This window comes from Elaeis guineensis, chromosome 14 (genome assembly GCF_000442705.2).
Source record: "Elaeis guineensis isolate ETL-2024a chromosome 14, EG11, whole genome shotgun sequence".
Taxonomy (NCBI): Eukaryota; Viridiplantae; Streptophyta; class Magnoliopsida; order Arecales; family Arecaceae; genus Elaeis; species Elaeis guineensis.
In genome coordinates, this window is record NC_026006.2 from 67748184 (window position 1) to 67820150 (window position 71967).

Sequence of the window (71967 nt, forward strand, 5' to 3'; positions counted from 1 at the left end):
TGGACTTGATATTAATAATTTAAGAGGACAAGGATATGATAATGGATCTAATATGAAGGGCAAACAGCAAGGAGTGCAAAAAAGACTTTTAGATATAAATTCTAGATCTTTTATACACCATGTGGTTGTCATAGTTTAAATTTAGTACTTTGTGATATGGCTAGTTCTTGTACTAAAGCTATATCATTTTTTGGAGTGGTACAACGTATCTATTCACTATTTTCTTCTTCTACTAAATGATGAAAAATTTTGCAAGATAATATTTCTGGTCTAACTCTTAAATCATTATCACAAACACATTGGAAAAGTCGTATTGAAAGTTTAAAGCAATAAGATTTCAAGCTCCACAAATAAGAGATGCTTTATTGGAATTAGCAGAAGTTAGTGAAGATCCTAAAACTAAAAGCGAAGCTAATTGCTTAGCAACATATGAGCTTGAAAATTTTGAGTTTTTATTAGGCATGACTATTTGGTATGATATATTATTTACTGTTAATTCAGTTAGCAAAAGTTTACAATCAACAGATATACATATTGATGTTGCTATAGAACAATTAAAAGTCTTCTTTCTTTTTTTGAAAAATATAGAGAAGATGGATTTGCATCCGCTATGATTTCTTCTAAAAAATTGCATCAGAAATGAAAATAGAACCTAAATTTCATGATAAGCGTATCATTCGCAGAAAGAAATAATTTGATGAGAATGTTGACAATAAATAACAAAATCTCTTGAAGAATCATTTAGAATTGATTATTTCTTATATATAGTAAATCAAGTAATTTTTTTACTCCAAAATAGATTTGAACAATTTAAGATATATAAAATATTTTTAGTTTTCTATTTAGTGGTAAAAAATTGAAGTCATTAGATAATGATAGTTTGAAAGAATATTGTCTTAATCTTGAGTGTTCTTTAAAATATAATAACTACTCTGATATTGATGGTTTAGATTTATTTTCAGAGCTAAAAATTTTAAAAGAAATTATACAAGTGGACGATAACAGTCCAATGGATATACTCAATCATATAAGACGACTCAACTCTTTTCTAAATGCATATATTACTTTTAGAATAATGTTAACAATTTCAGTAAGTGTTGCTTCGACAGGAAGAAATTTTTTAAAATTAAAATTAATAAAATCTTACTTAAGATCAACAATATCTCAAAAAAGATTAAATGAATTGATTATATTATCAATTGAAAAAAAATATTAGAGAACTTGATTATAAAAATTTGATTAAAAATTTTACATCTCAAAAGATTAAAAAAATAAAATTTTAATAAATAATTTATATAAATTTTAATTAAATAATTATATTTTAATTTTTAGCTTTAGATCTTCAATATGTTGAGCCGTCCTGCACTACCGCTCCAACGAAGGCGACTTAGGCGAGGCCAGGTACTCTTTCTGTCTCTCTCTCGATCCCGCGGCTCTCGCTTCGTATTTGGTTTCTTTACTCCTCTACCCCAACGATACGGGAAGGGAGCCCGCCGCCATCGATCCCAGGTCTGCACCCTGGTGGCACCATTCGCTCCTCTCCAAACCCTAATGTCTGAAACCGAGCAACCTCCTGCGATCTATTTCCTTTCTCGCCTTTGTTTGCCTTCTCCCCAGAACACCAACATGCTTCTGTTTGGGTTCGTTGAAATAGTTAAGATGGTGCGTGCAATTTATGGATTTTAATGAATGTTTAAATATCTTAAAGCATTTTATCGACGAGTGGTATCTTGTGCCTTAACGGTGATTTCAACTTACCTGGAATTCCTTAGTAGAAAACAACTGGTGGGTCTGTTCTGGAATATAACATGAGCTATATCTGTGTAGGGGTTTCTTAGTTTATGTCCTACTCAACCAACTCGGACGGTGCCCTTTTGGCTCTTAGAGCGGCCATGAAAGAGTAGATTTTTTTTTTTTTTTTTTGGTGTCAAAGTTGGCGACGTTGAGCTACATACAACATAATTCCGGAAATTTATGAATTTCATAGATGGCTGGTGTGCTTCATCATGTTATGCTGATGCTTCTAGGAGCTTTTCTATTTCGAACTTTGCCTTTCATGGTCAAATTGCGAGAGGATGAGCCTGTTTTACCTGAACTTGATTGGTCGGCTGCTTCCGAACGTTCGCCCGAGTTGTGTTTGTTTTAATGCCAAATCAAAATTTTCATCCACTCGTGTGATTTTACTCTCGTACATCACTTTGCATACGTGAAGGTGAACTTCTGACGTTTTTTGTTCTTTCAATTTTTCAGTGGTGGTCGAGTAAGGTGCGGCCTCATGTTAGTATGAGTTTCACTTGAGCGGTTTAATACATTTCTGGGGCAAAAAAAAAAAATCATTAGCTGTTGACATATGCTTTTTAGCATTGTTTGGGATGGCATGCTGGTTTTATTTGAAATTGTTTAAAGGTTTTATGCTTCTCTATTGAGCAGATCAAAGTGGCAGCATGGGCCGTAAGGCTGGGGGCTTGTACATAAACCCAAAAAAGTTTGGTGCTGTTGGGAAGCCTTGCATGAAGGAGATGCTAGCATTCCTTGGTTGCTTGTCTCTTAACAAGAACAATGATGATAAGTGTGTGCGACAGAAGGATCTCTTGCTTGCTTGCGTGGAGGCCCAGGTGCTTAATCCTTTGTGCTACATCGGTTTTACTTAGCTTCCACTTTGCAATTGAATGGCTCATTATAGGATGACTTCAATCTTCTATTTCTGTTTTCGCTTATGTATTTTGAAATTTAGTTTGGTGAACTCACCTCGCCATTGCTAATCCTTTCTGATTCTGTCGCAGAAAGGAAAACCCAAAAATCCTGCGAGGACCATCAATTACCACTTGCAGCGGCTTGGCAGAGACAAACATTTTTAGTTACTTAAAATGTGTTGGAATAAAAGCACAAAAAAGAGACAGTTTTGAAGTAATATGTAATTGGAATTGAAGAAAGTTACTTTTCTAGGTATTTGTTTCACCAATTTTTAATTATAATCAACTATAGAAGGATTTCTTTATTCCAATCAGGTTAAGTCCACAGAGATTCTGACCTGCCATAGCATATGGCTGCAAAAAATCAGAGGCTGAGCTGTCTGATATGGTGGGAAAGAGAATCTTGAAGTACATGTCTTTCTCTTTGTAAAGGAACCATAAACTTACTGATCAGTATGAACATTTTGAGTAAGCGCACATTTTAGATCGGAAGAATTCGGTGCATATGCCATGTTAAGATATTACAGTAATTTGCTGTGAGATGGTTTGGCATTTCGTGATGCATATGCTGGATGGAAGGCTGTGTCATAGCTCAAGTCTATACAAGTTTCATGTGATGGAATAAGACAGAAATGGAGATGTCCAAAGGTGCTCGGCATGAGTTTTTTGATGTTTAAAGTTGCTGTTAGGTGCTTGTTGTTGCTTCAATATGCCTGGAGCTTTATATTTTTTGTTTGCCTTTGTGATTTGCAAGTTGTAACTGTCTTTTGAGCTGTCATGCACCTTTGTTATTTGCAACTGTCTTTGATCTTTTATTCCTACTTTAGGCTGTTTGGGCAATGGGATCGGATGTCAGAATCAATTATTTGCGGATTACAGAGTTGTGATGGAAATTTTAGTGCGGAAAAAGGTGAGAGAGAAGAAGTGCAAGTGATTAGGGGAATCTTTGATGTCTATCATCTCCTGTAATAAGACATCTCTCAGGCTGTAGTTACTCCTAAAAACTAAGATTAATTGTTCCACCTCTCTCACTCTCGTTGTTCTTTGTTTGACCATCAACTCTCCTCATGAACCCTCTCAGAAGATCTTATCGGACCAATAAGAACATCTGTCACCCCAAATGCCCTTAGTGTAATACCATACAGAAATATACAGACACATTCATTGTAAGATGGATGATTGCGTATTTAAATGTCACCAGCCGCATTGAACTGGTTCTAATACCCGATATAGCAGCATATGAAGAGTCATAACCACATTCTGAAGCCCTGGCAGATTACTTATTTAACTGCTGCTGATATGGTGGAGCATGTATACGTTTTCAGGAAATGGCTTCCCTGGTGTGCAGGTTTTTTTTTAAGCGTGTGTAAATATCCCCAGGCCAAGCAGAGCCACTGCTTTCGCTTCCGAACTGTTTCGATCTAAAAAAAAACCCTCCCTGGCTGGTGACTCAAAACATAATTTTCAAAATTCTTGCATCTCAAAAACAAATGTTATTGAGATGTCAACGTTTTCCAAAGTATGCCTCCAGGGGCTGATCATTCTTGCTGCAACATGTTACAGTTTGAATCACGAGCATGAAACATGAATCTGCTAAACTACTTCTGTGGCTCCTCTCACAGGTGTTCTAAGGAATCATGCTGAGTTTTCTTTTTCTTTTTTTTTTTTTTTCTTTTTTTTGCCCTTTTCATTTTACTGATTGTTTTAAACAATGCAAACATTATAACCCTTTAAAAAATAAGTCAAGTATATACACCACACCATCCTGGATCACAGTCGTCTGCCCTCGAGTCCTTGCATCCACTAAAGACTACTCTCTGGGTAGTGCCCACCCACAAAATTGAAGTCCAAACTACTTTCCCGAATCAGGATTAAATAAAGTTGCGTGTCTTGCCGCCTTGCGGTTATCCTGTAGCTGATCCACTTGCTTGAAAAGTTGTCTCATGACTTTATTAATAAGGGAGTGTTCAAATAGTCAGTTATATGTTAATATGCTGCTGTTAACAATCATTGCGGGCATCCAATCACAGGTATAATTGAGTCTGCTTCAAACCACTACGTATACGCATATAGAAAAACTTACAGCAGAAATTAAAACCAACATTCATGAAATGTACCAAATAAATAATTCCTAACTCAAGTTATGCTACCAATATTCTGTCGTATTATGGAAGCCATGATTTTGTTGTTTTCAGAGCATTTTTCACGCTGGGTTGAAGGAATCCCCGTACCTAACCTCCTTAATGGAACACCTCTGAAGTAATAGCAACGCCACCGAAAGTACAGACTTGCTCTTTTTTCCTAATTAAGCAGTAACTTCCAATGGAGCAGGAAACTAATGCACCGATGCAGATGTTCAGATTCCATTACCATTTATAGCAGCGATTCCCAGTTCAACACAAAGTGGCTTGAGTCCTTCTTCCTCCAACAAACTCAGTGCAGCAAAACTGTAGTAAGAGTGATACAGGTCGGGTAGCATATTCTTTGGGAATTTCGTAAAACCACCATACTAGTGCAGGCAAAATAGAAAAAGTCAGCAAGTCCAGAAGAACCAAGCCATTCTAAAGAAGCAAATTGGCCTAACAGGAGAAGCGTCATCAGCACCTTAGACTGGCAAGAAAGCAAAAATTTACGTAAAGCACCCTTGTCGAGGAAGTGGTAGAACCCTAAGATTTTCAGGACTCCTCCAACCCTGAATGGAATGCATAGGATATCTAACATTTTAGAGATACAAAAATGTTCTAACTGAAAATTTAATGTTGCCACCTTGCTTACCAAAATGCATAACATGTATCACTGGGTTTGTTGGGCCGGCCCTGAAATCCACCATTAACTGCTTGCCTCTGTGATTGATAAATGAAAAAAAAAAAAAAAAAAAGGAAAATAGAGATCATCAACTGCTGTATCCTTTGGGTTTTCCATCACTCATTGTTATTGTCATCAAAACAATGAATAATCATTCAACACAACTCAAAAAACAGAAGGCATGCAATTCCAGAGGTGCTCAACACATGAACAATTTCTTCCAACCCTTGGTATAAAATCATAAGTATATTACCAGAAAATGATGAATTTCCTTGATTGATCAAATTCATTACACTAATTTCTGAAGGCCAAAACCCCTTTAAACAATTTGAACCACTGAGTGAGTACAATCCTCTTTAAAATAGGTTGTATGTTTAACGGTGGTTATAACATCAAATCACTCTAATGGGACTGAAAACAGACTTGTCCCATAAAGGAACCTTTTTAACACTTATTCTAATGCATAATGACTAGATGGCCTTGCCAATGTATCAGCAGAAAATTGACAGGATGCACCGGATTGCAAACATTTGACATAATGACCTAAGCTGCTGGTTATTATCACTAGACATGAGGCATCATGAGCGAAAAACAACATTGAATATCTGTTCAACTTCATTTGTCCAGAAACATGATGCTTCTAGGGAAATGTACCTGTAAGCTCCATTCCACTAGCAATGGCACATCGATGACCATGGATTTTGCAGGTTTGGAAGAAATATCAACATTAATAAAACCCATCAGCTGGAGAGCTGCAACAGCACAATAGGTCGCACCACCTGCATCACTAAGACAATGACAGATTGAGCTCTTAGTGAAGATAGTTTTACAGGTTGATTGCAAACTGTTTGGGTTTTTAAAAGTTGGAAAATAGAATGTTAAATGTTATACAGCCAAAGGGGCCTCTTAGCAAACCCCCTGAAGTTCCTTGAATCCATCCAAAGCATGGAACAACTATATATGCCTCATCACCATGGAAAACATCACTAGCAATGTCAACAAAAAAAAAAAGAAAAAAAAAAGAAAAAAAAAAGAAAAAAAAAAGAAAAAAGAAAAAAGAAAAACAACAACAACAACAAAGATAGAGAGATAGAATGAAAATGGTGATAGGGAGAAAGGGGAGAGAAGAAATCGCTGCCTGTACTAAATTAAGAGATGATCAAGGAGAACATCATAACATGAAATTAATAGGATCCACGTACCATGAGATTCTAAACCTGGTGCCAAACCAAAGCCGCCATCATATGACTGTAAGCAATAGCTAAAAGCATTAGAAGACTTGCAGCAAAATCCCATTGAGAACCAAGCTATCTATTAATTAAAAGCATGGTGCAAAAAAAAGGCATCTAGACGTTGCTCAAATTACAGACCTGGCACTGTACTATATACTCCTTAGCCTTTTCTTTATCCATTCCGGTCCAGTTATTTAGCATAAAACAAATGGCAGCTGAAAAAACCAACCATGTTTAATTATACAAGTTTCCAATAATGTAAATACAAAGAGATAAAATGAAGATAGAGGTGTGCAAAGAAAACTTTTTCTCACCAGCACAATAGACAAATCGCAGGTCTGTTTCTGCCCCAAGATGAATAGGCATGAAGCTGTCAAAGAGCAAATATAACTTCATTTTTTTCTAGTAAAAGCCAGGAAATAGGATTGACATCACTATATCAAAGTGAGCATATGCATGCACAAGACGTATAATTGGTAGAAGTTCATGAAACAATACAAATAATAGATCCATGCAAGCTGACATAAAAGGGAAGTAAAGGTGCTTTTGGCAGCAGTCTTGAATCTCAAAGGTCTAAAATGAAAGGAATCTTCCTTTGGTTGCAGATTCTCAACATGGACGCAAGCATCAAATTAGCACATAGTGAAGAATCACCAATTTTCTCTTTGATCATGCATATACAGAGAAGGATAATCGATCATTAGGATTTTTCGATAACACGCCCATAAGTTAAAATGCACATGTACAATATTAGATGAAAACCATAGTCAAAGTATGATGATTCTGTCAGTTTATTTATTTCTAAATGATAAAGGAAAAAAAAAGCACAAAAGCATGCTATGACAAAAATCACAAAACCAAAAGGAAAGAAAAAAAACATTTGTCAGTTGAGATATCTATGCAGTGTTCTAAGTGTTATGCACACTCATTGTCGTGCATGCACATACAGAAGAAATGCCCAAAAAGCATACTATGACAAGCATCTTTAAAAAAAAAAAAAATAAAGAAAAAAATAAAGAAAGAAAAGAAAAAAGGATTGTTAATTGAGGTATCTGTGGTGGTGCTCTAATTGTCATAGATTTTAATTCTCACATGTGCATGCATGTGCACAAAAGAGGTGCATAAGAAGCATACTATAACGAGAATCATATAACCAAAAAAGAGAGAGCTGAGATATCAGTTTTATACAAAATTATTATACAAATTATATATTCATTAAAAATTATTATGCCCAATCAAGCATATAGAATAGATTATCCATTTCTATTTTCTATTTTGTGATAATATAGTTATATAGGATGACGAATAAGAGAGGATGAAGATGCAAATATACCTTCCATTAGGTTGTTGAAGGTTTCGCATCGAGATCAGGATTGCCTCACAATTGAGGTTAGACAAATTGTAGCCAATCATGTTCAATATGGCAAGAGCACAATAAGTACTTGCTAGATGACTACAGTTGTGAGTTGAAACCTGTTAGAGATAAGAAATTGATAAATAGCCAAACTTGGAAATTACTACCAAGATGTTGTATTTAGCACCATACTTATTCAGTACACACCTCACCATCATTGATGGTAAATTGAGAAGATCTAGAGCCATGGAATCCATAGAATTGTCCTGAGAAAAGCAGAAACTTATTTGCATTTCCACAAATTGCAAAATGATAACAAGATAAATCCAAACAGCACAAAACTTCATATAACATACCATTATCCAAGTCAGACTTTGTACTTGGATGTGCCTGAAAGGATAAAACCCAACTGGCTATTTGATCCTTGTCAACCTAAATCAAAAGACACATTCAAAAATATATTCAGTGAACAATATTAAAAGAGATCAGGGGCCCTTAATGCTGTGCAACTGAAGCTCCAATGAGTTCCATGACTTGATGACATGAATGTGACATATGAAAACCAACAATCTGCAATAACTAGTTAATGACTTGCAGAACACTGATATGGTGGTGAGGCTAATCCTTTTTTTTTTTTTTGCCAATATTATATTTTCCCCATGTAACCACCTTAAATTTTTTTTTCTAAAAAAAATCTCCTTATCTTCTCCAATCTTTCGGTAAACACTATGGGAGTTAAGAACCATACCAAGTAAAAACATGTTTGGCTACTCCTATAAATTCTTTCTTTTCCAGTTAATCATGTCATAGAATCACAAAACTCTTGGTAGATATATCAAATATTTATAGCAAGTGCCAATTGGCAAAAGTTCCACACTCCAGAAAGGAAAAAAAAAAAAAAGAAAAGAAAAAAAAAAGCGTATCGTTGTCCTCTAACACCTTTCTGATGCAGCAATTACATATTCCTTTGGAACACATTACACGTTACCCCAAAACCACCTCTCCAGTAAACTGCTCCTGCTATGAATTTTAATGGATCCGTTCTATACCTCGTAACTCTTCTATGAACCATGTAAGAAAACAGCCTATCTTGTTACCTGTTTAACTAATTCTTTAGCCACCGTCCCAAAAATATCGTCATGTGGATGAAAATTACATCGCGAAAGCCGTTTTCCCTTTTACCTATCTTGTTCGTTTCTTTTCTGTTTATATGTGAATCCAAAAACAAGAGGAATTAAACAACGGGTCGATCTATTTCAATTGTGCACCGTGAAACGAAGAAACGAGAAGATTTGTCACATTCACGATCCACTTCCAACAAGTCCAAACTCTTCACAAGATCGTATCTTGTAGCATGAAATGAACAGAGCTAGAGAAATTTCGAAAAATTAGGACAAGAGAACACTTTTACCCGATCTAGGGCGCCGAAGATGCCGAGGCCGGAGATAACAAAATATGCGAGTGTGAGATGATTGATCTCCTGCGACTCGTAGTCGGACGGCAATCTCTCTATCATCATCTCTAGGAACAACACATGCCTCTCCCTCTCGAACTCCAACCCCTCCGGATCCATGGAAGCCGGCGGCAACCTCACACTGCAGAACACCGGATCCGCGGAACTCAACGAATGGAAAAGGCAGAGTAAAACTAGGGAAGACGTAGGGAAAATCAACGAAAAAATTAAAAAACAAGACCTTTTCCCGCACCTGAGGGAGATTGGAGGGGGAAGGCCGACGCCGGTGATGATGAGGAGGAAGGCGACGGCGGAGACTGGCGAGAGGTGGTGGCGAGGAGAGCGGGGAGGAGGTGGGCGTCAGCAAGGGCTCGGGAAGGGTTGGAAGCAAAAAAAAAAAAAAAAAAATTCCCTTTTCCTTTTTTTTTCTCTTTTTCGGAGATGTGGGAAGCAAAGCACCTGAGGGAGATCGGAGGGGAAGGCCGACACCGGTGACGATGGGGAGGAAGGTGACGGCGGAGACCGGTGGGAGGTGGTGGCGAGGAGAGCGGAGAGGAGGTCGGCAAAAAGATCTGTGGGAAGGAAAGCACCTGAGGGAGATTGGAGGGGGAAGACCGACGCCGGTGACGATGGGGAGGAAGGCAACGGTGGAGACCCGGCGGGAAGTGGCGGCAAGGAGAGCGGGGAGGAGGTGGGCGTCCGTGAGGGCTCGGGAAGTGTTCGAAGAAAAAACCAAAAAAAAAAAACAAAACGCTGCTGCTGCTGCTAGGAGGGCACTGGACTTGTGTGTTTTTGGTAAAGGGCCTCTCGTTTAATGTATTGTATAGATATAGATAGGTAGATATACAGATTCTGTCGCAGTTGGAAGCAAGGTACCTATCAGTCTCTTCTCGCGGCATCATCCGTTTAGGTCTTCCTTTCAACTGAAATCTTGAACAATATCATGGACTCTTGCGTTGCCATATGCAGCACAAAAAAAAAAAAAAAAAAAAAAAAAAAAAAAAAAAAAAAAAAAAAAATTATATACAAAATATTTTTATAATATTAGATTTATATGTAATTCAAAAAATATATTTAGATTCTTGGGACAACTCATCTAAAAATTATCGTTCAAAGATAGCTAGGTAAACTCACCAATTGGGATGGCAAAATTGACCCGATGGGATGCATCCTTTCCAAATCCGATCAAATCTGAAAAATAGAGTTTGATCGGATTTAGATTAGGATTTAGATAAAACCCAAAAATTATAGTACAGATATGGATAGGGTATGGATAGTGCTATTTTCTATCTAAATTCGAATCTAAATCCGACTTAAATCTACGGATATAGATAATATCCGAACCCATATCCGAATATATATGTTTATAATTCTGTTTTGATAATTTTATTTTGGTTGATAATATGCATAAATTTATTTTGATTATTTATATGTTTATGTTGAATTGTAATTCTATTTCTATATTTGATGTCTATAAATTTAGACTTATAAATTATTTTTATGTTGAATTGGTAATTTTTTTTGATTGATAATATCATAAAATTATTTTGATTGTTTATTTTTTTTGGGTATGGGATAGGCATGGGGCGGATATGGGTTGGATATAGAGAAATGGGTTATCCATGGGTATCTTCGAACCCATTAAGTATGGAGATGGATATCTCTTTTATTATCCGATCGGTACCGGATAGGATTTGCATATAGGATATTAAGTTCGGATTTGAGAATGGATAGTACAATATTCGATCCAAATCCTATCCATTGCCATCCCTACTCACCAAAAAGCTCAAAAAGAATTTAAGTGGCTAAATCTCCAAGACAAGTGATGAAATCAATCGCAAATTGATAATAAAAAAATTAATACAAAAAATATATAAAAATAATAAAATTATTAACAAATTATATTATTAAAAAAAATTAAGAGGCCACACAATTAACAATAGCAACGGCAATTTCACAACCTTTACTAGCAACAATTTGGAGTCATATATTCAAACATATACCTTCAAAAAATGGTCCATGCAATAGATATCCTGCTGGAAGTCTCTATAGCAAAATTAGTACTCCAATGATATCTGTATTAGTTGCTAGTTTTAGCGTTGTAAATAGACTATCAATCAGACTAAACTGTCATGACCTGCGCTTTTGGGTCCCCTGAATCATGCTGTTATTCTACCTCCTTCTTACAATAACCTGACATGTTACTGGATAATCCTTTCAACCCAGGTTCATAAAAGTGTATTTTTGATATCCATAGACGCCAATAGTTCCTATGCCGGATTCGCTTGCAGCCATAATGAGAGAATCACATTAACAACTGTAATTGACCTAACAAATCAATGCTTACAGCTGAATTTAAAAGCTTGTAGAGGTTTGAGATTAGGTGCGCCAATCCTTTGCATTGTTACGATTGGGTTAGAGGGCGGCTAAAAATCCCTTCCTGCACAAATTAGTAGATCATGGAGCACACAACACCTCTATTTAGGATTTTTTTTTTATGGATAAATATCATAAGAAAGTTGACCAACTTTTCTATTGATCAACTTACCTATATTGTTATGATTTTCTAAATGAATAAATTATTTTTTTATATAATATTTATCCATGTATGAAGGGACAGTCTTATCCACCTACGTGGATAAGTTATTTTCCCATCAATCCAGAAAAATAATTTTTTGTTGTATTCCTAATATACTCTTAACCTATAATAATAATATAATAATATATAATACTATCTTTATATAATATATATATATTATTATTGAACAATAATATTTTATTATTTTAATATAATATATGATTATAATAATATAATTGTTATAGTATAATATCTTATTTTTTATTTATAATATAATATTAATATCTTTTTTTATTATTATAATATAATATAATATAACATAATAATATATTATTTAATATATATTAATATTATGTACTATATTATAATATATATTTATTTTATTGTACATAATATAAATTATTATATTATAGTAATATATAATATATATTATCTATATTTATCAATATATATTATATAATGTTATATATTATGGCATACAAAATATAATATATTATAATTTAATATATTATGATATATAATAAAATGATAATATGAAAAATATGTATAGATTTTAGCAATTTATCTAAAAAATTAGTAATGTAAAAGAACATGGATAACAAATTATTGGCTTATTTTCTAATGTATAAAAGAATATGAGTGATACATCCAAGGACAACCCATACACCATGGCGATGGTGACCCAATGGTAGCCCGGCGTGTATCCTCATTGATGGGCACTAGAGCATTCACTGAGCTACTACACTTTGGATTTTTATGATCGCACTGAAGTCTTCTATTTTAAATATCATCTATTTCTCAACTCTATTTTTTCACTCAATAAGATCTATAATCTCAGCAAATTTCAAGATATGCTAATTGTTACTTCCTAACAAGTCGAACGTGCCTCTATGATCCTCAGGGGAAAAAATGGCACGTATTCTCTCAGACGATAGGTACTCATATTTGTCTATAAATTTTAAACTTTTCGGGACCTAGTTAAGTGAAAACGAACCTCGCATACTTTCTCTCAGGATAAACTCCATACGAATTGGATTGTCTCTTATATTGAGTACAGAGCCACTCCAACTCAATCAAAATACCTCACCTTCCTCCGGACATCTACAGAACCTCCATCTCCATCAGCTCCACCTTAAGTCCATCTCACTTCATGCTCAATTCTATTATTACATTCTCTCTGAGAGCTTAGATTTTTTTGTTTGCTTATGCGAGAAACTAATTTAGACATTAGAGGATCTATCGCTGGGAACTACTTAGCACAAGGACTTTCCTGTCTTTTGTGTTTCTGTAGGATTTGACTTGCGCGATCAATCATGGACTAAGTGCCTGCATGCCTCTCGAAGGTCTCGTTTAGCCATCCAGCGACCATTCACCCTCTCTCAGCTCAATAGTCTATTTAAATATTATCTCAAAAAAATTGTAAAAGAAAATTTAGATAATTTTTTTATTCTCAAAAAAATGTATATCTTAGGATGGAGCAAAAAGTTTGCTAGCTTTTATGTGATGGCGGATGGGGTAGACCTGGCTAGCTGATCTACTCACATTGCAACACCATTTACTAGTTCCAAAGTAACGCCTAGCCTCTTTGGTTTTGTACCTTTCACAAATACGGATGCCGCTGGATGCACTCTGTGAGACTTAAAGATCTATTTGGTTAAGGTTAATTTGATATAAAAAAATTAAGTTTATATCAAATTATTATATTTATTATAATTTTTTTAAAAAAATGATAAAAAAAATTGAGGAGCTTCATATTTATTTTTCGAAGAGAAGGTAAAACAAACACCATCGAAGAATTGATATTAGGTAAATTTTTAAATAACGATAATCGATACTTAATAAAAATATTTCTAATAAAAATGCATATGTAATCATTGAATTTATTCAGACGTCTTTCTAAATTTATTTAATAAAAATTTTTTATAAAAAAATTAAGATATAAATGACATTATATAAAGGACTATATGATTATAGTTATTATATAAAAATTAATTAAAGATGATAATATTATTTTAATATTAAAAAAATATTTTATATTAAAAAATCTAATTATAAATTTGATCATATTTTTTTATAACTTTATCTTCAATCTAATATAATTTTTTTTATAATATAACTTTTTTTAAAAAAATTATCTATTAAATATCATAATTTTTTTTTAAATAAATAATTTTTAAAAATTATTAAATTATCTTATAATCTGACATATTTCAACCAAACAAACCTTCGGAGGGAGGCAAAATTTACTAGCTCGCTTTCTACTTTAGGATTATCCCATAGTGACTTTATCACTAATTTGATGCATCACGTTTGTAAAAAATATTATATATTTTCATGAAAATCTTTAAATATAATTTTATTTATTTGGTTCAAATTATATAATCAGTCGAACCTTCCGGATAATACTATGCATGCTTATATTACTTTAAAAAGGTGTTTTTGCAACTTTTAAAGCAAAAAAAAACATTTTCTAAAAAATAAGTGTAAGAAGAATAAGTCAAAAAAATAATTAAAAATATCAAAAATCTAATTTATGACCAACCCCAAACGCGTCTCGCCGAGTGGGCGGAGTATTTAATGAATCTGGGCCCAAGTCCAGTTCAAATACAACCCATATTGCGCGTCCGTCCGCAAGACCCTTGCATGCGTTGCGTCGCATAGATTTCTAGCCTTTCACACAAGTGAGGAGAATTCGAGTGGAACTCTTCCCGCGGAAAGCCGGTTGATCTGAAACCGTCCAATATAATCGGGCGGTTACAACAAACTCCCCAACCAAGTCATGGAGGAGAACTTTCTAGAAACCCTAGATCGGGCCCTTTAAAGCTCTTATATCGCCTTCCCTCGTCCCTCTCTCGCAAAACCCTAGACGCGGAGTCAGCCTTTCGCCGCTTCCTTCCTCTCTTCCCTCCTGTTGTTCCCTTGAGCGGTTTCCGATCAGATTGAAGCAATGGCCGGGAAGGGAGAAGGTCCGGCGATCGGCATCGATCTCGGCACGACCTACTCCTGCGTCGGAGTGTGGCAGCACGATCGGGTGGAGATCATCGCCAATGACCAGGGGAATCGCACCACCCCCTCTTACGTGGCGTTCACTGACACCGAGCGTCTCATCGGCGATGCTGCCAAGAATCAGGTCGCCATGAACCCCACTAACACCGTCTTTGGTGAGTTTTTTAGCTCTTCAATCTCCTTTTCCTATAGATCCCTTGCTATTTGTCTGCAACGACGTGTGATACGGTGTTGTTCTCGTTTTTTTTCATTTTTCTCGCGTGCTTCAGGGGGAAAATTCTAATTTTTTTGATTCATGTGTGATGCTCTCGGTGTTTTTCTTAATAAAGATTTTTAAGAGAAAATTGTTTTTTTTGGCTCATATCGTGACGAGCTTGCCCTTAGGAAAAGATTTTTTTTTATTATTTTTAAGGATCTGTCTCTAAAACGTAAATCTGGTGTGGTGTTATGTTCTACCTGTCCCTTGTCATGTTTGGCATATTAGTCTCTGAAATCTCGTGCATTTGGTATATTTATTTTTACATAGAAATTCTTATAAAGTTCTTTTTCACAAATAGCTCCTTTCTCTAGCTTTCACTGACCGAACCCGAGTTAAGGTTAATCAGTCTTGCAGAAGGACAAAAATGTTCTTGTCTTTGTAACAAATGTGGCTTGGGATTTGATCTCTTCTCTCTCATTTTGCCTTTTTTTCTCGTTCAGGTCTTGGATGCTAGGGGACCATTGTTTGAGGGACATGTTGGAAAGATCGATTAATTTTGTGGGGACAAAAGTATCTAGAAGATATTAGATAAACGCCATTAGAAGCATAAAAGTGGAATATTCCATTTTCATCTCGTTAACCTGAGCGAAATAACTCGAGGGAAACAAGTTACAATATTTCAGTGATTAAAATATCAATATGCAAAAGACTGGAATTAATACAAAATAGAAAAGATTTCAGGGGCTAGTATTAGAAAAAAACACTTTTTTTTGGGGATAAAACAACATATTCTGTTTGATAGTCTGGCAGTAGATCCATTACGGGGAACATTCTAGTTTGTCAGGTGGATCGCTAACATGTGGATAGATGTGCTAACGTTCAAGTATGTTTTTCTGGGTCATGTGGATAATCTACTTTATATTTGCTGTTTATGATCTATGTGGACACAACTAATACCTCTTTAGGTTGCACACCATCTATTTTTTCCAGTTTTGTGTTTAAAAAAGACTAATATGATATTTTCAGCTATCGTTTTACAGAACATTAAAAAAATCGATTCCTATTTTTATGCTTGATTAGTTTTGTATACCTTCTTCTCCACTTGTTTAAGTTGGTGTTTATGAGTTAAAATACATATTGTGAGTGTTAAGTAGTGTTTAATGAGTTAAATACATGTGGTATTATTTAATAACTTAATCATCATGTCATTGGACAGGAGGTTCATTCGCTAAAGACTGAGCAGGAATGGTTATAGGTTGCAGAATTGGTGGAAACGTTGCTTTTTTAACTATAGAAAATAAACTAGTTTAGACGCTTTAGTGTAAGCACTTGTTGGTTGTCCATAGTCACTGATATAACCATCTATAGGCTCCATGCTTATCTAGAATTCGAATATATCAGCCTTTGTTTTACATGCTGTTGTAAAAGTTTTATCAAGGCTGTTGTGGTTTCTAAGTTTTTCTTTCTACTTGTCTCTAGCCTTAACTATTGCTAGGATTAACTGCTTTTGGGATCATCAAGATTTAGCTTGATTAAACTTGTGCTTATGTTATGTGGTTGCAACTGTTGCCCTGGTTCTCTGTTTTGGCAAATATAAGATTCACCGACGAGTTGTATTTACTGTGTTTGACTATTGTAGCTCGACATGGTGATCCAATGTAGGGGCTTTTTATTGTATGTTTTGGTTTCTTGTGTGATCTTTCTTCCCCTATCTGCTCTGCTCTAGTGGATAGTTTTGGATATTAAGTGATGCATGTGAATTTTGCATGTAAATTCTCATACTGTAGTTAAGTTTGCATGTTGTTGGTTTTTGATAGTTGCCATGTATTATGATATTAGTGTTTCTTGTGTTGTCTGATGAGCTTGTAAGTGATGTTCATCAACAGTAAAGGAATTTTGCTAGACATATCAGTGCTTATTACTAGCGACATCTTCTATTGCTATTTGCCAAATGCTAGGAAGTTGCTTATTCACTTTGCCATATTGATGTTATCATTTATGATTTAATTTATTACTTTATGAATATCAGAGCTTGTACACAGATATTGAACCTGACTACTGCGCCATGCAGTTAATTAAACTTTGCCTCTTGTATATTTTTCTAATTCTTTTATATACCCTCCCTAGCATCAGAAATAAACCCACCAATGTATGTATACTCTCTACATCATCCCTGTTCCTTTAGCATAAATTTGACTCACCAATGGCAGCACATGGAAGACCTTACATTTTCTTTGTTTGCTTTTCAGATGCCAAGCGTTTGATTGGCAGGCGATTCTCTGATGTTTCTGTTCAAAGTGATATCAAGCTCTGGCCCTTCAAGGTTGTTGCTGGCCCGGGTGACAAACCAATGATTGTCGTCCAATATAAGGGTGAGGAGAAGCAGTTTGCGGCAGAAGAAATTTCTTCTATGGTTTTGATGAAGATGAAGGAAATTGCTGAGGCCTACTTGGGTTCCACTGTTAAGAATGCTGTTGTTACTGTTCCTGCTTACTTCAACGATTCTCAGCGCCAGGCCACCAAGGATGCTGGTGTTATTTCTGGTCTCAATGTAATGAGAATCATCAATGAGCCCACAGCAGCTGCCATTGCTTATGGTCTAGATAAGAAAGCTGGAAGTGTTGGTGAGAAGAATGTTCTCATCTTTGACCTTGGTGGTGGCACTTTTGATGTCTCTCTGCTCACCATTGAAGAGGGTATTTTTGAGGTGAAGGCTACTGCTGGTGACACTCATCTTGGAGGAGAGGATTTTGATAACCGCATGGTCAACCACTTTGTTCAGGAGTTCAAGAGAAAGCACAAAAAGGACATCAGCGGTAACCCTAGGGCTCTTAGGAGGCTCAGGACATCATGTGAAAGGGCAAAAAGAACTCTCTCCTCCACTGCTCAGACGACTATAGAGATTGACTCCTTGTATGAGGGCATTGATTTCTACACCACCATTACACGGGCCCGTTTTGAAGAGCTAAACATGGACTTGTTCAGGAAGTGTATGGAGCCTGTTGAGAAATGTTTGAGAGATGCAAAAATGGACAAGAGCAGTGTCCATGATGTTGTCCTTGTTGGTGGGTCCACCAGAATTCCTAGGGTGCAGCAGCTACTGCAGGACTTCTTCAATGGGAAAGAGTTGTGCAAAAGTATCAATCCTGACGAGGCTGTTGCTTATGGTGCTGCTGTGCAGGCTGCCATCTTGAGTGGTGAGGGCAATGAGAAGGTACAGGACCTGCTACTGTTGGATGTCACTCCACTTTCTCTTGGCTTGGAGACTGCTGGTGGAGTAATGACCGTTTTGATACCAAGGAACACCACCATTCCCACCAAGAAGGAGCAGGTCTTCTCAACCTACTCTGACAACCAACCTGGTGTCCTGATTCAAGTTTATGAGGGTGAAAGAACCAGGACTAGGGATAACAATCTTCTTGGAAAATTTGAGCTCTCTGGCATTCCGCCTGCTCCTAGGGGGGTTCCACAGATTACTGTCTGCTTTGATATTGATGCTAATGGTATCCTGAATGTCTCTGCTGAGGACAAGACTACCGGGCAGAAGAACAAGATTACGATTACTAATGACAAGGGTCGTCTGAGCAAGGAGGAGATTGAGAAGATGGTGCAAGATGCTGAGAAGTATAAATCAGAGGATGAAGAGCATAAGAAGAAGGTTGAGGCTAAGAATGCTTTGGAGAACTATGCATACAACATGAGGAATACCATCAAGGACGACAAGATTGCATCAAAGCTCCCTGCTGCTGACAAGAAGAAGATCGAGGATGCAATTGAGCAGGCAATCCAGTGGCTCGACAACAACCAGTTGGCGGAAGCTGATGAGTTTGAGGACAAGATGAAGGAGCTGGAGGGCATCTGCAACCCCATCATTGCTAGGATGTATCAGGGTGCTGGCGCTGACGTGGCTGGTGGAATGGGTGATGATAGTCCCCCTGCTGGTGGCAGCGGGGCAGGTCCTAAGATCGAGGAGGTTGATTAAGCATTTTATCTTTCATGGTAGGTCTTATTTTTGGGTTCCAGGTGTTTTTCCTGGTTTGGTTTGATTGAAGAATATTCAGGACTAGTTTTTGTTAAATCCAGACTTTAGTATTATGGCCATGCCCTTTCTCGTAGTTGATGCTTTAAATTTACTTATTTTGTCGCCTTTTGATTCCATTGGCAAACAATGTACTTGGTGGTGGAAATTTTATATAAATTTTGGACCTGATAGCTCTGTCTATCTAAGTATTTCTTAGTAGCTTTGTCCATCTAATTTGTTATTTCTTAATCTGATATTTGGCTTGTTAAGTGATGCTTCCTTTATGGACCTTGTCGCACTGAAAATTTTATTACTTAGCTGCTTTGGTCATAAATCAGTTCAGTTGTTGATAGATAAGTAGATAACTGGTCAAAAATTTTATTACTTAGCTGCTTTGGTCATAATATTTTATGCTTTCTCGTGCCTCAAGGTCAGTTGCATTTGATTTATCAGTTTCTAAGTTCCCTTAGTCTATCTAAGCTTAACATTTCTGTGTCCTTTACAAGATGCCCCCTCTTAGTTTACCTCCTATGTTAGGATACTTTGGTTTCAGTCGTTCGTTCTTTTTGTGTTTGTGCTTGCCCCTTGAATGGTTACAAGTGCTTTGGCAGACTTGCATTCCATTTCTGGGCAAAAGATGACTCTGACAAATCTAGCAGTAGATTTAGCCCCAGGCGGGGAGCCATGTGGCAGCGATGATGAATTTTGGAATCTGCTCTCATAAGATCTCATGAAGATGCTTGCACTCTCTCTTAGTTACCCTGGCAGGATCCCTCCTAGGACTAGGAGGCAGGACATCAGAGTCCAGACATTACGATCACCAGAGACGTCTCGTGGTGCTGTGGCAGTCCATGTTAATGTCTGTCTTGGTTTTTCTCTGCTATGCTGGGATGTATCATTTTGATGAATGCAACGTGTGTTTCAAAGTCTCTCACAGGGCTGGGCTTTATTCCCACCTGGCTATCTTGGGATTGCCATTTGATGGATTGCTGCTCCAAAGCCTTCAGAAACAAGGCTGGCTGGGCTTCATTCGAACCAGCTGAATGAACGACCAACTTGGACGAAGGTTGCAAAGTTTGCCACGGATGATTCTCCCAAGTATGCGACCCAGATCGGTAAAACTGATGGATTATAGTTGGCCCCTTCAGGTCAGAAACTTGTAGAGACGTTATGGCTTTTGCCCTCCTGTGCTTAGTTCTTGGGTTTGAATTCCTCTAAGGTGATTCTTGGATCTTGTGGCTATTGCTCTTTGTTACATGCTGCAAGGACGGGTGTAGATGCAAGTGCATATGGTGCAGGTGGCTCAGTGGTGTGAAACACCTTTGACATTCGGCGAACATGTTAAGGTATTGGCCTATGGCCTGGTTGAATGTATGGGTTCACAGGCTCATATTTTATCAGTCATGAAATTTTAAATCAATATCCAAGAGGCCTGTTTGCAAGCATGATTATTTAAGTGAGAAAAAGGATTCAGAATGTTTTTGAGATGCAAAGTTTGAGAGCTTAAACGCTACTGAGCAGTAGTGCAGAATGATAGAATTACCTGGCATCATATGCAGCCTGTGCAACATTAATCCGGGATTTTAACTTGATGGAAATTAGTTTTTATTTTGAACCCCCGGGTCCTTTCGACCTTTCGTTTTAGGACCATTAGCAACAACAACATAATGATGCAAATGCAATTGTGATCTGACTTCTAGAAGGTTGTCAAGGCAAGCTTCTTTATAAAGCATTGTTACACTAGTCTCAAGTGTACCGATCTCAATTGGAGGAACTCAAATTCCCCTTGCCTTGCTTTTCTTCTCCCATCAACGTCCCGATGACTCAGCCATGCAACATCATCTTTGCGATACACCAAGTCAACCGTGTCGATTCCCCGACCTCCAAGGTGGCCGTCAAGATCACGTACGAAGCAATCCATTGTAGATCGGAGGGTTGAAGTTCGACGATGAATATGTGACATCATGGGTTCGGTGAACCGTACCCGTGTTGATGGCGACCGCCCAAGCCGTGGTCCTCCACCAGGGCCAACGTCGACGTCCCATCCCTGTTGTGATGACGCTTGCCCTAAAACCGCGTGGCCCCATCATGGCCATCCACTCGATGGACCTGATCCGTACGTGGTCCCCAGCCGGAGGCCGGCACAATCTTCGACACCATCGAGTTGTGGGCTCGGCCCGGTGGGCGGTCGCTTGGTCCCACCCATAATGCCCCTCATCAACTAACAGATAACTGACAAAGCGGAGCGATGGACGGATGGATCTATGGACTCTTTAAATGGGGCCCACCATAAGGTTTTCCCTTCCTTTACGCGGTAGTCCCCGCTTTGATGGAACCCCTCTCACAGCGTCATTTTCCGTTATATAATCGCCGTTATTTACCAGGGCTCCGCTTAATATTAACATACAATAACGACCAACGGTAACAATATAGCATTGTATTTCCAACGATATATTATATATATATATATATATATATATATATATATATATATATATAATATTCTCCGATCATTATTTTTTATAAATAAAATTTATTATTTTTTTATTATATATTAGTTGTATTGGAGTAAACCGACCGACCTTCATAAACCGATCGATCTCCGACACATACTGACCGACGCTCGACTCTGACCCACCAAACGAACAGACATTTCTGGAAGCGACTACCAACTATATATCGGCTGAACAGGCCGACATTGCTTTCAACCGATCGACCGAACCCTCTTTATCGACTTAGTATCGATAAGCAGTCAATATTCAGACTCTACAGACACAGACTATTTCGATCGTCGGTATTTTAGAGCTACTAACCGACAACCGATCTCCGACGCACAGTCGGCCGACTTATTCAAATATATCATAACCATCATGGACAGTTACTCCATAAATATCATGGTGTAATCAATGGGGACTAATAATCCATTACGAGATTACCGCTCTGTGATTCTACGCCGCTAAATGCGGGATCATATCCGATGATTACGATGATCTACTCTATAAAAAGGGGGTAAGGCAACAGTTTTAGTAAGTCAATTTTTATACGCTGAGCTCTGTCTTCATTCTTAGACTACTGTTGCCCAGTCTTCTCCTCTAACTTAGGCATCAGAAGATCCCCACCGGAGACAACTATGGTTAGTGCGGACTTCATTTTGTAGGTGCTCGTTCCCGGCGAACAGGCGACGAGGTGATTGGCAGCAACAGATTGGCGCGTCAGGAAGGGGGAAGACAGCGACAAGAAAGAAACTCGCAATGACGAGAACCAGAGCTCAATGATCAATGGCGACCGGCTCGGCAAGACACTCTTCCCATCGGGAAGAGGTCCCTCCTCTATCTCCGGTAGCAGAGCCCAGTTCTCCACGCCCCGTGGTTACCATAGATGCTCAGATTGCTGCGATCGTGTAATAAATGAACGTCTTTGCGGAGGCAGTCAAAAGCCTCTAACAACAGCAAACCCAGCCACCACAACCGCCGACGGAGCAACCGGTGGTGCATTCAGCGCCTTTCAGGCATAGCCACTGTCATTTGTGATGATCTCTGTCTCCTCCACCAGAGCGGCGATCTCGACTCTCTCAATGGGATGAGCAGCGGTACTCGCGACATTCTCGACGTGTTACCCACCATTCACGGTGCCTCTCTCCTTCATAGTTAGATCAAGCAAGGAAGGGAAAGCGACCGCGGACACCATCTGTCTCTAATTCATCGGGAGGATCAACCTCTGAAGTCTCCCACCATCAGCGGCTTGAAGACTACGAACGTAAGTTTGAGAAAATCGATCGCCGACTCGCCCAGCTCCAGATAGACGGTTAGAAATCATCAAATGACTTTGATTTTCATACCGTCCAACCTCTCTCCCGACTTATTTTGAACGAACTGATCCCGACTCGGTTCAAGATGCCACATGTGGAGCCCTATGATGGTTTCACTGACCCAACCGACACCCTCCTGTGCATCAGCTTTTCGGCTACACTTCGGAAAGCTGCTCGGGCCTGGTACTTTGGGCTTTGATCGGAAAGTATCCACTCCTGCAAACAGCTGGAACATTCCTTCGTGGCCCATTTCAGCACCAGCCGGAGGCCGCCATGAATCTCGGATAGTCTCTTTTCGATCAAACAAGGAGAGACCGAAACACTCCAAGATTTTGTGATCTGATTCAACGCGGCCACGCTTGAGGTGAGGGACCTCAACGAAGACATGGCCATATCGACCATGAAAAAAGTCTGAGGGGGTTCCGATTTACGTACTCACTGGATAAAATCCTCCCTCGGACGTATATTGAACTCTTAGAATGCACGTACAAATATATGCGTGCAGAAAAAGGAGCTTCTGACTGGCGCCAGACAGAAAACAAAGGTCAGAAGAAAAAGCAGAAGAAGAGTGGGGCTCCGGTCGAAACAAGTAGGCCCCCATCCAATAAGCAAGCCTCACCTTGATGATGGAGTCCGAGGCCGACACATAACAAGTATAATTCCTATACCCCTCTCTCTGCTCCTCGTGTACAGATCCTCATGGAGATCGAAGGGGCAAAATATCTACGACACCCTCCGCCGATGAAAATGAGGAATCGAGACCGAAGAAAGTATTGCCGGTTTCATCGGGACCACGGCTACGACACCAAACAATGCATCCAGCTCAAAGATAAAATAGAAACTCTGATACGATGTGGCTACCTCGAAAAATATAGGAGGAAGCCGCCGACTTAATCTCCTCCCGATTGACGACCCCAAACGACTGAGGAAGCCGTGAATAACCAACTGACCGCGGGAGTCATCAACATGATCACCAGACGGCTGGACCGGGGGGCAACTTTTGACGAAGAGTCAACGAAGTGACCAAGACTCCATGATGTAATAACCTTCTCGGAGGAAGATGCTCGGAGAATTCAAACTTCCCACGATAACGCTGTTGTTGTTTCAGCAACAATAGCGAATTATGATGTAAAAAGGATACTTATTGATAATGGAAGCTCAACTGATGTTCTGTTTTACTCGACTTTCTTTCGAATGAAATTGCTAATTGACCGACTCAAAAAAATCTCGACACCGTTAGTCGGCTTCACAAGAGATGCGATTATAGTGGAAGGAGAAATCACCCTCCCTCTAACCACTGGGATTGAACCACAACAAAGCACCGTCTTCATAATTTTTACGGTCGTCCGAGTACCCTCGCCTACAAAGCCATACTCAGAAGACTCGGACTAAATATCCTGAGAGCGATAGTCTCGACATACCACCTGTTGGTCCGATTTTCGATAAAAAATGACGTTGGAGAAATGCACGGAGATCAACAACTCACCTGACGTTGTTTCACGATCTCCACCCAGAACAATAAACCTGAGGACTCCCTGTCGGCCGATAAATTAGGCCAAAGAGAGAATAAAAAAAGGATGAGCCGGTCGAACAGTTGACTTCCATCCCGATAACAGAAAATCTCGAGCAAACGATCCGAATTGGGTCACAATTATCCAACTCGGAGCGACAACAACTAATCAAATTGCTCAAAGCCAATGCCGATATCTTTGCTTGGTCGGCCATGGATATGCCCAGCATTCTTCCGAAAATAATGACTCATCGGCTTAACATCGGTCCGAACAGCAAGCCAGTGAGATAGAAAAAGTGATCCTTTGCCCCGGAAAGACAGAAAGCCATCGATGAAGAAGTTGACAAACTACTCACAGCGGACTTTATCAGAGAAGCCATATATCCAGACTGGCTCGCCAACGTAGTCATAGTAAAAAAAGCCAATAGAAAATGAAGGATTTGCATCGACTATATTGACCTGAATCGAGTCTGTCTAAAAGATAGCTTTCCATTGCCAAAGATCGACCAGCTGGTAGACGCAACATCAGATCATCGACTACTGAGCTTCATGGATGCTTTGCTGGATATAATCAAATCTGCATGGCACCAGAGGATGAGGAACACATGGCTTTCATGACCGACAAGGACTTATACTGCTACAAAGTAATGCTTTTCGATCTGAAAAATATCGGAGCCACCTATCAACGACTTGTCAATAAAATCTTCAAAGCACAGATCAACGAAACATGAAAGTATATGTGGATGACATGCTGGTGAAAAGCACCCAGACTTCGAACCATATTCGAGACTTGGAAGAAGTTTTCAACACGCTCCGACGACATCAAATGAGGTTAAATCCGACCAAATGTACGTTCAGAGTGACCTCGAGAAATTTTTTGGATTCTTGTTCTGCAATGGGGGATCGAAGCTAACTTCAAGAAAATAAAAGCTATCATCGATATGAAGCATCCAAACATGAAGAAAGAGGTACAACAACTGAATGGCAGAATCACCGCACTCAGTCGATTTATCTCTAGGTCAGCTGAGAGGTGTCTACCATTCTTCAAGACTTTAAGACAAACAAAAGACTTCTCCTGATCGGATGAATGCCATCTAGCTTTTGAGATTTGAAGAAGTACTTGACCTCCCACCTTTGCTCATAAAATCAAAGGTCGGAGAAACACTATATCTCTACTTGGCAATATCGACAGAGATGGTTAGTTCGATACTTGTTCGAGAAGGTGAAAATAAAAGTCATCGACCCGTCTACTACACTAGCAAAGTACTCCATAACGTCGAAGTCCGATATTCAAGAGTGGAGAAAATGATCTACGTTCTAATCATATCGGCGCAACGGCTTCGCCCTTACTTCCAGGCACACTCCAATATGGTTCTTACCGATCAACCATTAAAAATGATTCTGCATCATCTTGATACATCGGGATGAATGACAAAGTGGACGGTAAAGCTAGGTGAATTCAACATACAATACCGATCATGGCCGTCCATGAAGGCACAAGTTCTAGCTGACTTCATTGCAGAATGCACAATAGCCGACAACAAGTCGGAAGATGCAACTACGAAGGAGGCCATAACCTTCGAGCCCGATCTAAGGTCGACCTAGGTGCTGTATATCGATGGGGCATCGAATGCTCAAGGCAGTGGAGCTGGCCTCATTCTCACCAACTCAAAAGGGGCAGTCACCGAGTACGCCCTTCGGTTCGACTTCAAAGCTTCAAATAATCAAGCCGAATACGAAGCTCTCTTAATCGATTTGAAAATGGCTAAGGAGCTCGAGATTGACAGTCTGAAGGTCTTCACCGACTCTCTATTGATCGTGGGATAAGTCAAAAGTGAATTCAAAGCTTGAGATCCGATCATGGCAGTATACCTTTGAAAGGTGAAAGACCTCGTGATGAATTTAAGACACTTTGAGATCTTCCATATACCCAGGACTGACAATGCTCGAGCCGACGTCCTTTCCAGACTAGCAACAACTGCTTACAATTCGTTGGATCGAACATTCGTGGAGTGTCTTGAGCAATCGAGCATCGATAAAAATGAAAAAATGTTACAGCTAACAGTTGAACCTAGTTGGATGGATCCGATCATCCGGTATCTGTTCGATGGAGTCCTCCCTGAAGATCCTGCGAAAGCAAAACGAATCTGATGGGCAGCTTCCCAGTATGTGATGATGGTGGTCGTCTCTACAAAAGGTCATTCTCCCTTCTCTTACTGAAGTGCCTAAGACCGATCGATGCCGACTATGCACTTAGGAAAGTACATGAAGGAATTTGTGGAAGCCACTTGGGGGGCAAGTCCCTAGCCTACAAGATTTTGCGACAAGGTTACTATTGGCCCATCATGAAAAAGGATGCGGCTGACTTGGTCTGGAGGTGCAAACCATGCCAGAAGTATGCCAACATACAGCATCAACCCCCCAGTCGGCTAACGTCCATTGTCGCACCTTGGTCTTTCGCTCAGTGAAAAATCGATATACTCGATCCCTTTCTCTCGACGTCTGGTCAAAGAAAGTTTATAATGGTCGCAATCGACTATTTCACCAAGTAGATGGAAGCCGAACCTCTGGCCCAAATCACCGAATGCAAAATGAAAGACTTCATCCAGAAATCCATCATCTACAGATTTGGATTGCCACATACTATCATCACCGACAACGGACGATAATTCGATAATCAGGACTTCAGAGAATTCTGTATGAAGTTTCATATTATACATAAACTTACATCAGTCGGGCATTCGCAGTCAAACGGAGAGGTTGAGGTGACCAACCGAACAATCTTGCATGGGTTAAAGACTCGACTGAATGAGGCTAAAGGTCTTTGGGTCGAAGAGCTATATTCAGTCTTATGGGCGTATCGAAGAACTCCCCGTATACCGACTGGAGAGTCTCCTTTCAACTTAACCTACGGGATGGAGGCGATGATCCCACTCGAGATCGGGTTACCATCGATAAGAGTTGAGCAATACAATGAATCAAACAACTCTGAATGTCGGAGAGCTGACTTAGATCTTCTACCAGAACTCCGACACAAAGCTCAACTTCGCATGGCCACATACTGACAGAAGATAGCTCGGTACTATAACACCAAAGTCAAGCCAAAAATTTTCCGACCAAGAGACTTAGTTCTGAGAAAAGCAGAAATTTCAAAACCTCTAGATCAAAGAAAGCTATCTCCGATTTGGGAAGGACCCTACAGGATATCAGAGACAAACAGATCGGGTGCCTATCGGCTCGAAACCTTGAAAGGTTTGGCTATTTTCCAAACATGAAACGTTGATAATCTAAAGTTATACTATCAGTAATCCCTGTACGCACTTGGAAACCAGACTTCTAATGAAATGTTGGTCCTCGTTGTGGAGGCTGGATCATCGATGTCATGGCTTGGGGTCTGACTTTCCAAAGAAGTCAGAAACCTTCAGCCTGACCACCGACTGCATTCTGACTCCCCGCAGAACCGACCTATCTACTTCAATGGGAGGCTAGCACCGGCCACACAGATTTCCTCTACAAAAGTCATGCCGCCCTCATAGTCAGCTTTCCGTTCAAATGGCTGGCTAATTTGCCGACTTGGTATCAACTAAGGAAGGCAAAATACCAAAATGATCAATGTCGGATTGAAATTATACCGACATGGCCACAGCCAGTTGAGAGATATTCGGCTTGCCACTGTTTATCAAATAATGCGACGTATAAACCCGATCAAGATCCGGATAATGGATATACGACTTACTATCATTATCCTAATTAAATACGTCGAAAACTATACGACTAGCAGACCTTACAATCTGTGGAATGGTCGGATTTATGATCTACATTCGAAGATTGTCCTACAAACAAACTTCGCAAACTCGATGATACAGAGGAGCATTTCAGAACAAAAATACTTTTTTCATTATCAAAAAGAAAAGATTACAAAATTGGACCGAAGTCCGATTACAACTTTCTTTACAAAAAAAAAAAAAACTGACTAATCTTCGTCGCCGCCTTTCGTTTCGCTGAAGAATCGATGGACCCACTTTGAATCAGCTTCTCCAACAAACTTTACCTTCCAGCTCAAAAACGGTATGAATCGGATCAAACTGCGAAAATGGTTGGCCGATCATATTGCCCGACCAACCATGCCAATAGCCTGATCTACTTCTACATGAAAAATACGATCAACGACCGCACCCTCCTTGCTGAAGCCCGACCGACAACCAGAGCTAGAGGCAGGCTTCAGATTTTCGTCCACCGATGAAAATGACTTTGATCATGCAGCTGAGATGGGGATGCGGAATACACGATAACGGATCATCGACCCCACCATCGGCACCAGGGGTGAAAAGCTGACGTCGGCTTGAAGCACGATTCTGCTTCTGAAACCGACTTACAATCGGACCACATAACAGAAAAACCTCCGGGTCCGACAGGGAGCCATCGATCGGAATCTCCAACCAACCACCCCCTGCAAGAACCTCACTCATCAAAACCATTTGGGGGGCTCTGAAAAATGACAAAAAATAATTTTTACTCGAGAGCGGCTCTCTGACAAAGCTCTCCCATCAGAAAGGATGAAATGTGGGATAAGTACCTGGCTGACAGCGGCCCCTTTATATAGGAATGCCCGACGGCCCAGATGAAAGTGGTCAGATCGACAACACGCTGGATGACGATACGTGGTAGCATCTGGACCCATCACTAGCCGACGGTTCGATGCACCTGGACCAGATCAAACCACGTTACCTCCATCCGCGTGAACAACTCCGACCCAATGGCACCTCGACACGTGGCGAAAATCTACATGCTAGAATTAAATCCCGTGACGCCGGTTCACATTTCTGATACAATGTTTGACACCAGATCTTTCTGCCGATACGACGGCTCAAAAGCGACAAAATGACTGTTCGACCGTACTCCAATGAAAGTGATGTCAGAGTCAGGATTCAACATTACAGACCAACTCCTTTCATCCAAGGCGATTAACCATGTGACGACGCATGCGATGATTCATCATTGGACTCGGAAGTGGGGGGGCAATTGTTGGAGTAAATCGATCGACCTCCATAAACCGATCGATCTCCGGCACACACCGACCGACGTCCGACTTTGACCCACCAAACGAACAGATAATTCTGGAAGCGACTACCAACTATATGTTGGCTGAGCAGGCCGACACTGCTTTCAACCGACCGATCGAACTCTCTTTACCGACTTGGTATCCGTAAGCAGCCGATGTTCGGACTCTACAGACAACAGACTACTTCGATCGTCGGTATTTTAGAGTTACTAACTGACAGCCAATCTCCGACGCACAATCGATCGATTTATTCAAATATATCATAACTGTCATGGACGGTTACTCTACAGATATTGCGGCGTAATCCATGGAGACTAATAATCCATTACGAGATTACCGTCCTGTGATTCTACGCCACAAATGCGGGATCATATCCGACGATTACGACGATCTACGCTATAAAAAAGGGGTAAGGCAATAGTTTCGGTAAGTTAATTTTTATACGCTGAGTTCTGTCTCCATTCTTAGACTACTATTGCCCAATCTCTTCTTCTAATTTAAATATCGAAAGATTTTCATCGAAGATAACTTTAATTAGTATGGATTTTATTTTATAGATGTTTATTTCTGTCGAACAAGCGATGAAGGGATTGGCAGCAATAAATTGTTATAGTATTATTAGATCATAATCGGATAATCACCGTCATTCAGTGATGTACATTATTATGCATGTGCACGATGAACGAGCAGACCTCAGCGATGTTACACCAGCTACTATAATAGTCTTAACCCTGTCATGAATTGAAAACAAAAAGGTTCAGAATACAGCTAGCTGCGGGGATGCGTGCACACGAGCACACGTAATAAAGTTGTAACATTTATTATAATGTTGTGATCATTCCAATTTGAAACGTTGGACCAAGAGACATGATTAAAGGATGCATTGCGATGGATGGATGGATCGAAGGGACTCTTTATGATGGTCCCGTCAATCAGAAGGTTCAGATGGCAGGGGTACAGGGTAAACTGGGATGGGCTCGCGCGGGACGGAGTTCTTTGCGCGATTGGTGAGGCCGGGCGTCAACGTGGTGGGGTTTGGACCGACCCATAATATTCGGGCTGGGCCCCACAAATCAGACGTTCGGCTGCAATTCCCCGACCAGGAGCATCTGATGAGTTGTCCTCATCCTCTCCCGCTATGTCCGTCGCGCTCTCTCTCTCTCTATCTTTCCCTCTCTCTCTCTCATATTGTTCGTAAGACTCTGGAGCTTTAACTTTTTATGCTTCTTGCCATCTTCGCTTCTCCAAGGAAAAATTTGGAAAGGGCTAATTTGGTTGGTCCTGAAAATTTTTAGGTTGATTCCCTCTTGGCTTTTTGGCCGCTAGGATTTTGCTATAAGATGAGAGCAATTGCCCTGGATCTATCTAGTGGAATATGAACCACAACTAGTATTGCAAGGGCGGTTGGTAGAAGTAAAATTTCTTCAATTTTTAAGGAGGGAGCACTCCAATTTCACTTAAAATATGGTGCAAGAAGTCATGCATGTGCTGCACATTACTAGTCTTCCTAGATTAGTCAAACGTGGGGACATCTCAACCTCAATCAAAATAATATGCTGGCAAACAACACCAAGGACCCATCTTTATTCAGTCAATATGGCCCAATACTGAAAAACTTGATGATCCAATTCAAGGATTGTTCTATTCAGATTGGATTGCTCAGATATCTGATTGGATTTCTCATATTAAATTAAATAATTCGATCAAAAACTGCACAATTCAACTTGATAACTAGCTAGACTGAGTTTTTTAAATAGATTGGTGATCCAACTCGAACATATTTTTAGAACTATGATATTAGAAATATGTCACCTATGTTATGCACAATTAAATTTATATAATTATTATTTAGTACTTTATTTTTTATAATTTTAAATTATTTATGTTCATTTGATATTATATTATATTATATTAACTTTTTTTTTTTTTAGTATCGACTTGTGATTTAACTCATCCAAGCTGTTGATCTACGTACTCAGATCGTTGAAAATCTGGGGAAATCTGGTTTCCATGTTTTTAAACTCTGGTATGGTCACAGTGATGGATTAATTACGAAATCAGTTGGAAATGGAGCAAATCAATCTCATTGCCAATAAAAAAAAAAAAAAAAAAAAAGCTGGAAGTGATCATGTGAAGATTTTTTTCCTCAATCATGGCATTTGTTAGTGTTGGTGAGGACTTTCAGTTTGAAGAATTATAGGCCCGTGAGAATGATTCACGGTTTATCTCTAGATTTAAGAATGTTTTTGAAAGCCTACACCCTCCACATAGAAATTATGGTATGAGTACACTGCCTATAACATCCCACCTTATTTATCAAGATATTCATAGAGTTCCTCGCCTGAGAAACTACTGCATGCATCCTAGTCTCCAAGAACTCGTGTGAATGACTTGAAGGTAGTGAAGATTCTGACAGCTTATTTGGAAATGTTCAACCACGACACAGGGCCTCTATTTAATGTTGGCTAATCAGTAGATGGGTACAAGAGGACGTGATGATGGCTAGAGTACATAGATTATGTTTTCAATAAGAAGGTTCTTTGTTGGTTAGTTTATTCGTTAATAACTGTTCAAAAAAAATGTTTACTAGTGTATATGCATATAAAGTCGTGCAAGTGAATGAGAGTTTGCTAATGCGTCTTGGTTATAGCGCAATGATAACAGGTAAGTCTATAACTATTATCCTAATCCTATATTGAACTAACGTTACATCATCAGCCTAGTTACAAGGTTTAGGCATGAAACATGATTAGTGTTTGGCATCAAACCAGTAAATTATCATGTGTGCACTATGATGTTCACTCAAGTTGCCAATTTGGATTTTTTAAATGCTTTGCGAAGGTATCTGGATTTTGCTGCCTCCTACTACTCTTGGTGGTAATAATTAATAAGCATCTGTGCTGTTTTTGCACGGTATCGAACTCTTTAGAAAAGAGAAATCTGCAATAAATTTAAAACTTTTATTGCTTAATATAATCTTCGAAGGCTATTGCCCCATTTTTCTCAGAATTTGGTGTTACAGACCTAAAATATGAACTTGATTAGTGTACCCCCTACAAATAAGTTTGTGCTGCTTCATCAATTATGAATTAAAAAATGGAGGTAGAGTTGAACCAAAGCACAAACTTTTTAATCTCCAAAAAGGACAAAAGAAAAGAAATTTAGCTTTAAACAAAATTATGAACACCTCGTAACATGCATATATTGAAGTATATAATGATATTAATTTTAGGGTTTCTTCTCAGAAAAAATAGTCTGAAGCATTGGATCTATGCTAGACATATGTAGCTCCTCTTCCTTACCTATTAACTTATATTTAGGAAAAATCCCTACAAACCTTCTCCCTTTTTTGCTTACTGTTCGCTTCTGAGTACCGCTTTTATTCACAAAATATTGGGTTAGATCAAGTGAGAACATGTTATGCTACACTTAGCTTAACATCACATTCATAGTTACAATTAGTTACAGTCATAAACCTTTATAATATCAATATTTTGCTGTGGAGGTTTCCATGTTCGTGACTTCAGCAAATAATTCACACAGAGCATGAGTAATGTAGAAATTCCTGTTGTGCATTGCTTTCCGAACATTTTCTTAGAGAATTATGTAGCATTTGGAGAAAGGAAAGGAATTAAAAAGTGCAAGCACACAAAAACATGGTAAGAGGGCTATAATCTTCATACATATCCTACATGCAAGCAAGGAGGGAGGAGAGAGAGTCGACGGCGACACTCCCACACCCCACCACCAAGCCCAACCTTTTTCCTTTCCATATGTTTGCTTACTGTTCCACCATGTTTTTAACTATTTCTCATCAATTAATAATAATATTATTAGGGCTTCCATGGACCCTCCTCCTTGAACCCCTTTCCTATCTCAACTTTCCATGCATGAAGTATCCACTCACCCCTCCCACTGCTCCACAGCAATTCATTTAGAAACTTAGTGCCTAAGGAAATTAATCTCTCTCTTTCCTCCCCCGCTTCCTCCCTCCCTCCCTCCCTCCCTCTCTCTCCTCGTATCAGCTCATTCAACCCAGCCTCAGAAAATGAAAATATAAAAGCCACCACAGAAGAAAGGAAATAAATTCCCTCCTTTTCCTTTCTTTCTCCTTCTCTCTCTCTCTGTCATTGCTTTCTTCTCTCTGCAACCCCTTGTGGATGTGATTCTCCACCATCTTATAAACCCCATCAACCTTTTGCCCAAAAAAAAAAAAGGAAGCAAAGCCAAAAATAAACCCTCCATCCAACCATGGTTTTTCCATCTGTTCCTGTCTACCTAGATCCGCCTAATTGGAACCAGGTGAGTCCCCTCCTCTCCTCTCTTCTTCCCTTCCTTCTTTTTTCCCCAAATTTTCTCTTATTCTGTAGCTTATTCATCAAAAAAGCATAATAAAAAGCCAGAAATATTCTCACGCTTTTCTCTTCTTGAATATACCGGTAACTATAATTTCCTTTATCTTGTGTTTTTTTTTTTTTTGTTATCGATTGATGTAGCAGCAAGCGTTTCATCAACCTGGGAGCAGCAGAGGTGGCGTCAGTGGCGAGGCTCCCCAGCTCCCCACGGGTGCGGTCGCACCGCGCCCGGAGGGCCCGATGGCAGGCTCGATCAGGCCTGGATCGATGGCGGAGCGTGCCCGCCTCGCCAAGATCCCCAGCCGGAGCCGGCGCTCAAGTGCCCTCGCTGTGACTCCACCAACACCAAGTTCTGCTACTTCAACAACTACTCCTTGTCGCAGCCCCGCCACTTCTGCAAGACGTGCCGCCGCTACTGGACGCGCGGTGGGGCGCTTCGCAACGTCCCAGTTGGTGGTGGCTGCCGCCGCAACAAGCGGACCAAGTCCGCCAACAGTAGCTCCTCCAAGTCTTCAGCCGCCACCACCACCGCAGACCGCCAGGCCTGCGCCTCCTCTTCGACCTCCTCCACTGCAACATCTGTCGGTATGGGCGGTGCAATCCCATCCAACCTCCCCATGCCGTCCCAGCTGCCGTTCATGCCTCCCTCGTTGCACCCACTGGCAGACTACAACCACCCCAACATCGGGTTGAGCTTTGCTGGGATCCAACCGGTTGATGCGGTGGACTATCAGGTGGGGATCAACAGCAGCTCGGGCGGTGGTGTTGGGTTGGAACAGTGGAGGCTTCCGCAGATCCAGCAGTTCCCTTTCTTGGGAGCGTTAGAACCCACGCTGCCGCCACCGGCACCAGTTCCTGGGCTTTTCCTTTTCGACGGAGAAGGTGGCGGGGTCGGCGCCGGACCGTTCGCCGGGTCGGTCCACATGAAGGCAACTGCCTCTGGGCTCATCACGCAGCTGGCTTCAGTGAAGATGGAAGACAACCAACAGGGGCTCGGTTTGCCGAGACAGTACTCAAGCGTTCCTCGAAACGATCAATATTGGGGCAGCAGTAGCGGTGGAGGCAGCAGCGGTGGCAGCGGCTGGGCACCAGACCTCTCGGGTTTCAACTCTTCGTCAGCTGGCAATCTCTTGTAGTTCTACGGTCTTCGTGGTAACCATACACTTCACTTGGAAGCTTAATTCTTTTTCTCAATGGCTTCACGGAAGGAACTGCATGCGCGCTTGACTAGAGAAAGGAAGAAGCAACGGTAGCTGATTACTACAAAACTTTCTGAACTTGCGACGGTTTCGAGAGGTCTAAAATGCTGGGTGACATCCGTTCAACAAGTTGTGAAGAACTGTAGAAACGGTAGGCAGCTCTTGTCTTTGATTTATTTTGGATTGGTGTTTTCCTGCGTCTTCCTTTTTTTTCCCCGTATATTATACTATGGTTCCAAAAATGTGGTGGACAAGTTCATGGAACTTGGTATCTCTGACATGCAGAGTTAGTTGTTGCAAATGAGCACGAGCACTGTACTTCAATTGTTCTGGAATAGCTAATTTCCTGTGAACTTCAGCACTCATTGTCTTGCCATGTGATGATCTCTGTCAACAATAGCAACCCATGAATAGTTTTACAAGCATATTTATGCAAATTATTCATTAGAATGCATACTTCTTTATCAGACGCAATTATATCTACGTACTGCGTGTATGAGGAGTAGGAGTTGGGTCTGCCCTGGTGTGCTCAAGTAGGCTTCAGCATTTCATATTGACTATTAAAGGAAAACACAGGTCCACATTTATAATGATTTCACAACTAAGACCTCATCTGGGAATAAATGTGATCTATGTTAGCATAGTTTGAATATTGATTGGCGTAGATTCTTTTTTGAGATGGTTCGGTATAGGAATATCCATGGTTTAGGCATTTCATGATCTTGCAATTTAAGTGTTATAAATAGCAGTCTCTCTCTCTCTCTCTCGCTTCCTATTCTTAACTTCCCTAGAGACTGGAAGCCGTAGCTACTCCCAACACTTTGATATCTCTAATTATGTAGAAAACTCTAATTTGAGATGATGCAAGCCGAAATACTTGTCACAGCTTTAAGATTGATACAACCAACTTTGAAGCTTTTTCTACACTGCACGCAGATTAAAGCTCTGTTGCAGTATTCTTTCTCATCCTTTTAAGACATTGCCCGGTCGCGCACTCATCTTTGACCAACATTCCTTTCATGTAACTTTGTATTCATTCATGCGCTATCTTGCATTGTGCATTTGTTATTTTAGAGATAAATTTCCTGCAAACTGAGTTTGTCTTTAACGATATTTTCTGATCATTTGGAGGCTGAAAATACCCTAGTCTCTAACCGGGGAGAAAAAAAAGCCTTAGTACTATATACAGGTCCCACCATTTAAATGTTATGTAATGTTATATTGAGTCATGGAGTCTGTCATTTTAATTCCACTTAGCATTTCGTAGGGCATGGTCTCATATATATAAATACATATATATAATGTAATACGTACATACATTTATATAATATATGTATATATATAGTATGTTTGAGTGTGGAGAGAGAGAAGGGGGGAAGAGAGAGATTATCATATATTTGGTCTAAAGTTTTGTCTAAAAGACTAGAATTAGCGCTAGGAGGAGAGTATATATATTACGGTGAGAGGGACTGCATCTGTTCTCTTTAATTTCCAATGGCTATTGGTGTTCATTGGCTACAAAACCTATATGCATGTGCATACATGGACATCCACACACACAAACAGGAGACAGAACGGCAACCACTTTATTTGAGCAGTATACAGTTGGATTTGATTTGGGTTCTGCCTCGAATCACTACTTTTCCTCTCTTTTTGCTCTTTAATCTGACCCATCATGTAGACTCTTGTTTAGCTACTCAACCCTAGCCTGCATCAAAGCCGCAAGTGAGAGAGAGATAGGGGGGTGACTGAAAAGAAGCCAAGATCTCACTAAAATCCATGCAGACCCAAGAATCCGTTAGAATGTTTAACCTAAGACCGATGCCAGTCGTAGAAGCATACCCTCACACGCACATGCACTGAAACAAAGAAAAGAAAAGAAAACAGTGAATACCAAAGAAGCAAAAGAATAGGGAAAGGAAGAGCAATGGTGAAATGCCTAAAGACTCCCTTCTTTGTTTTTATGGGTCCATGCCACAGGGAATCTGGTTCTCGTCTGCTTTCCCGACGACCAAGGCGGTCTCTTCCTTCCCCCCACCCTTAGTGAGAATAAAGGCAGACTGGCCATGTACAACTAAAAAGGAGGGAGGAGGGAGGAGAAGTGAGAGCAGTGGAAATGGAAACCCGAGGGACAATTGAGGAGAGAGAGAGAGAGAGAGAGAGAGAGAGTGAGGAAAATAAAGCAACGTAAAGGAAGTGGGTGTATGAGTGCTGCAATATCCAAGGAGAAGAGGCTCGGAATTTCAAGCTAAATGCCAAGATGCAACCCTTGTTTGGTCTGTGAGCATGGCCACATGGGGCTGTAGAGAGGGGATGATCTTGGTGGTGGATTTGTGGGGTTACACCAGAGAGAGAGAGAGAGAGAGAGAGAGGCTAATAGGCGTGAGAGGGGGTCGTCTTCTGTTCAGGGAGCAGCTTTAGCTTTATGAGTTGGCCCTCCCTTCCTTGTTGAAATAGGAAAGGAAAAAAGAGAGAGAGATGGAGAGTGGGGAAGAGATTCCCATGCTCTCTGCTTCACGTTGCCTCACATGAGCACTATCATGGTCGTAATCGTCTGTGATCTGTTCTGCATATAGATTCCAAGTATGTAATATACTATATATTATGCTGAACGAGGGAGATCTCCCTTTAGGATGGCGGTCTTTATTTTTCGTACATTAGTTGGACTGTTTTCTCTCATCTTCTTCATATATACATATGGGGTGTCGTGCCTCGTATGAGCGTAAGTAGTGAAATATAAAAAAGATGATGTTGAAAATGAAATGTGGCGCTGACAGTGTTCACGTATTTCTCTGAACGGAAGGAAAGTATATAGAAGAGAAGAAAGCAAGGGCGACAGGAATGGACAAAAACTGTTTCGTGGTGCGTCCTGTAGCTAGCTAGCATTGACCTAACCTTAATTAGGGCCACTCTTGTAGATTACGAAATAAACGGATGGTTGTCGAGGGGTCTTAATTACACTGTCGTTACTGCATCCGAGGAAGCCAGCAACCAGGTTCGGTGAAGCATCTATCATGGGTTCTCCCTTGCATTAAGTAGCAAATGGTGTCTACAATTATGTGCGGTTGTTGAACTCCCATATTTCTTTGACCAATGAATCGTTAAGATTGCATGTATATAGACGAGTGAGTACCTGCCTTACGGAGAGTAAAAGATAGGAAACGGAGAGAGAGAGAGAGAGAGAGAGAGAGAGAGCTTAATGTAACATGTAGGCATACATATTTAGGTGCATTTCTGAGCTAGTTTTCTTAACCACTAGATTTATTTGTCAAATCTGAATAACGATATACAGGCTCTGATATTCGCGTGGTAGTTCTCCTTAGCAGTTTAATGTAAATGCTCAAATTCAACATTTATATTTAATTCCTAAGGACGTCTATAACTAATTTATATATTAGAAGAGAGCTTGAGGACCTATTAAGTTCGATCAACAGACAAGATATGATTCCATAAACTTAAATGTATTATAACACAGCTTGAGATACATCAGCCAATTAATGAACTGACCTTTTATTAATTTACTATCCAGTATTTCTTTCTGTTGGCTTGTAATTGCCTCCCAACTCTTTGAAAAAATGATATTTTCGGAAGCTTTGATGAGAAGAATTCCCGTGCTATAATTACAAGGGCTACAAGGAATTATATAGAAGCATGTGCTTAGTTGACGGTAGTTGACTCTTACTGTGGTATGGATGTTCTATGAGACATTTCGTCCAACTGAAGAATCTTGTAACCTTTAATTGAATTGTTTCAGGGATTTGTCCGTGAATAAACAAATAAATAGTGTGGCATATACTGATAGCAATCTTAGATTATATTATTAAAATTTTTTACTCTTAGAGATTTGATTCGGTGAAGGATGTAAAAGGGTTGTCTTATTATTTAACTTTTGGGAACTAGTATTGTCCAAGGGGAGTCAATTCATCGTTTTTAGCATGGATTAGGCACCTTCTTTCTTTCATTAAATATGAATATTTTAAGTATAAGAGTATTAGGCTTGTTCATTTTCAGTGAGATCCTAAATCTTTGGATAATTGCATGTAATCTTTCAAATATCTCTTTAATGGTACGCTAGGTGTGGTACGGCGTGTGCTACGGCATCGCAAACTTGGATTGCAATTTAATACTATAGCCAACCACCCGAACTGTGAACTCTGAGCCGAACTTAGTTTATATAAAACTTGAACAAGTTTAATAAAAATGTTTCATTGGATTTTTTTCACAAAATTTATTTAAAAAAACTAACAAATCATAAAAACCCAAGCAACCAGTTTTACGAAGACATACTGAAATAAAGTGTTTTATGGGTATATATTCCAGACTTGGTTGTTTAGCTGTCAGTGTTTGCATGCGATCATTGATTAGAGCTCCAACTGTGCTCGAGGAGCCAAAAGATTGGGAAAGCAAATAGAGAAGGACTTAGACGTCAAGAACAATCAAAGCAAAATAGAATAAGGCAGGCAGTCCAAAACAGGAGCTTTGACGTCGCCACCGATTTGATGGTGGAATGTTGGAATGTTGGGGTTGCTTGGAAGGAGCCTTCACGTTGATAGGGACGGGGTTTGGGTGTTGAGGGTTTGTGGGATTGATGGAACGCGTGACCTTTTTTTCTTCTGTTTATTTGCATGGTAATCATCTAGGCCACAACTTTTGGAGAGTCGGAGGCAATCAAATTTTTTTAGGCATATATCCGATCATCTATTTTGAAATTAGTGGCTGCATGGCCTTTTTCTTTTGATCCATCCACGCTAAGTAGTTGATCTTTAAGGTAGAGTAGGGTTTTTCACAAATTCTATGGAAGTAGCGACCCATTAACTTGACCACAAAATTATGTTCTAAATTTGTTTTAGAGGTTTTGAAGAAATATCGAGTGCAATATAATTCTCCTAACGTACAAATTTTTTGTTGCAACAAAGTGAGAGATATAGGAGGTCCAGAGTCCTAACATGAACGCGGAAAGCCGATTGGCTAACATCGATAATTTTACGTCGATAATCTGAGTCCTAACATGTTGGCTCCTATATGTAACCCTTCATATATTTTGCAAATTTTCTTTTAAAATTCCATATAAGCAATCGTCTGACCTGGTCAAAGAGCATCAAGATTTCCAAGAAATCCTGGCCGCTTTTGAGTCAAAAAGAAGGAATGTAGAGAGAGAGTGTGTGTCCGCCATGGCATTGCATTCGTCCTGTAACTTCTTGCCGCTCAATACTTGATCCTTTTCTGCCCAAACCTTTTTTTTTCTTTTTTCGACTAAAACTATCCAAAAAGTTAAGTATCGTTTTTTTATGGCTTGGCTTGTCCTCTGCCCGTTTACTTTTTCCTGAGACAACCCTCATTTTTTCCATCTTTCAAATATATATATATATATATATATATATATATATATATATATTATATATATATATATATATATATATATATATATGCGCGCGTGATTGATTAAATAGAGCATTAATACAAATATGCTATGAATACTTAGGAGTTAGAAAGCAAATTATCTTGGGAGGATGCCAAAGATAAAAAGAGGCTAATGAAGAGTAATGCACCCGGCTTTTATTAATATAGATAAAAAAATTTAGAATTTTACTATGGTGCTTCAAAAGATATTTTGATCTTTTTATTTTTTATTTATTTTTGATTATCGGATTAAATATGGATGATTCAGATTTTAATACAGTGGAGTATTCATGTGTATAGCTGGTGCGGTAAATATTTCAAAATTAAAAATTATTTTATACTATAATTAAATTAATTTATTTTTCAAATATTTTTTTTTTCTTTAGGCTACTGGAGGGGGGTGAACATAGAGCACCGTGGGTGTCGGAGGTTGGAGGGTGGCGCGATGGCAAAAAAAGAGCAATGGGGGGGGGGGGGTTGGTGGGGGCACATAGCAACGGCGAACACTTGAGGGGGGTGGGGGGCTGCAGAATCGAGAGTGGAGGAGGCATGGGCTGTCGGGAGAGTTGGTGGCACAAAGGAGGTGCAAGCCGCGGGGGGCATGCGCAGAGGAGTGGAGGAGGCTGGGGGTTAGGGGGATGCAGAGTGACGGCGGATGCTGGATGGGAGGGGCACGGAACTGAGAGCAAAGGAGACATGGGCCGCTGAGGGTGGGGGTAGGGGGGCTTAGAATGGCGATGGACGTTGGAAGGGGGGCATGGAACCAAGAGTGGAGTAGGCATGGGCCGTCGGGGGTGGAAGGTGGGGGGGCACGGAGTAACGGTGGATGCTGGAGGGAGGGAGGTGTGAAATCGAGAGTGGAGGAGGCATGGGCTATTGGGGGTGGTGGGAGGGGGATTGGGGGGGATGCAAAGCGCCGGTAGATGCCAGAGGAGGTGCGTCGGGGGCGTCGGGGAGGGGGGTTGAGGAGGGGGTTGGTGTCGCGGAGGAGGCTTGGGCCGCCTGAGGGGCGTGCGTAGAAGAACAGAGGAGACTTAGGTGGCCGGTCAGGTCGGATGGTGATGCGGAGAAGGCGTGGGGGGTTGGGCGGAGTGAGCATGGAGGAGCCACGGGTGGCATCGAGGGCTAGGGACGTAGGTGGTTGCCGGTTGGATAGAGAAAGAAGAAAGAAGAAAAAAAAATAATAAAATATTATTTTTTAAAAAATAAAATATATTCAAAAAGTTAATATATAATATTATAAATATTTTTTATAATAAAATATTATAAAAATACTGTAGCTAAATTAAAGAATTTATAGCCCGAAAAAGAGAACAAAATCAATTAGTGAGACAAAGAAAAAATAATAGAAACTCCAATAAAAAAAAATCATGCAGTAGGATTGGAGTTAGAATATACCGGATTTTGCGGCAGATTCTTCCGAAAGCTGACAGCTATTTTTGGTTGCATAGAATAGACTGCTCATTGATGTTAATATAACGATCTTTTCTTTTCGGTTGTGGCGTATTTATCCGAAACGTACAAATTGTCAAGTGGGCCGGATTATCCCACGTCTGCTCTCAATCACAGTGTCCTATTTTTTTTTATCACAATCAAGAAGTTGGTCACCATAGGATCAAGATCGAGCGGTCATTACTGATACAGGATTACTTTTGGATCCCATCACCCTAAAGTTTCTTTGGTACACGGATACGACACGGCAACGTGGCTGTCGTGACGTAACAAATTGGGCCAAATGGATCCTTTGCCATGGGTGATGGGTGCGATGGTCGGTGCCGTATCATCCACATTACGTGGCTTCTCACCCAGTTCGTAGACAGGGAGAACTAAGTGGATGTGGTCCTCCGTGCTGCAAGCAGGCCCAGCCAGGCACGTGACAGTTAGGAAGACCCATTTTGATAACAAAATGCTATGCCTAACTAAGGGTGGATGGTAGGGTGGCGCCACACCGATTCTTGTGGGGTTTGAAAATATATCATGAGTACGAATGAAAAAAAAAAAAAAATCTGATTGCCCCAATGGACATATTAAGTTGCAAACTAATTAATTATACCAATAAAAATATATAGTAGTTTAGGATAGAAGCAATTAAATAAAAAGAAAACGAATAGAAGGTGCATATATGGTACTTTCTCAAGATGCCAAAGTTTGAAAGGAGAGCAAAAATCCTTGCTACTATTCTAAAATATATGATATGAGGACTAATGCACCATACAATAAAAGGGTATAAGATAAAGATTAAGATTAATAGCAAGGCTGTTGGGATGTAGAAAAGCGAAAATCTTCATTCTCTTGACTCATTTTGTTACCCAATTATTTTTTTGGGAGAGTGGCATAAATAATTCGAGATGATTGAGCTTTTAGCATTTCCTTTCTAAACTGTGAAAAACGTGATGTAATAGTTTTGATGTTCTAAGACTTGTCCTAGTAGCCGAAGAGAAGGTGTTCCTATTCATGACTTTTACCTCGAAAAACAGTGATTTCCATTCTCGATTTTTACCCTGAAATTTATGATTGTATAATCTTTCTCTAATCTAAATTGTCTTGTAAATTTCGATATTTGGTAGATCTTGTAACGGTTATTACCATCATCAAATTAACTCTAAAACCTCTTATGTTTCTCTCTCTCAAAAGAAATAAAAAAAGAGAATTAACTCTAAAACTATAGAATCATTCCAACATGCCATGCCTCACAAGGCCAGGCAATATTGAATTTTTACACATCTTTTGAGCCATCCCTTTTTTCCTATTGCTGCTGATCTCTAGACAAAACTTAGGTCGATTGAATCAAGGTTAGTGGATTGGCAAAGGCTCTTGAATAGAAGGTTGGACCTACAAATGAAGTCCCTTGCGTGCGAAGATTTTTTGATGGAGACTTTCGACGCTTAAGCCAGCTACGAATAAAAGAACATGGGAAGAGTGAATGAGAGTAAGAAAATGAAAATGGGTTGAGACGTGCTTAAGGTCTCCTGCCTCTCTCTATTTATAGGAGAGGCCAGCCATTTCCACAATGAGCAGCGGCCACCCTACGGTGAACGTGCGCATGCGATTGCACCCCATGGTTAATATGTGGCCGAATGAGCTATCATCCGGCCGCAGGTTCAAACATCCTGCCTCTCTCTATTTATAGAGAGGTCGGCCATTTTCATGATGAGCGGCGAACACCTCACGGTGAACATGCACTCATGATTGCGCCCGACGATTAATATATGGCCATATGAGCCATCACTTGGCAGGTTCAAGCATCTTATTTGCGCCACAGCAGTTGGATAATAATTCTGGGCATGACTGGTGCCAAGTATTGCGAGGCAAATCGTCCGTTGCTGAGGTGGAAAAGTCGATCACCCCAGTCTGGTTTCTCCTCTTGGATTGAAGTGGGAGGGATATTTCCTACATCACTTTCTATATAAACAAAGGTCCAAAAGTATTTGATCATGTTTATCATCAACAAATGATTAAAAAAACATTGCTTCCATTCTTCACTCATGCCAACTCAAAATTTATGGCATTTAATGTGCTTGGACTTGCTCCAAACAAGAACGCTTCTTCCAACAACAACATCGTAACCGCCCTACTATTTAAAGTTGGATTACATAATCTTCGTTTAGCATATGCCTCGGTCTTTCGGTGGGCATTCCTTTCCTTAGCGACTGCACTGGAGGGTGACCTCAAATTTGAACCCAAATGATAGCATCTTCCAACATACCCATCAAGAAAAATTCACCTATTCTCACCCGAGGTTTGTGAACAATGAACATCACGACATCTTTCTTGGCAATCATAACATGCCATTATATGGTCGAACCACGAAGGAATAGATTTGTTAAATGTATAAATGAAGTGATGTAAAAGGCAATCCACAATCTTTTACCAAAAAAAAAGGGGCAATCCACAATCTCCTTTCTCCACACCAGCATCAATTAATGCTTTACGTAAACTCGATATCCAATGCTTCAAATATTCTTATCCTTTTACCTACTTCAGTATACCAGCCATACTAATTCCTACACTGCTTGAGTTACTACTTGTTGCGGCCAACTTCCTCATCGTCTGATCGTCGGGAATGAGCGCCTGCAAAAGAAGCCCACACTGACCGGAGGTGACTCCGACGGAGATCCTCCGATGATCAAGTCAAAGAGGAGACTAGACAACAGTAGAAAAGAATCAAGGAGTTCAGCGAGAGAGAGAGTAAGTCCAAGAGTTTCGAAGGAACCTCCTCCAGTACTGTTGCCTTCCCCGTTTTATAATAGAGCGCGGCATGGCGCCGTCATTAATGGCGCAGACAATGGGAGAGTTATCAAATCGCCAGAGGCTGTCAGAATCGCCGTGGGACTGTCAAATCTCCGTGGAGCTGTCAAATCACTAGGGTTGAACCATGTCTTGGGTGGGACGGTGTCCCAGGGCGGCTACGCCGCATGCCTTTGTCAGGATGGTGGTCCTCAGCAGCCGTACGGTGTTTGGAGGAGCCGACCGACCATACGTCTGCATTTGGCCGTAGGATGTCGGGTGAAGACCTAGGGACACCGTCGGCTGGAGCGGCGCATCGTGGGGATCGGACATCGGCCACCACCCCCGATGGCCAGTCTGATGTGTTGCCAAAGTCGGGGGTCAGGTCGCGTCGTTCGGCCAGTCGGGCTCGGGAAGGGTCATCCCGACCGACATACCTTCTGTCGAACGATGTCGGTCGGTAGAGTCGGGCACCGGTTAGGCGGGCCCGACGGTGAGTCGGCGTGAGAGTGACTGGCCGGTATATCCCAATAGTTGCCCCCCCACTCCTAAGTCAGATGGCATGCTGGCCAGCGTCCTTGCGTGGGCGGCGGCGTCGGGCGAAAGGAGTGGATATCCATCGCATTATGCTCTGACTCTGGCGACCGTATCAACGTTCGGTCCGGCGTCAGACATCTTACGGATGTCAGGCGACTCATCGGTGTCGGATGTCCCGTCGGTGTCAGACGTCCCATCGATGTCAGGCGTCCTATCGGGAATGGAAACCACCGTTTCTGCCGTCTCTTCGGGAACGCGAACCACCACGGCCTTTCCGCCACGTGGCAGGGGGCCATTGGGCCAGATTATTTCAGGCGGATGAAAGCGACGTGGCCTGATCTGGGGTCGGTGCATCGAACCGTCGGGCCGAAGGAAGGCCCAGATGCCGCCACGTGTCACGATCTGGGAGATCCTCGCTGGTCGTGCTTTCATCTCGGCCGTCAGGGGGCACTATATATACAGGGTCACCTGCATCCAGATTTTTACTTTTCAAACTTACTGTCGAGACCCTGGTTGAGCGGTCCCCTTTGTCCCAGGTAGTTGTCCCCATCTCTTCCCTTAGAGGGTTTTCTAAGAGCTTTCGTCCTTGTCTTCCTGTGTTTTCTTTGCTTCCTTGGAATTTTCTGTCTCTTTCTTCTTCTTCACTCTCCATTCTCAGTTCTGGTGTCATGGCTAGAACTTCACCATGAGGGAGTCGGTCGGGGAACCTGACTGACGATTCTCGGTCGACCCCGGAGGTGGAGGTCTCTTCACTTTCGGGGCCGAACGTCGATCAGCTCCGGGAGCAGTACTGCATCCCGAGCAGTTTCGGTTGTTCGCCCCTAGAGCCGATGGTCGGGTTAACAACCTGCCTACGGGCCAGGTGGCCTTCTACGTCGAGGACCTCCGGGCCGGTCTTCGCTTTTCGGTTTCAGAATTTGTCCGAAACGTGCTGGACTACTACGGACTGTGTCCGGCGCAGCTTGCGCCGAACTCGGTCCGACTGGTAGTCAGCTTTGCCTTGTTGTGTCGGTTTTTGCCGACCAATCCTCGTATTTCGCTCTTCCAAACTTTTTTTGTTCTCCGACCCCACCCCAAAGTCCGAGGGTGGTGGTATTTCAACCCTCGGAAGGGTCTCTCTTTTATTACTGATCTTCCATCATCGATTCATGGATGGAAGAACCAGTTCTTCTTTGTCTCTTCTTCTGTTTTCTGGGGGTTCTCTTCCCACTGGGGGGACCCCGAATCCAACCAAATGAGAACAGTCGGGTGGAGGCCGGAGTACCAGGCCCTGGCGGCCTTGCGAAGTGTGGCGGGGAAGCCGATGCAGAGAAGGGCATTGATCGCCCCTTAGATCGTCATGAGAGCCTTGTAGCTCTCCAGATGGTCAACTGGATCGGTGGAGCCATCGTAGGGCTCCACATGAGGCATCTTGAACCGACTAGGGATCGGCTCGTCGAGGATGAGTCGGGAGAGAGGTTGGGCGGTCTGAAAGTCGACGTCGTTCGAGGACTTCTGTCCGTCCACCTGCAGCTGGACAAGCCGACGGTCGATTTCTTCGAACCTGCGTTCGTAGTCGTCGGCCCGTCGGTGCTGAGAGACCCCGGGGGTGGAGTCTCCCGACGAATCTGAGAGGGAGGTGGACGGTGTCCGCGGCCGCTTCTCCTTCCTTGCTCGTTCCAGCTGGGAAGGAGACAGTCGTTGGGACTGGTGGGCATCATGCTGTGTCCGCCTTTCCCCCCTCGATGGGAGTGCCGTGACGGCTGCTCCTGGGGAGGGGATGGAGACCGACGCAGGCGTCGGCGGCTGCTCCTAGAGGGCATCGGGTGTGCCACTGGTTGCTCCACCGGCGAGTGTGGCAACCGGATTGGTTGTTGTTGAAGGCTCTTGACCGCGTCCGTCAGCACAGTCATCTGCCGCACGATCGTCGCGATCTGCGCCTCCGTAGTCGCCACAGGATGCGGAGAGCTAGGTTCCGCAATGGAGGGTGGAGGAGAGGCCTCTTCCCGGTGGGAAGAGTGCCTCGCCAATCCGATGGCCCTCGATCGCTGAGCCCTGATTCTTGTCATTTCGAAAGGGTGTTTCAAGTTCTGTGGGGGTCGTAATCCCTGCGTCTCCCCCCTTCCTGGCGTGCCAAATCTGTTGCGGCCAATCCCCTCGTCGCCTGGTCGTCAGGAACGAGCGCCTGCAAAAGAAGTCCGCACTGATCGGAGGTGACTCCGGCGGGGACCGTCCGATGGTCAAGTCAGAGAGGAGACTAGGCAACAGTAGAAAAGAATCAAGGAGTTCAGCGAGAGAGAGAGAGTAAGTCCAAGGATTTTGAAGGAATCTCCTCCAGCACTGTTGCCTTCCCCATTTTATAGTAGAGCACGGCATGGCGCCGTCATTAATGGCGCAGACAATGGAAGAGTTGTCAAATCGTCGGAGGCTGTCAGAGTCACCGTGGGACTGTCAAATCGCCATGAAATTGTCAAATCACTAGGGTTGACCCATATCTTGGGTGGGACGGTGTCCCAGGGCGGCTACGCCGCATGCCTTTGTCAGGACGACGGTCCTCAGCAGCCGTACGGTGTTTGGAGGAGCCAACCGACCATACGTCTGCATTTGGTCGTAGGATGTCGGGTGAAGACCTAGGGACACCGTCGGCTGGAGCGGCGCATTGCGGGGATCGGACATCGGCCACCACCCCCGATGGCCAGTCTGATGTGTTGCCAAAGTCGGAGGTCGGGCCGCGTCGTTCGGCCAGTCGGGCTCGGGAAGGGTCTTCCCGGCCGACATGCCTTCGGTCGGACGATGTCGGTCGGTAGAGTCGGGCGCCGGTTAGGCGGGCCCGACGGTAAGTCGACGTGAGAATGACCGGCCGGTATATCCCAACACTACTAATTCCTACACTGTTTGAGTTATTCTACTGTGGCGAAGACCAAGTCATTTGGCCATGTTTCAATGACCATAAGTAAAAAACCAAAGCATTTCATCCAGAAAAAAAAAAAAAAGTGAAACAAATCAACCAAGGGTCATTTCACAGCTAGTTGTGGCTGCCATCAGCTTTACGAATCCATACGCGCCATTCATCCGCATGACACCTTTGTGATTAAGCTTCAAGTCATAGCATTACTTTAAATAGTCAAGTATGTGATTCACCGGACTTCAAAGAATACAGGCAACTTTTATCCAAGCAAGGTTTTGGACCATATATATGACATAATGGTCACAAATGCTTTGCAGTATTCTTGTTTGACACACTGAAAATATGCATCATATGCTTGTGTCTTACTATTTTACCTGCCACAGTATCCTGACATTTCACCTGGAGTAAACAAATTCAAATTTCCATTTTGATTTCCTTCAACTTGCTCGGCATCAAAAATTTCAAAACAGAACCATAAACCGTCAAGCAAGAGAGGAGAAAAGCAAAGCAGTTACATAATCAAATGATCGACCTTTATTAGTTGAATTACGAGCCACATAGATACGAAGGCAGACTGCATGGAAATGCTCAATCCATGCCCTTGCTTCCGGAAATCATGAGTCTTTCCTCCAACTGTAGTTTGTCCTGAATGGACCACAGGTGTTGCAACCGCTTCTTGGACCGTCATATAGCCTTCAACCTGAATCATGATGCTCTCACAGGGTGCTTGTCACAGCGACTTCATTGTATCTTCCTGTACTTGAACAGTCGGTGATGATTTATTTGCCAATCGCCATTGAAACTTTAGATAGAGAAAAAATCCAACAAACATTACATTTTTTTTTTTTTTTGCAGATCACTGCCAAATAAGATCATGCAGCTTTAGACCACGTCTTATAATCAGAATCTTTATTGCATGATTTCATAACTTTCAACAGTTGTTGATGCAGTTCAGTTTATAAAATCATCTGGACGAGCTTTCCTGGAATAAATTTTAGAATGTTTACCTGATACATGCAATCAGAATCTTAATTTAAATCTTCAAGCTATTCCCTGTTTGTTCCCCCTGCCTTTCACTTGTCGCAGTAAAATTTTTGATCCAACCCCCAGTTTTGAATTGGTCATCAAATTTGAGACGAGCATGGAAAGCAAGTTTAATCAACCATCCTTGTAAGCCAGATGCGGCCAGACAGAAAAATCCAATCCAGAAAAAATAATGAATTAAAGTAACTCTCGTATCTAAAAGCTTTCATCAGTATTCCTTTTTTTTTTTTTTTTTTTGGTAAACATTCATCAGTATTCCTTAAATAGACAATTGGTGAAACCTTAGATCCGGATCCCAATTTGGCAAAATCAGAGGCCTTTCCTCCATAAAAATCGAGGATGCTACCTTACAACATGGACATGGTACATTCCATGGCTGGACTCTTCAAGACCATCCCTCCATTTCCCTACCGTTGAAGGCTCTATAAAGTTACATTCCATGCTCCGCTTGAGTCTGTCCCTGTCCCCATGCCTGGGACTGAGGCTAAGCGTGAGCTGGCTTTTGCTGTTCTAGGAACCTGTTCATGCGTTGAAGCAACTGTGCTGCCTTTCTTTTATCCGTCTGTGCCGCTCTGTGCCAGTTCCTCCAATGGACCCATCACCCTGCACTCCCGTGCCTCAGCCAAATGCTGCTGCTGCCACTCCCCATCACAAAGGTGCACCAGAACAGCTGCTGCGTTCCCTTGTTCCTAGGTGACCCACTTCTTATGACCCCCACCAGCATATATAGGCACCGCCTCACCAGCCCCAATTGCCAGCTTCCCCTCAGGATGGCTTGACAGGATGGCCAGTATAGCAACTGCCTCATCCACCATCCTTCCTCCTGGCTCTGTCAATAGTCCCATGAGTGTTGGGACCAAGCCAGCCCTCACTGCCTTTCCCCTGTTACCTTCGTACCTGCACAAGTTGAAGAGTGCTGCCGCTGCGTCCTTCTTCTCTCGTTGGCTGTCCTCACTTAACAGCACAACAAGTGGTGGGATTGCCCCAGAAGCCCCAATAGTCAGCTTATTCTCATCGACAACTGAAAGGCTGAAGTGGGTGGTCCCGTGCTTCCATGCTGCCCCTCTTTAACACATGAAACTATTCCGGGCACAGCCCCTGAGGAGGTTATTTTCCCCTTGTTCTCCTCGCAGATGGAGAGGTTTAGAAGAGCAGTAACTGCATGCTCACGGGGTTCATGCATCAAATGTAGATAATAAACTCACAAGAAGAGGTATAGGCCCGGCCTCAGCTATACAGACACGGTGAATTGCGTTTGGCAAGGAGGCGAAGCTCGCCAGCAGCTAACCTTTGGTCTTCAATGTTTTGGGAACATAATTTACAGAGGAGTACAATAATTTTGGCATGTTCACCCAAGAAGCAGGCTGAGTGGCGCGCTTAGGTGGATCTATGCCATTGGCCTTACACCACTGAGCTATGAGGCTGTGGAGGATATAGTTTGGGGTTAACGATGTGTGGGGAGCCTCTATTGCGTCTTCAGGCATGCATCATGGCCACCCTCCACCTCCAGCCATTTCTCAATGCATCCCCGCTCGCAAGTCCGCAAAAATAAAGCAAATGTATGACAGGAAACTTTGAAGCCAGCAGAGGAAAAGATCAAGAATCATTCAAATCCTGCCCAGTGGCCATCTTTCAGCAAAAATCATCTGGAATGACCAGAATTTTGGACTTCTCAGGAACTATTTGGGTGTCTGGCCCTAAAATCCCATGGGATTCGTGGGTTGCACCCAGACAAGCAGGTAAATAAGATTGGCTTGCACCTATAATTAATTATAAGAACTATGAGAGTGGACTGGGCCAAGGAGAAAAAAAAAAAACAAGACCTACTCTTTTCTCCATATGGGATTTGAGTCGGGCCAGCCCACTCCCATGGTCTTTGGTTCTTATACTTATAAGCCTAATTTAGTGTTATTTAGTTGGTTGTCTTGACCCAACCCAAGAATCTCATGAGATTTTGGACTAGGATATCCAAAGGCCTCATTAGAAGGAAGAACCTCGGGATCTGCAGGCATTCCCATTTCTGCATTCTGAGTGTGCATGAAATCTTTAATCTTCTTTAATAGCATTGACATCTTTTCGATGATCTCTCCTGGATCTCTGCCCCTGGCGACAACAATCTCATGCAATGCAAGTGATTCTTGTTTGAGATCATATATGGTCATTAGCTGTAACTTTTCTGCTAATCTCCTTAGGATAGCTGTTTCCACATCAATGCTCATACTGTAAACAGATAAAAGATCATTGTACAGCTCATCATCAGGTGTATCAAACTGTTCTTTGGTTCCATCAAAAAAAAAACTGTTCTTTGGCCCTTTCTAACTGAGTATGGACAAGTTCAACCCGGATAAAATCACACGCTCATTAAGCATCACTTAAAAATAAAATTTGTGTTAGAATTTGACGCCTCGAGATTGGTACATACTGAGCCTACAACGAGGTCCGCGAAGAAAATGGAGTCCAAAGAAATTAAGATCGTCTCAAACGGAGTCTGAATAGAGAAGATACTCACGATTGAAGTCGACACGGAATCCGAACATGGCCCAGGCCAGGCGCTCGCTGGGAGCCTATTTTTTCGGTCCACCGTGGACCGGACGGTCCATGGCCCACCACGTGGATCGCATGGGCATTTCCCACATATTTCTCGTGGTCCACGATACTGTTTCGTGGACCAGTATGCGATCGGACGGCATGGATTGATTCTGATTTCGATCCAACAGTCCAGAGCTTTTATTTGGGTGCTGTAAGGACTTCTATCTAAACCTATTCTGTCTTGTTTTTTAAGCCTATAAAGGCCCGTATAGAGGAACAGAGAGCAGAGTGGTGCGGCATGATTTTTGGTGTCACGCAGACAGCTTTGTGCAACACAGAAAAACTGAGAGGACCCACACGAAGAGAGAGAGTGGCTGAGACGTCGAGAGAAGGAGCAGAGAAGCTCCTGGACAGTGGACAGCGGTCTCTTTAGGAGTTTAGCGGGATCTTCCTAAAGAGAGATTTTGTGAGGAAGAACTTTCTGTAAGAGAGAAATTGGATATACGAGGGTTGAGAGTGAGATCTTCTCTTATAATATTTTTTTTCATAGTGAAGTTTGCATGTCCCGTGAAAGTGAGTTCTTTTTTGGTTAATCCATGTATTTGATTATTTTTCTATTTTATTTCTTCTTTCTTCCTGCTGCATCGCGCAGTATCAAAAAGATTTTAGAAGATGATGTCCTTACCAGACATGCACCTTATAATTTGGTCTCCAGCAATTGCAAAAGTGCAGAGAAAAATATAAAATAAAATTATGAAACCACAGCAAGCTCCCTAGGAACAAGTGCTTGCTGATAATAATGTTAAAAGAGAACATGTTCCTTAATGGCTGATTCTACCTGTTCTCTAACTTCACCTGATGTCCAGCTTATCAAAGGAAATTTCACCCAACACTTGTTCCAGTGGAACGGTAACTTCCAGGAACTTTTTCATTATCCTATCCCTCTCCAAAACCTGCGAATATATAGATGTCGGTGATTATGCCATTGCACCATGCACAACATGCAAGCGCAAGCGAACAGAGTAAGCTTGCTAACACATCGTCATCTTCTGTTCATGCTTCCCTATTCAGGGGTAGTTCACCCAACCACAAGTTGCACAATGAAATTTAGCATGTTTACAAAAAGAGAGGCTCATGTCCCCTTTCATAAGCTTTGCTTGTAAAAATTACATTTACTAAAAGTCCGAAAGATGTTGCAAGAAGATATGCAAACCGGCACAAGATAGTCAAACAAGGAACTCTACTCACGCAAAACTGCCACTTATGAAGGTTAATCCATGCCTGCAGCAACAATCACAGAGCTTTGTTTCCAGCATCGGTAAGATCATACTAAAAGATGAAAAAGGTGAAAATTTGTATGACATGAAAGCAGTCTTTGTATCTTCCAAGTAGTTACAGATGCATCAGTTTTAGTTGTTGGAAAGTAGGTTGTATTTCCCTAATTAGCTACTCTAATTAAAAATGGTAAAGATGGCTATGGACTATGATGTTTTCTTATAAAAGAAAAAGTTATTGTATATAATGGGGACTACTCCACCCCATACAATATAGAAAAATAAATTCTTTTTCTTTCTCTCAACATTCAACTTCATATCAGAGCTCCCTGGTTTTGATCCATGAATTTTTTTTCCATTCCTAATCTCTCCTCTTCCCTTCTGCTAGGCCCCATCTTGTCACAGATCGGCCACCGCCCAACACCGCTCCTCCCACCTCTTGCCTTCCCAATCTCCCATCACTATCCATTCCATCACCAACCCCATCTCATCGTAGAACGCCACCGCCACCATTGGCACCCGCCATCGCACAACGCCCACCAAACCCCCCTCCCTTCTCCTTCTCTAACTTCGATGTGATCTCTCACTACCATCCGTGCCACACTCTCTGTCGGTACCACACCCGACACCACCACCTCTCCTGCCGCCACCACCCAATCCCTCCACCATCCCCACTCGCACCCCGTGCGACTATGCCCATGGAATTCACCCGTGAAAAGAGACAAGTCAGCCCTTCCTTAGTTGATTTTTTTTTCAAAAAAAAAAGATGAATATCATTCAGTGATCTTTTCTTTTGAGCTTATTTGAAGATGTCAGACAGTTTCACTAAGGAGGAGTTGGAGAAGGCAAAAAGTGAAGTGGTGACTCGTGCCTCTACCTCTCGATCTGGGATGGATAATCTTTCTCTTTAGATCAATTCTGTTCGACTGGACAAATCTCTCACTTATCTTTTGTGGGCCAGAAATGTATGGCTGTTCATCAAAGCCCGTGATTTAGAGGGTTTTCTCACCAGGGCTAAACCACAGTCATTAACGGGAGACATTGCTTTTGTGCAATGGGAGTCGGAGAACTCACTTGTGATGGCCTAGCTAACCAACTCCATGGTGCCCTCAGTTGTTTAGGGCATGTTGTTTTTTGAAATCGCTCAAGAAATTTGAGAGGTTGCTGTCCGAACTTATTCCCAGCAAGGTAACACAACCCAAGCTTTTGAGCTCAAACGTAAGATGCGTGTACTCAGGCAAGGCAAACTTTCTGTCACCGCTTATATGGCAGAACTACAACATTTATGGTCAGAGCTAGATTTTTATTGTCCCTTCAAGGTCAGTTATGCTAATAATGCTGCTGAGTTCAAAAAACTTACAGATGAGAAGCAAATCTTTGATTCTCTTGCCGGTCTCAATGAAGAATTTGATCCAATTAGAGTTCAAATTTTGGATCGAAGTTCTAATCTGCCTTCTCTCAATCAGGTCTTCTCACTAATTCTAAGTGAGAAAACTCGTCGATGTGTGATGATTGCCTCCTCTGCTGATACAGCCCATTCTGTGATGGTCGCTCAGCCACAATCACAGTTGTGCGGTAGAGATGATCGAGATATACAGATATTCTCCTATTACAACAAATTGGAGCACATCCATGATACATGCCGGTAGTTACATGATCGTCCTTCATCTGGCCAGGGTCGTCGTAGAGGAGGTCAGCGAGGAGGTGGGCGTTCTAGAAGAGCAATCAACTGTGGTCAGGTCAATTTTTCTGAGGTCCACGATTCTACTTTATCTATTTTAGCTCCTCTGTCGATCATGGTTTCGTCTGTTTCTGCTACTCCATCTACTGATGCTGGAGGTTCTTTGTCTATGGAGGAACTGCAAACCCTACGTCATATTCTGACCAAGCTGAATACTTCTTCTAGCAATACCTCTTCATCTGCTACGGGTTTGCTTAGTGATTCTTCCAGTCTTTCTTCTATTTTTCATTCCCGTTTTGCATAAACTAGTTCTTATACTTCTGATAGTGGTAATATACTTACTACCTTAGATACTTCTTAATATTGGATCCTAGACTCAGGAGCTACTAGTCACATGACAGGATAATCTAGGTCATTCGTGTCATATTCATCTTGCTCTGGTCGGGATAAAGTATGTATAGCTGATGGATCCTTCTCCACTGTGTCAGAAAAAGGTTTTGTCAACTGTACACCGACCATGATATTGTCCTCAGTTTTACATGTTTCTAGTTTTTTCACTAATCTCTTCTCTATAAGCTCCATTACAGCTATTTTAAATTGCAAAGTAATATTTTTTCTCACCTATTGTGTTCTCCAGGAGCTGATAATGGGAGATGATTGGGTATGGTAGAATGCATGATGGGCTTTATTATTTGACTGGAAGAGGACAGAAAGGTAATCTAGAGACTGGCTTGGTTGTATCTTCTTCCGAAAATACTGTGCATGAACTCCAGTTACAACATCATAGGCTTGGTCATTTTTCTTTTTCTGTGTTAGCAAGATTTTTTCTAGTTTATATAATATTTGTGATAAGCATAAATTAGTTTGTGATGCATGTGAGTTTGCTAAACATACACGAACTATTATCCTTTTTCTGGCACTCGAAGTATTAAGATCTTTGATGTTATTCACTCTGATGTGTGGGGGCTGTATAGTACTATTTTTCTTTCTAGATATCGATACTTTATTACATTTATTGACTGTCATAGTAGAGTCACCTAAGTTTATCTACTAAAGATGAAGGATGAGGTTCTCAAGTGCTTCAAGGAGTTCCACAAATTTGTAAATTTTCAGTTTAATGTCAAAATCAAAACTCTGAGATCTGATAACAGCACTGAATACATGAATAGGAAGTTCTGTGAGTATTTAGTTACTCATGAAATTGTCCATCAAACTACATGTGTCGATACGTCTGCTCAGAATGGTGTTGCTGAACGTAAAACTTGACACTTATTGGAAGTAGCTCGATCTTTATCCTTTACTATGAGGATTCCTAAGTTCTTTTGGGGTGAGGCAGTTCTTACTGCAGCCTATCCTATTAACCGGATGTCTCTTCGAGTTTTAGACTTTCGCACGTCACTTGAGTGCCTACAAGAAGTATCTTCTTTTGTTATACCTCTTCGGATATTTGGGTGTATGTGTTTTATCCGAGATCATCGATCTATAATTAGTAAACTTGATCTCTGGACTCTCAAGTATATTTTTGTTGGCTATTCTGCCACTCAGAAGGGATACAAATACTATTACCCTTCTGAGTGACATATGTTGGTCAGTATGGATGTGACATTCTGAGAGTCTGAGATATTCTTTAGCAGTGATCTTGTGGATGTGCCCACTAATCAACCTACTATTGTATCTGACTTTCTCTTCTCTCTCGATGTTTCATCTGATTTCATCAATCATGAGGGAGAGTCTGAGGAGCAGGAGTCTGGAGAACAGGAGCAATCAGATAGTAATTCTACATATAGTAATTCGGATCGATAGAAGAAGCAACAGTCTTCTCCACATGTTGTAGAGCCTGATATGCGTTCTCCTACTACCCAACAGTCTCCTTCAGAGTCAGCTCTGGTATCTTCCTCCCCCAATAATAATGACGATATCATTCCTTTAACTAATTTACATCTTCTTATTGCTTATAGAAAGACTTCTCATCCACATTATTCCTCCTCGTTACCATCATAATAGTACTGATTTTATTTCCTATGAGTCTCTTTCACCTTCATATAGATCTTTTATTGCATCTCTGGCTTCTATCTTTATTCCATTGCACTGAAAGGATGCTATGGCAGATCCAAAATAGAAGGAGGCAATGCTTGAGGAGATAAAGGCCTTGATCAAGAATAATACATAGGAACTTATTCCTTTACCTACTGGGAAATAAGCTGTTGGCTACAGATAGATTTTTATAGTGAAACAAATTTTAGAGGGAACTGTTGATCGCTATAAAATGCGATTGGCAGCAAAAGGTTATACTCAGACATACGAAATAAACTATGATAAAATTTTTACTCTGGTTGCGAAGGTCAACTCTGTGAGGACCCTTATTTCTTGTGTTGTTAATTTTGACTGGAGTCTTTCTCAATTATATATTAAGAACGCTTTTTTACATGGAGATCTTCAGGAGGAGGTGTACATAAAAATTCCTCCAGATTTCTCTAGTATTGCAACTGCTGAAAATGTGTATCAGCTACGTCACACACTTTATGGCTTGAAACAATCACCTTGGGCTTGGTTTGATCGGTTCCAATGCGCAATACTAGAAATTGATTATCAGCAAAATAATGCCGATCATACTATATTTTTTCAACATAACAGTGGGAAGATTGTAGTTTTAATAGTGTACGTTGATGATATAATTCTAACGGATGATAATCTTCCGGAGATTGATCGTCTAAAGACTCGTTTAGCTCAGTCATTTGAAGTCAAAGGTCTTGGTCCTTTAAGATATTTCCTTAGGATTGAAGTTGCTAGATCATCTCATGGCATTTTTCTTTTTCAGTGAAAGTATGTACTTGAGTTACTGACAGAAACAGACATGTTGGGTTGTAGACATGCAGCTACTCCCATCGAGCAGAACCATCGTCTCATGACAGATGGTGGTACTCCAGTTGATCGAGAGAGATATCAGTGCCTAGTGGAACGACTGATTTATCTTTCTCATACTCGTCCGGACATCACTTTTGTATCATGAACTCTCATATGCTTCATTGCGTAGCTCTTCTAATTCGTTCAATTGTAGTCTCCTATTACTACTCATATTTTTTATATCGAAATTGAATTGCTTTATAGCCCAAAATATACTGTATTCTAGCTCTACCGGTAGATGGCAGGCTTTTCCAAAAATGAGCCGATAAGTAGATATTTTTACAGAATCCTGTATGCAGTACAGTAGGCCCATAATACATCGTCTAATCATCCAGACCAATCTTTTTGATCGGGCCTAACCATCTTCTCAAGAATTCGTTTGATCTCCCTATTGGAGACTTCCACTTGGCCACTAGTTTGGGGGTGATATGGTGTGGCAACTTTGTGAGTGATTTCGTATTTCTTCATTAAACTTTCAAAGTGCCTATTTGTGAAGTGTGTACTTCCGTCACTAATAATGACCCTTGGACAATCGAATCGACTTAAGATGTTCTTTTGGATGAATTTGATTATCACCTTGTGATCATTCATCCTGATTGCCATAGCCTCAACCCATTTAGATATGTAATCTACCGCAACTAAAATGTATTCGTATCAATAGGATGGAGGAAAGGGGCCCATAAAATCGATTCTCCAAACATCAAAAACTTCCACGACTAAAATGGGAGATAGGGGTATTATGTTTTTTCTAGAAATGTTCCTCGTCTGTTGACAGTGCAAGCACTCAAGGTAAAATTTATGTGCATCCTTAAACAATGTCGGCCAGTAAAATCTACTTTGTAATATTTTCGCAGTCATTCTCTTTCTACTGAAATATCTCCCGTATGTATGAGAGTGACAAAAGATAAGTATACTTTGATACTCACTCTCAAGGACACAGCATCGAATCACTTGGTCAGGACAATGTTTGAATAATTCGGGTTCCTCTCTATAATAATGTTTGACCTGTGAGAAGAATCAATCATTCTTCTGTTTTGTCCAATGGAGAAGAACTTGCTCTGTTGCCAAATAGTTAACGATGTGGGCAAACCATGGGATTTGATCAGAGGTAGTTGCAAAAAGTTATTCGTCAGAGAATATCTCCTTAACTTCATCTGTACTCATCGTATGATCAACTAAAATTTTAGAAATATGATCAGTGACCATATTTTCGAAATCTTTCTTGTCTCAAATTTTTATATCAAATTCTTGAAGAAAAAGGATCCATCTGATCAATCATAGTTTAATATCTTTTTTTGAGAGCAGATGTTTCAGAGCCGCGTGATCAGAATATACTAGAATCTTAGACCTTAACAGAGATATGAATAAAATTTATCAAAGATGAATACCACCACTAGTAAATCTTTTTCTGTCGTGATGCAGTTCAATTGGGTATTAGATAGAGTTTTGCTAGCGTAATAGATCACATGTGGCTCCTCATTGATTCTTTGACCTAAGATGGCCCTTATTGCGAAATCAGAAATGTCACACATGATTTCAAATGGAAAGAACCAATCAGAAAATTTTATTATGGGTGCTGTTGTCAGGACTGCTCGTAATGTGTGGAAGGCTTGTAGATATTCTTCATTAAAGATAAATGGTGTGTCTTTGGCTAGCAGATTGCACAAGGATCTCAATATTTTGTTAAAATCTTTAATAAAGTGTCTGTAAAATCTAGTGTGACCTAGGAAGGATCATATTTGTCGAATCAAAATGGGGGGTGGTAGTTTTGAAATGATCTCAATTTTGGCTTTGTCTACCTCAATCTCCCTTTTAGAAACAATATGTCCCAATACGATTCCTTCCCGAACCATGGAATGGCTCTTTTTTCAACTTTGGAGAGGTTATGAAGATAATTCTCAAAAGTGACTTCAAACACGAAGAAATCATCCATAAAAATTTTAAGATATTTATCCATCATATCTAAAAAAATGGTCAAAATGTACCGTGAAAATGTAGTGGGTGTATTGCAGAGTCCGAACGGCATTCGTCGAAAAATGAAAGTGCCATAGGGACAAGTGAAGATGGTTTTCTCTTGATCATTTGAAAATACTGGTATCTGATTGTACCCTGAATAACCATCTAAAAAATAAAAAAAATATTGACCCACTATCCGTTCTAGGATTTGGTCGATGAAGGGTAATGAAAAATGATCCTTCCTAGTAATAATGTTTAGTTTCCTATAGTTAATGCATACTCGCCAGCTAGATGGTATGCGAGTGGGGAACAATTCACTTTCTTCATTCTCCACCACAGTAATATCTGATTTCTTAGGTACTACTTGGGTAGGGCTGACTCATTTACTGTCGAATATGGGGTAGATGATTCCAGCATCTAACTATTTTACCACCTCTTTCTTCACTACTTCCCACATATTTGGGTTCAGTCTCCTCTGCATGTCTCGATGGAGTTTGGCATCTACCTCGCAATGAATGTGGTGCATATAGATGGAGGGATCAATTCTTTTTAGATCGATAATGGACCAACCGATAGCCTCTTTATTTTTCTTCAAAACATTAACCAATTGTGCTTCCTGATCTGGGGTCAAGTCTGATGCAATGATCACTGGGAGGATGTCATTAGGTCCTAGGAATGCATACTTGAGTGTGACTAGAAGTGGCTTTAATTCTAGTGCAGGTAGTGATTCTAATGATAGAACTATGGGTGTATTGGCTAATGCGGACAATAGCTCGTACTTGATTGTCCAAAGAGGAGTAGTTTCAGTATTTGATGTATCAACTAGAATATTTACTTCTTCGCTACCTCTCTCCATATCACAGTCATCCACTCTAAAGTACGTCAAGTGGGTGTCTCGAAAATCATATGCAAAAATTGTTGATGTTGCTTCCTCTATGATGTCCTCGAATACATCTATCTCGGAGCAACTATCAGTCGATGGTCTCTGGGATGCACTGAACATATTCAGTCTCAGTTTCTTATTCCCAAATGATACGTTCATGACTCCTGTCCCATAATTGATGCACACATTTGTAATTTACCTTGGATTGCCACTCAGTTTCATGTTAAGAACTAGAAAATCAACTGAAAAATAGAACTCATCTATCTTGATCAAAATATCTTCGATCATCTCATGTGGTATCTTAATTGATCTATCAGCTAACTATAAAGTGACCGACATGGGTTTCAATTCTCCAAATCCAAAAAATTCATAAATCAAGCTAGGTAAAAAGTTCACACAGACCCCTAGATCGAGGAGAGCTTGTTCGATGTGAAAGTCTCCTATAATGCAAGAAATGGTAGGGGTGCCTGGATCTTTAAGCTTTGGAGGGGTAGCGTGCTGGAATACAGAGCTAGCTTATTCGGTGAGGTATACTTTCTTCGGAAGTTATGATTGGGATTTACATTTCTGAGTGCATAATTTTTTCAAAAATTTTGTGTGAGCTAGGACCTGTTTGATTGCATCTAGAAGGGGGAGATTAATTTGGATTTGCTTAAATAATTCTAACATCTCGTCGAGTCTTCCTCCCTTCCTATCCACAGGAGTAGAGGCTTTTAGGGCACTAAAAAATGGAGCTTTAGGTAAGTAAGATGATTCCGGTACAGTTGGTCTATTATCTACTTTTGGATCCTCCTTGTTCTTAGGTGATTCGGGCTTGGTCAGAGGTTTAGGGTCGGTCTTATTGGTTTTATTCATGTGTTCAATTGCCTTTCCACTTTTGAGAGTCATGATTGATTTGGTGTGTTCAGAAAAGATATCTGGAGTATTGAAGCTCTCAATCATAAATTATCCTCTCGGATTGTTCTCAGGTTGGCTAGGTAATTTTTCTCCTTCCCTCCTACTGACTGCGGTTACTAGTTGACCTATTTAAGTCTTTAGCTTAGCAATGGGTTGCGTGTGGGAGTTAAGGATTTGGGTTGACTTCTAATCATTCTAGTGCTTTTAGAACCTTCTCCTCAAAAGCAGAGCTATAACTAGTGATAAATGGTTGAGGAGCATTTTAAAACTGATGGTATGGTCTATGCCTATATATCGGATCCTGATAGTTAGGTCTAGGTACAGTAGGGTCAAGCACTGGCTGTGATTTTTAGAAAAAATTTGGATAGTTTCTCCCATCGGGGTTATAAGTATTCGAATATGGATCATTTTCTGATCTACGAGCTTGTTGGGTTTGAGCTTGCTGGACTTGCTCGTGCACAAACTCAGAAAATTGAGGTGCGGTTGGGCATTTACACAATGTACAAACATCTTGGACTGGGTTAGGTAGAGTCGAAGAGTATCCAGTATTCAGAAGACGGTCTAATTTTTAGGACAACTCATCTACCTTACTGTGGATATCCATAATATTTTCAATCTGATAGATTCCACTTGTTTTCTGTTGAGACATGGGTTGTTCTCTAGAGATGACAGAGATGTGATACAGGAAGTTCTCACTAAGTATTTCAAAAAGTTGCCAAGCCTCATCCTCACTCTTTAGCATGAATGTCCCACCACACGATGCATGGATTATTTATTGGTGTTTCTCCGATAGACCATCATAGAAATACTGAACAAGTTGCTATTTGGAGACAGCGTGGTGGGGGTATTTACGAATAAGGTCTCTTAACCTTTTTCATGTCTCATGAAAAAGTTCACCATCTAATTGAAAAAAACTAGTGATGGCTTTTCTAATTCGATTTATTTTTTCAATTGAAAAGTATTTCTTGAGAAATTCTCTCTGAAAATGGTCCCAAATTGAAATGATTATGAAACTAGGAAGTTTAACCAATGCTTGGCTTTGTCCTTAAGTAAAAAAGAAAATAATTTCAATCTGAAAGCATCATCAGAGAAGTTTTGGATTTTTATTGTGAAGCATATCTCAAAAAATTCGTCTAAATATTTATACGGATCCTCATTCGTCAGTCCATAGAATGATGGTAGCATTTGAATAATGTTAGACTTGATTTCGTATTGTACCGCCTCCACAGGAGGAGGCTGCATATATGGCGAGTAGGTGTAAGATGAGGGAGTAAAATACTCCCTCAATTATCGTGGTGGGTCAGTCTCTTGTTTTGGATCCATGATTTTGATTTGGTTTATTCGAATCGTTCTTTCTAGCTCTAGGTCTAATGAATGTAAATCAGGTTGTAATGATCGACGTCCTAGCATGCACCCAAAAGATCTCACCGAGTTTTAATCTCAATAATTTTTTTTTTTGGAAAGAGAAGAGGAGAAAAGGAGGGAAAAGAGTTCTAATGCTAAAAAGATAGAGAAGAATTAATTAGATTTGATATTTTTAGTTAACAATCAAGTGGTTTAATCAATCCTATCTATGGATTATTCTAGATCTAGACAGCTCCTAACTACCAAGGTCACCTTCAAGCACTCCAAGTAGCAAACTAGCCACTCAACAAGTAAGTGTAAGGTTGGTGGAGGTTCCTCCGTTGCTTTCCTTAGACACCAACTGCGTTGGCCAGGTAAGTGAACGGAACCAATTAATGAACCATTTTTCTTTGGGATGTAATATCTGAACCACTTTTTTAAACACCAGTTAAACTGACTAATCTGAATCCGATCCAACTTTTAGGGTTTCTTGTCCTACTGAGCTCGAGGATCCTTAGGGGTCAACATCTAATCAATTTTAAATTAGAAGTTTAGGTCAATACAATTACAAGATGGTGGTTTGTCGGTCAAGGAAGGATGATGAAATCTCCACCTTATGTTGATTAGGATTTTGTCCTTAAGATTTTTTATGAAAATATGCAATGCAAAAAGAAAAAGTGTCCAAACATGTTAAGTAGCTTTTAAGATTTAATTGATTTATTTATATTAGTTAAGTGTTATGTGGTGTCTTTGTATTCTTTTTATATTATGTTATCTTTAAGCAAGAAAGAATAAGAGATAAGTTTTAAATTAAGTTAATTAGGTATAAGAAGATCTAGTAAATCTAATTAAATAGAAAGTAAATAATGGTAAGATTAAAAAGTAAGTAGGTAGCCTACAAATAAAGCAACAAATCAAATCTACTTTTAGGGTAATAAATTATTCTAAGCTATGAAAAGCAGTAAATCACTAGGAATAATGGGCAATAATAAATAAGGTAACTACTCACTATGCAAATAAAGTAATCTTATAGTTAAGAATAAAAGATAACTATATAATCTAAATAAAAGACAAAGAATCTAATCTACTTAGGAAGCAGAAAATTACTAATTATATAAAGCAGTAAATTATTCTAACCTATAGAAAGCAGTAGATCACCAAGCTATAGAAAGTAAAAAAAAATTTTATACATATAAATAAAGAAATCTAGATATAAAATAGTAAATCTACCATATACGAAAAGCAATATGAGGCAAATTTTTTAAAAAAAAATAAATAAAAGATAATTAAGTAATTAAAATAAATTAACTAATAATAAAAGGTAAACTACTGATCAGTAAAGTAAAGTATAGAAAGCAAGAGTACAAGAGAAGAAAATAATCAATTAGAAATATAAAGCAGTAAAGCATATAAGGTAGTCAAGTAATCTAAAGTAAGAAATAAAAATATAAAAAATAGTAAAATATTTTTTTTATTATTTTATAGATTTTTTTTTGATTTTTTTTCAAAACAATCGTGCCAAGATCTCCGGCAATGGTGCCAAAATTTGATGTGTGTCGTAGCACACCAAAATTAACCTTACTCACTACTATGCAGATAGGATAAGTCAGGATCGTATCCATAGAGATCTTAGTTGATTATTTCGAAAACGCAAAAGAAAAGAATAATAGATTGTAAGAAACTAAGAAAGAAGTATAAAAATTATAATAAAATTACTTTTCATTAATCAAATAAAAAAACGTAAATAAAGAAAAGAAATAAAATTGCGATACAAAATAACTAAACCAAGTTGATCTTCTTGCTGCGTCCGATGGTGGATGTGTCTTCTTGAATCCTTCGTCTTTCTCCGTGCAGACAGCAGCAGGATGGCTGGAAAGCTTGGTCTAGAAACTCCAAGGAAGAAAGGTTGATAGAAGTGGGTATGTAGAAGAGAAAGGATAGTGGCACTAGGATTAGGACATCTCCTAGATTTGATGAGATGTAGAAAAGGGATCTGTGGAGGAATATGATATCGTGCTAGGGTTAGTACCTCTCCTAGATTTATAGAGAAGAAGAAGAAGGAGAGAGAAAGAGAGAAGCTTGTAGAGAACTTAGGGTTGGCTTGATTGAAGAAGATGGAGGCCTCGGGGTTCTATTTATAGAGTGAGAAGCTTAAGGTTTCATGAAAAGAGAGGTGGGAGCATGAATAAGGACCCTTAGATCTTTATATTGATTTTTCTCCGTTGATCTTTAAGTTGTGTCCATACTGAAATAGGAGCTGGTTGTCTGGTTCATTCAAGTCTGATCTAAATTGAGTCATATGAATCTAAACTCTCAATTACTTGCAAAATAGACTAGAAAGCATCAAATTTTAATAAAATAATATCAATTATTATAATATTTAATATTTTTAGTGACTTAAATTAAATATTCATCGACAAGTAGATTTTATTTTCTACTTGCCGACCATTCTCTTCTATCATTGGTGGATAGGTCACTTATCCTCAGAGGTTAATCGTTGATGGTGACATTTTAGGAAATGGATGCTTATATGCGATGCCTGACATTTGAATGTTAACCATCAGGTATTTACCATTCAAACTACTTCCTCACTATTAATTCCTTCCCAAATTGTTGGTTATGCTCAATCAGTTGTCTAGATTATTTTTTGGTTTGGTAACTAATCATTCATCTAGATTGAAGAAAAATATAGTTCAGTATCATAAATAATTTATTTTAATAACTAATAACTATAGTTTCTCTATATATTCATAATTATAAGTTATTTTATATGAATAACCAATGCTTAATATATTTGTCATATCATCATGGAGTCATTGTTTCACTCGGGTTATACCTATAGTTAATCAGGCGACCTGTGATCCCATCACTTTTCTAGTTCGACAAACAGTCCAAGTTTTGTTCTTGCTATTAAATGAAAAATTAATAGAAGATCCTGCCTAGGCAACTATGAACCATACCAGCAAGATTTTTCTTGTAGGAAAAAAAAAAAAAACCTCCTATTTGACTCAGTTCACGATCATTGAGTTGGTCAGCTTCCTATGGCACGTCACAAAAGCATACCACGAGAATAATGAAGTCACGCCCACTAATATGGCTGAGAGGCGCATTCAAACTAGGAACAACATATGATTTCCTTATACTATCTCAATGGATGGCCGGCATAGATCCGTAATGGACGTGGGTAAGTTCATCACTCCTTTCACTATAGTGCAGGTCGGCAACACAGATCATATTTTATTTTGACTTGATTGCTGGATCAATGATCCTAACCTTAAAACCATATTTTCGATATTATTCTGATTGGCTCTAGACAAAGAATGCACCATAGCCTCTTTTATATCCAAAGACAGCTGGGCTCAAAACTATATAAACTTATCCCATCCAACCACCCAATCAGAACTTCAGGCTTCTGGTACGCTGAGGACCTTCGATCGAACAAGCCATAAAGATACGAGACATTGGAGATGGTTCTCCAATCATACATTCTCCGTATCGGCCTGCTACAGATTCCTAATTCATGGTGGGAAGGTATCCCATTTCGGTTTGATCATTTGAAACTTCCAATCACCGAATAATACAAACTATTCAACTGGTTGTGTTATCATCGGAAGATACTTACTGCCGATACCTTAGAGAAAAAAAGATTCCACGGTTCAAGTAAATGTCAATTCTGTTACAACACCAGCGAAATTTTGGACCACATCATGTTTCGTTGCAGCTATTCAACTGAAGTTTGAAAGCAGACATTACAGAGATGCAGCATTACAGACCTTCCATCTGACATAGAAAAACTCCGGGATGAATGGAGACAGAGACCATAGGAATTCAATTAAAATCAGAGTGCTAGATATCATTGTTTCAATCACATTGTGGTGCCTCTGGTTAGAAAGAAATAATAGGCTCTTCCTATCAGAAGCTCGCTCATTGAGGGAATTAGTTAGAACAGTGTTCTTTCTAGCGGTGGACTGAACAAAAAATTCGGATACAAAGGATCTAAGTACACTTAGTTCAAATCCCCCTGCTGAAGATATATAGGTTTTTGTCTTTGGGCTTCCATCCGTGCCCACCGAGACTTTCCCAATCTACATATATATTACTTCAGAATGCATTCATCTAGACTACAGAAAGTTCAATTTTTCAACAGTCGTTCGACATTCTGTGGAACATCGGAACCTGAAAGGCGTCGACTTATTCTTCTCTACCCTCTCAGATTTCAATGTGGTAAATCATACTTTTTGTAGGAACAAAAGACAGGAGAATCATTCCCCCGATGGAACACCTCCATGCATTTTATTCTCCTATTCACCCATCTCATTGATACATTATCTAAATCATGTATATACTCTGACACCCCTCCTAGTTGCAATAATTATTGATTTACGATACTAAACGTTGGGGGGAACTTACTAACTTCCTCCTTGTTTGGCTTCAAAAAAATTTTAAAATTTTATATTTATCTAGTAAAATATAGTATTATTTTTATCATTATTATTAAAATTTAAAAATAATTTCCAGCAAGAGCAGGACGGTTGGACTTGCACCGGTGCTGGTGCGTCATTCATGCGGTGGACCGCTGACGTGGACCAGGTTTACTTTTGTGGACGTGGCTTGTAGCTGTGGGCTGGGCTGGGCTGCAGGGGCCACTGGAGTGCCGGAAGCCTACTCCGACCAAGGAGGGCCAGAGCCAAAATACTTTAATACCAATAATGTGAATACGAACGTGGTTTCTGGCAATCTCGCTGGCCTTCGTGTGATGGTGTTATAATAAGAATAATACCTTTAGCTGCGTCACGTTGATGTATCTTGCCTACTTGACTGATCTGGAACGAACAAACTTCCGGTCCACCGATGCCGACATACCAGAAGGAGATAAAAACACGTATCATTCAGCTCATACATAGATGTGCACGTTCCATAGAAGACCATTATCTTCTCTTTTTTGGGGGGACTTGATTTCGTCACCTCTAAAATTTCATCACATAGCTCAACTTGCTATATATTCAATAAAACCAATGACCAATCAAATCTATGAATTATCAATACCATCGATTACAATCCGATGTGTTCTCACATGTCTGGAAAGGAATATTGTAACTAGACCAGCAAATTAGGAAAACACTCGATGTTGATGCACGTAAAAGGAAAAATTGTATCTATCTCGGTTGGCGGATGAGAAAAAGCTGAATCACTTGTCCATGGATCGCGCAATCCCAAGCGCACAAATTTACACCCTCTCCTCTATAAATATCAGATACATGAACCTTTTAGGTATGATGAGAAAATTTGAACGCCACATTATTATACTTTGATCTCTTTTTTACTTCCAATGTTTTCTCTTGTAACTCTACCTATTTACATTGCTTACGAGATTTGGCTTTCCAAAGGATAAAGTGGTCCCTATACATCGAATATTGGAGAGAGCTATCTGCTGTACTATAAAGTACAGTCATTTCGATGCTGCTGGTCCATCTCATGATATCTCTGTTCATTAAGTCTCCCTTGCTGCTCCTGCAATGATCTGAAAAGCCATTTTCATTTTTTGGAAGTCCTCTTTTTCAGAGTTTGTCAAGATTAACTTTGATGGCGGTATCAAGGATGGAAGGATGGTGCGGGATATATCATCTAGGGTCTAGATGCTAGACTGCTGCCGACTAGAGATTTTCAATCTGTTCAAGCCTTCAGTTCTGGGAGCTGAGCTTCATGTCATTTGAATGGATATTATCTTTGGCAGGCAGGAGCTGTGGATGGAGAGGATTTTCACTCTTCTATCATCATTGGATGGATCCATGATAGCAGGAGACAGCCAGAAGCCCATCCATTCCTCTCTAACATCTGGACTGCTCTTCGCCTCTCAGCTGTAGTAGAGGTGCGGCATATCTATCGGGAGATGAACAATGCTACAGATTGGATTGCATCATTTGTTGCAGAGTACTCTGGAGACTAGACTTGACGATAGGGTGAAAGTATCCTGCCGGCTCTGTGGAATCTTTTGTATTTTAACATTTTAGATTGCTCTCATATCAAAATGGTGTGACCACCTATATATACCAAAAAAAAACTCTATCCATTTTAAGCGTCAGAGGATCATGATCAAACATATTTTAAAGATTTTTTGATCGTTTTTTGTAATTGCAGATCAATTTTAATGCTACACGGTGCTTCTCTAGATCAATCGAGCAGAGAAATCTTACTCGTTAACTCATCTACCTATCAAGTTAGATTTTAAGCAGCAATATTTTTCTTTTTAGTTTTTGATAATTTTAGATGTATTTTTTATTTTTCATTCTTCATTTTGATAAATACACTCCTTCCATCTTTGCTCTAATGAATATGTAAGGAAGATAATTAAGAAGTATAAGAACTCGAACAAATATGCTTTTATCATGTCTTTGATGGGTTATTACAAACATCCATTGCTTCCCTCTTGAGCGTATCCATTGCATGGCAATTAACATAAGATGTTGCACCACTGATGATACCGGCTAGCTAAATTATATATGCACGCTACGATTTTTCGGCAATTAATTTAATTTCACCCTGCACCATCACAACTATTTATTCTTATGTATTACCAGCCCCTTTCTAGCCATGTCAGTAGGGGGACTTGGTGGATATAGGACTTGTTGTGTGATTACTACTACAATGTGGGATGATCGTCGCCTTGGTGAATAAATATATGAAATTATAAGGTGACGTTACTGACTAAAAGGTCACGCTAAATAATATTCATTCACATTGAATTCGATGTAATGTTTTACATCATGGGCCAGAAAATGGAAAAATATTTACTTCACTTTTTTTTTTCAAGGTAAATTAATTTGCCGTGCTTGTCTGTCCTGTCATGGCTGACTAGGACCAGGTTTGAAATTAAGATGGAAGTTAAGTTAGCAGGTTAACAATGGCCCACTCTCTGCCGGCTGACCAAGGAGTTCTATATTCTTATTTGATAGACCTTAGTCCGGCCAGCCAGGTGGGAGAATATTTTTGACTTTAGACGACCCGCTTAAGTATGAGTTGGATTAGACCAACGAAGACCAATCTAACTTCAGGTTGGGTCGAACTAAGGGGTTCAAAAGACTCAAACCGGCCTACGAAGTCGATATATGCAACCAATTGAAAATTGAAACGCAGAGAGCCACAAAGAATACATGCTTGTTCTGGTAATGCTCACATACGTGCATCAGCCATTGAAATTAAGTCTCGCTAGGTGGCCAGGAGAAAAAAATTCCTGCATATTTTCTACTGAACAAGTTATTTAAATACGAGCACTTTATGACAATTTTCCCTTCTTAAAAAAATCTGTCAGAACGGTAAGCAAATGTTCATTGTTTAAAGATGCCTCTGGAAGTGGGATGACAAAAGGGAGAGGCGCGAGACAACCAACCTTGTGTAGAATAAATCTAGAAGGGAAATCAGTACTTCGGTTAACACTTTTCATTTTCTCCAGTTTCATGTATCAATTAGTCGAGAGAGAGAGAGAGAGAGAGAGAGGCATATGGGCCAGCATTTTCTGGCTTGGCCCTAATTTTCGGGCCCGTCTTTCTAGAGATTTTATAGAAATAATATTTCAAAAGGTGAATATATATATACACAAGAAAGCGAGAGAGAGAATAACTTAACCACTAAGATACCATCTCCTTTTAGAGTGATCACAGCATCTTTATTGTATTAAACCCGTGTGACTGGGATGCTCCCATGATACTTACCTGCCATAGCATGCTTTTTTTTTCTTTTTTCTTTGGGATTGTGTTGGGCTGGGGTGGGGGTGGGGTATAGGAGGGGAGTGTGGGCAGGACAAAAGAAGTGATGTGACGAAAATGCTCTACCAAGTTGTCTGATGCGGCCATTGAACTTGCTAGAGATAGTACAATCCCCTGTTTCTTGCGCTACAAAGTGGGGGTTCGATGCGGCCAAACACCAATCCTCGCTTCTTTTCTTGGTTATATACTAAGTCTCAGATCCGTGAGTCGCTGGCTTGATCTGTTCGAGAATCTAGATGCTGGTTAGATTAAATGATATATATATATATATATATATATATATAAAGAGGTGTCTGGTGCCTTTCGAATTTGTGTGCTTTGGATTATTTTCACGTATGCCTGGAGTTGTCCGTTTCCTCACCTCCAATCGATGGCCCGCTGGGCCAATCGTGGAAGTGACCTCCTCCTCGAGATCAACGGCATTGGCTGCGTGCTCGCCCGCTGTCCTTCCTTCGTGCAGATCCCACCACCTCCGCCGCATCCGTGCTCGCTTTCCATCCGTAGACCCAGCTTAATTGGATGAGTCAGGTGCCCTTCGGATGGCTGTCCAAAAGAGAAGCCAGCCAACGGCACCATTCTTCGATGGGATTTTTATTACATTGATTTTTTTATTTTAAAAAAATCTATATCCTTATCGTCGTCTCCGTTACTCGTCGACCGCCTCGGTTTGTCCCTCTCTCTCCTGCGCGGTGCTCATTTAAGTAATCATGTCCACTTGTTTCCAGAAAAAGTAATCATGCCCACTAGCTTCAGTTACTGTTAAATCATCCAATAGCCCATTTATTATTGGCGGAGGTAACATGGAACCAGCGGGGGGTGTTGGATAAAACCTCTATGGCAGGACCGGTCATAAAAAAAATTATGATGGAGTGTGCTATAAAAACGTCTACCAGAAAATAGGTGAACGTTTCTGTTTATACAAAATTTTAAAATATTAAAAAAATAAATTTTAAAATTATTAAAATAATTTAAATGAACATTACATAATCATTTTTTTTGATAGATGTCTGGATGTGGTAGGCGACGAGCCGAACATAATTCCGTCTATAAAAAGATCCGGTTATAAAAAAAATTTTCCGTATAAATATCATGCGTACAACAAAATTGACCATCGTGATTTGCGCCTCAAACTCATCGTATTCGTCCGTTTAGAGTTGTGTCCACGCCTGACGCCACGTGGAGGGCAGAGATGGCGCCCGCGTGGAATATTTTGTTGTGGCATCCGGACCGCGGCAGTGCTGTTGGGGGGCTGAGCAAAGTTATCTGGGGTCAGGGACGGTGAGACGGGGTTGGAAGGAGCGAGAAGAGAGAGAGTGATAGAGAGAGAGGGAGGGAGAGAGTCGGTGGACGGCAAGAACGATCTCCT

At 40.5% G+C, this 71967-nt stretch overlaps 4 protein-coding genes, 1 long non-coding RNA gene and 1 pseudogene across 7 annotated transcripts; 4 read left to right on the plus strand and 2 right to left on the minus strand.

Moving 5' to 3' along the window:
- The first annotated feature begins 1393 nt into the window (after positions 1-1393).
- LOC105056956 (uncharacterized) lies at positions 1394-3214 on the plus strand. The gene is made up of 3 exons (XR_012136931.1): positions 1394-1509; positions 2431-2615; positions 2784-3214. It is a non-coding gene; the product is annotated as an uncharacterized lncRNA (long non-coding RNA).
- A 1508-nt stretch (positions 3215-4722) lies between these two features.
- Positions 4723-10375, minus strand: LOC105056955 (geranylgeranyl transferase type-1 subunit beta). Of its 3 annotated transcripts, none has more exons than XM_073248638.1 (13): positions 9997-10067; positions 9791-9854; positions 9496-9679; positions 8441-8516; positions 8292-8350; positions 8064-8203; positions 7045-7100; positions 6869-6945; positions 6701-6746; positions 6153-6277; positions 5469-5536; positions 5298-5385; positions 4723-5202 (listed from the first exon to the last, which is right to left on the minus strand). In XM_073248638.1, the coding sequence occupies exons 3-13, from the start codon at positions 9655-9657 to the stop codon at positions 5050-5052; spliced, it is 1050 nt and encodes a 349-aa protein (XP_073104739.1). In that variant the 5' UTR covers positions 9658-9679; positions 9791-9854; positions 9997-10067; the 3' UTR covers positions 4723-5049. The 3 variants fall into 3 exon arrangements, with proteins under 3 accessions (XP_073104739.1, XP_073104740.1, XP_073104741.1); XM_073248639.1 differs by having other exon boundaries at positions 9779-9854; positions 9997-10052; XM_073248640.1 differs by lacking the exons at positions 9791-9854; positions 9997-10067 and adding an exon at positions 10128-10375.
- A 4578-nt stretch (positions 10376-14953) lies between these two features.
- Positions 14954-19560, plus strand: LOC105056954 (heat shock cognate 70 kDa protein 2). Its single transcript, XM_010939344.4, has 2 exons — positions 14954-15276; positions 17570-19560. Exons 1-2 carry the CDS (start codon positions 15063-15065, stop codon positions 19300-19302), a joined length of 1947 nt encoding a protein of 648 aa, XP_010937646.1. The 5' UTR covers positions 14954-15062; the 3' UTR covers positions 19303-19560.
- A 14016-nt stretch (positions 19561-33576) lies between these two features.
- LOC105056953 (dof zinc finger protein DOF3.6) lies at positions 33577-35636 on the plus strand. Its single transcript, XM_010939341.4, is given in 3 exon segments — positions 33577-34023; positions 34218-34368; positions 34371-35636. Coding segments are annotated over 3 exon segments (1044 nt in total). The 5' UTR covers positions 33577-33972; the 3' UTR covers positions 35213-35636.
- Positions 35637-49659: 14023 nt separating this feature from the next.
- Positions 49660-53686, minus strand: LOC105057044 (U-box domain-containing protein 12-like; annotated as a pseudogene).
- A 710-nt stretch (positions 53687-54396) lies between these two features.
- Positions 54397-54822, plus strand: LOC140853670 (uncharacterized). Its single transcript, XM_073248323.1, has one exon. The coding sequence runs from the start codon at positions 54397-54399 to the stop codon at positions 54820-54822; it is 426 nt and encodes a 141-aa protein (XP_073104424.1).
- The last annotated feature ends 17145 nt before the right edge of the window (positions 54823-71967 follow it).

Coding starts and splice junctions, on each gene's coding strand:
- LOC105056955 (XM_073248640.1), bottom strand. CDS start 9,657: ATGGATCCGGAGGGGTTGGAGTTCGAGAGGGAGAGGCATGTGTTGTTC. Junction 8,517..9,495: donor TCTTCGGCGCCCTAGATCGG/GTAAAAGTGTTC, acceptor CTTTTGATTTAG/GTTGACAAGGATCAAATAGC. Junction 8,351..8,440: donor AAAGTCTGACTTGGATAATG/GTATGTTATATG, acceptor TGCTTTTCTCAG/GACAATTCTATGGATTCCAT.
- LOC105056954 (XM_010939344.4), top strand. CDS start 15,063: ATGGCCGGGAAGGGAGAAGGTCCGGCGATCGGCATCGATCTCGGCACG. Junction 15,277..17,569: donor CCCCACTAACACCGTCTTTG/GTGAGTTTTTTA, acceptor TTTGCTTTTCAG/ATGCCAAGCGTTTGATTGGC.
- LOC140853670 (XM_073248323.1), top strand. CDS start 54,397: ATGCGTGTACTCAGGCAAGGCAAACTTTCTGTCACCGCTTATATGGCA.